Below are 72,089 nucleotides of genomic sequence, written 5' to 3'. Positions count from 1 at the left end.
ATTCCCAGTATAATCGACATATAAAGCGTTAAATAAATCATATCGACTCTAATCATAATCGACTCAACAATAGAGTAAATAACACATATATCGATCAAGAATTGATTCATATATCGTCGTTGCCATCAAGATTCGTAACCGATCTTGACATGGATATTCATCTATCGTAGTCGTCTCAGACTAGAAAATAAGATCGCCTCAGATCTTGGCATAGAATCAATTCAATATAATATCATCTCATCATCATAATCATATCGACTCAAATATCCATTACCTGAGATGGATCGACAACATAAAAATCAAATCGAAAAGATAAACAAGTATGTGATTTTGGTGGGACAACTCAAGAAGCTTCATTCTCGAGTTTCAAATCCCTGACTCGCGATGTCGTCTTATACCTTCGTATTTTCTCTGTTTTGAATGCTTCAAATCTGAAACATAACATCAAAACATTCATATCAAACTTCATTCAATCTTATCATTTCATAATCGATTCAAAATCATCATTCATCTTCAATCAAATTCACTTCAAAACTCAACTTCTTCTTCTTCGGTTCGAATTCAAAGTTCTTGATTCGTTAGCCTTCAAAACTAATCTGAAATTGAAGAATAAAATTGCTACAACATCAATAACATCTCAAAGAATGTCTCAGCTCAATCATCGGCTATCAAAACGGCTTCAAATCATGAATCGACGGCGTAGCGATTGAAAATTGGTAACCGACAACATATCGAAACCATTCTAACTTCATAAGCAACTTTTACTCAATTAATCTCAGTCATAAACCATCGAAACCAGCATCATCATAGTCTATACAAATCGAACACATGTTGAAAATCATAACAAACACAAACGATAGCCGTTCGTCGATTCGATTTTGAATATACGAAGTATAAACATTCAAGAACACAAATATACAATCAAATTCTGATCTCCACCAGATTTAAATCTTCAAAACATTGCCAAAATAAATCAAGACTTACATCAAATCAAAGTCCTCGTCGCAAGGATTCCAGAACAATTTTTGGAATCGAAATCGGACGATCGGATCAAAAGTTACGGGGTTTTGAAAATCAGAAATCAAAAGAAAACAAAGGTCTCGGCTTCCTCTGTTCTTCAAGTTTTCTGAATGAAAAAGGAGATAACACGTATCAAGGTCGACTCCTTATTCAAAAATCGGATATGTATTGTCATATTTGCAATTTAGCCCCGAAAACTTCAAAAATTGCAATCAGTCATCGGCCCTCTTTTTAATTCAATTTCAATCCCAAATAATTTAAGAATATTAGAATTTAAATTGAAACTTTAAATATTCTCAAATTAAAAATTCTCGCATTAAAATTAACGAATTTCGGATCTTATCGCAGTTTAGTCCTTGAACTTCTCAATATTTGTAAATTGATCCCTGCTCGGATTTCACCGTCGAATTAAATCATATTACTTCCCAAAACTTGGAATTTAATCTTAAATTCCATAAATATTCAAATCAAATATTTATTCTTTTAATTTAAGAATTCCCGGAATGTAATTCTCAAAATCCGCAAATTCTCAAATTAAATATTTTCGGCTTGAAAATTAAATCTCTAATTTTCATAACGTCTCAAATCAATATTTGCCCAAAATACGGAATTTAATTCTCAAATTCCATAATTAATAACTTAATATTTTCGGGCCTTACAATTCTTTCCCTCTAAGGAATGATTTCGTCCTCGAAATCGTATTCAATCGAACTATCAATTCTGATAGACTGAATGATTATATGAAGTAATTCTTACTTCAATCATATAATTCTGATCTTTGTATCTCATCTCTTCATCTCTCATCAGATTATCTCTTCTAATCTGCGTCTATTCTCTTGTATTCTGTATCTATTCATTCATACTTTAATTAACTGAAAGACTTATTTCTGAGTTGTTTCTCTCCTTAATCAAGGATCTGTCGAATAATCGACTTAACTCATAATCTTTTCAATATCTACTTCATCTGATTAAAACACATAGGAAGAATCTATTGATACTTTCTTCACTTAGATACATGGAACAAATCTGATCCATCATATCAAGTTGGAAAGAATAATTCTTTCAATAAAATCATCAATCCTGTGTGATATCTCATTCAGTGAAATTCAGTTTCAGTGACGACTTGTTTCTTTCTCTATATCATTCTATGATCTGCATAAAAGATATATCAAGTCTACACTGTCATTCTGTTCATCGCTTCAAGATCATTATCCACCATGTATATTCTGAATCTGTAATTCATATACGGCTCTTTCTCTATTCTGAATCGAAAGATGTTTCACGAATAACTTTTTCGCTGACCAATCAGTTTCAGCTTTTAAAAGTTATATCTATCATTCACTTACTAACTCTGTTTCTTCTTCTCTGTTCTCATTTCGTACAGATTCATATTTATATTCTCTGTGTATTTCCAATCACATCTGATCCGATGTCGGATACTTCTGAAATATCATTTCAACACAAAGAATCTGGTTTCCTTCTTATCGTATCATCAAAGCACTATCTCAATATCGACTTGATAGCTGTTACAGGAATCATAATAATCAAGTGGCAATATATCAAGTCAATTAATACCGAATCAGGTATTAAAGTTTTGAGTATATTCTCAAAATTCTGGAAAATCAACTCAGATAATCCATTGATCCGAGAATGGTATAATGCAATCACATATAACCAAACACTCAGAACATCAATCAATCGATGCCACAATCTATCAAAAAAAATCTAAAGCCTCGATCTTGACTATAGATTTCAATAATTCATGTAATCTCATCATATCATTAACTTCTTAATGGCTATCTATTCATATCTGTATCACATCTCATACAGCATATTCTGAAAAATCTGATTAGTCTGTTCGGACTATCCATTAATCAGATAATAATATGATGTATTCACAGATTTCAAAGTACTCAGAGCTTTTGATAATCTATATCATGTCTGATATAGTTTATTCTTAAAATTCGATTCATCTGCCCTGACAATCCTTCAATTCAAGGATAATATGTTGTACTTTCACATCAAAGAGTACTCAGAGTTTTAGATACTCTGAATCATAATTCAATAGTAAACCTACTGTCTCAATATGAAACAATAATCCTTGGCTTAATGTGTAATCTCACAACAATTCTGATCACAAATCAGTGATCTGATCATGATTATAGATCATCTTATTCAGTATTGTCAATCAATCTGATAATAAGTCATATCATATTATTCAGTAATTCAAATCAATTCAATCATCACTACCATAGTTTACATTATGCATACTGTTTCATTTGGTAGGTTAGTAAAGTAATCTATCAAATCATGACTTCATTCCAATTCTGGAGTCTCTAAACTGTCACTGAACTCATCTGGTCAATGCTTTTCAACTTCAATTGAAACTCTCTCTATACGTTTAGCTTCTAAAACGTACAAATTCTGTTACATCTGTTTGCTTTATCCTCTGATAAAACAATTATTGGATGAATATTTAATTCATTGTTGTGCATTTCTTTCAGAATCTGATATCTCTTTTCGGAAATATCAAGCACAATCATATAGTCAATCACAATATAATTCATCCATTCTAATCTGCGACTTCAATTCATATCTCAATCTGGCATTCTTAACCGAATTCTAATCACTTTGATTTACTTTCTGTGTTTCTTTCATCTGCTGAACAAATCTGGCTCATTTCCAATCGAAAATCATTCTGATTGGTTATGCATTCGTCTGAATATATTCAAACCAGAATACACAGAAATCTGAAATCAATCGATCGAATGCCTATTTCATTTCTCACATTTATTTCCAAAGTACAGAAAAATCATACAATCAATCCAAAATCTGGATAGTAATCTAATTTTTCTATCAGTTACGAGCCAAAAATCTCAAAATATGCTGAAATATCCATCAAAGGATCAATAATTCTCAAAATCAAAAGAATAAATCAAGATTGAGAAAATCTCTCAATCAAGGTCATCCAAAATCAAATTTTTTGGATAACAAACTCTGCTAAGTGAAAACAACTCACTTGCATCTCATAACTCAGAATGAGTAAATCAACTCAGTCTCTATGAACAAAACAAGGAGAGCCACTCAAATCAAACATTTCAAGAATCATATTTCCAATTGATGTAATCGATTTAGCATAATCAAAGAAAATATTCAACTGTAACTGATTTTCATATCGTCATCTATTCTATCAACCTCAAAAGCAGTATTCAATTCATAAACTCATCAATTCGCTATTAAATTTTAGTTCACAACTTAAACTAAAGTTGAAATGTTACTGGAACATATCTACAGTCTCTACTCATTGACATATCTACCAATGCTGGTTTAGATCTTGAATATATCTAGTGCATAGAATATACTTATTTCGAAACATTTTTGTAATCAAACATAAGATATACTGAACCGAAATCAAAGAATCTTAATTCTAGATCCCATATCATATCATCATATTTATATGCACATTATGCTCTTGTTCATCTAATTTAATCGCTTCCTATCATCAATCTTCTGCCAATCTGTACTTGGTTATTGCAGTATCATCTACCATGAAACATAAACAGATATCTCAAATACAAACAAAATCATGTTCAGTTTCATTTCATCGAAGCAGTAGTTCAATTCTTCAGTTCAATTCACAAATTCTCTTTTCTGATACAGAGGTGGAAATATAATAAGCTTTTAGCTATCATATATCTCTTGCACCAATAACATAAACAGGTTAAAATAAAATAAATCTGTTACCTGCAATCTCATTTCCAGGTGCACTTTCATTTTGATCCTCTGTATATTTTTGGAACTGTTCTTTATTCAAATTTTCTCAGAATCTGATTTGCTTCGAACATATTCTAGCACATCTGCTTGAAATGTCTTTGTACTGATTGCTAGGATATCTCTCTCCACAAAAAATGCAATAATCTCTAACATACTCTGCATTCAGACCCAGACCAATCTGTCTCGGTTCATTAGAGTTAAAGAACTACTTTCATAAAATGTTTCAATCGTCAACATTTACTCAGACATAATCTCCGAATTCAAGCCATGGATAAACAACTCAATCTTGAGCTTCTTCATCATCTACAATTCAAAAAATCGTAGTGGGCTTGAAAATCTAATAAACTAATATTCTTCAGTATTCGAATTGCTCTGCTTATGATTGGTATATTCTGTTTTCTGGCTATTCTTCTTTCTTGGCACAATCTTTTTTTTCTCATCATTTCTATCTGTTATAGCAAAGAACCGCTAATAAATCTCTATTCTAAGCACTTGCCAAGAAATCAATATACCTATTCTCTCTCAGAATTTCTTCATCAACATCTACCAGCTGGTTTCTAGGTCTTGAAGTTGGTATACAATCAATTTGATACGACATTCATCTGTATCTTTCACGTATTTGAACAACTGATCAAGTTCTTTAAGCCAACTTCTACCTGCAATAGCATCTATTCATTCGCTGGTATACTGTTCTGTTCAATCGAAAATACTTCTTTCAGTTGAGTCATACAGTTTTGTTCAGTTTGGGGGGCTTAATTCACCCAAAGAATACTGTTCTATTCAATTCTGGGTGCCTACATCACCCGAAAAATCTTATAACAAAATCAGTAAGAAATTCAAAAATTTACTATTCAGTAAATCAGGCAGTTTAGTTTCAAGAGGAGATCATGCTCACATGCAATTCATCAAATCATCAAATCAAGTAATGCATAATCATGCAATACTATAAATGCATGCGACTCAATCTACCCCGCTCAACTTCTATCTCAGTCCAAGAAACTTCCGCTCTGATACCACTTGTTGTGGGGACCTCGGGTTGCTAATCTCATCTTAGGGCAATTAATGATTAATAAAACAATTAATCAAACAATAAATGAATATTACAACCAAGAGCTAAATTTTTTAAAAAAAATTTCAAGAACCTCGCTCGATCGGATGAACTCGTCCGATCGAGCGATCCCAATTCCTTAGCTCTCGGATTTCAGGATTTTCAGGCCGCCCTCGATCCCATGTACTCACACGATCGAGCGAGCTTCAATTGCTCAATTCTCTATTTTTGCAATTTAAGGTACGCGCTCGATCCTACGAGTTCACAGGATTGAGCGTGCACCTCTGCTTCAGAATTCTGCAGATTGCATTTTGCTATCAAAGCTTGACCTTCAATCCAAATCATCAAAAATCAACTCCAAAACATAGTTTATCAATTCTCAAACTTTCATATAAACATATATGAATTCTCAAGCATATAATCATGCATTTAGTACATCAAATGGATCGTTCAAAAATCAATAAAAGTCATAACTACATTGAGTCTCATACATGAACTTCAAACCATAATAGTTCTAACATGTTTGATGTTATCTATCTACCATTCTTCAACTTAAACCCGAGTCCATACTTGCTACATCTCGCTCCCGAGCTGTTAATGTCCAATCACACTAGCTCATGCCCCATCTGTTGCAATGCACACATATAAAACAAAGCAACAGCCGGATAAACTCCGATGAGAAATCATTCCCAGTATAATCGACATATAAAGCGTTAAATAAATCATATCGACTCTAATCATAATCGACTCAACAATAGAGTAAATAACGCATATATCAATAAAGAATTGATTCATATATCGTCGTTGCCATCAAGATTCGTAACCGATCTTGACATGGATATCCATCTATCGTAGTCGTCTCAGACTAGAAAATAAAATCTCCTCAGATCTTGGCATAGAATCAATTCAATATAATATCATCTCATCATCGTAATCATATCGACTCAAAGATCCACTACCTGATATGGATCGAAATCATCAAAATCAAATCGAAAAGATAAACAAGTATGTGATTTTGGCGGGACAACTCAAGAAGCTTCATTCTCGAGTTTTAAATCCCTGACTAGCGATGTCGTCTTATACCATCGTATTTTCTCTGTTTTGAACGTTTCAAATCTGAAACATAACATCAAAACATTCATATCAAACTTCATTCATTCTTATCATTTCATAATCGATTCAAAATCATCATTCATCTTCAATCAAATTGTAGTAGCCCGTACCCTAATTGAGTAATTAAAGGATTAATGCTAATTAAATAAATTGGGTATCGGACGGATCGGAAGCTCCGAAGGCACGATCGGAAGCTCCGAACAGGATCGGAAGCTCCGATGAGCGATCGGAGGCACCAATGATATTACGTCATTCATGACGTGTGGTTGGATCGGAAGCTCCGATCAGGATCGGAAGCTCCGATCACACCTATCCGAAGTCAACAAGTGATATTTTGACATGTGGCAGATCAGGATCTTCGGAAGCTCGGATGGCAGGATCGGACGTTCCGATCGAGGTTCGGACGTTCCGATCGAGGATCGGAAGTTCCGATCGTTGTCTATAAATAGAGGGCCGAGGCTTCATTTCCAATTGCCAATTCCGAGTATTTCCCTCTCCTTTCTAGTCTATTCGAGTTGTTCTAGCCTTCATAGGCTTGACCCGGCGGTCGGCGAGGCGTTCGGAAGTCGTAGCAGAGTTGTGCCCAAGTTTTGGAGGCATCGACATCAAAGGGCTAACGACGGATGAAGGTATAGCTTTTGCTTCCTATAAATATTTAGGAGTATGCAATAGCTTAGTTAAGGCTTTTAGAGCACTTTAATGATAGTAGTATCATTTGGCAGTGTAGAGCAGACTATAGGCGTGGATCTAGAGTTGGTAGAGCTTGCACTGATTTGAGGTATGAAAGTACTGTTCGAGATATCCTGACTGAGTATGCATGTATTATATGACTGCATGGTTTATATGTCATTGATTTATGCTGCATTCATTTGCATACTGAGCTATCTCCTTCGAGATGTCTGTTAGTAGGGTTTTTCCCTATCCTGTTAGTGGTTGGACTTCCATAGATTTGGGTCCGGCATATCCACTGGTATTATGGTATGGGAGCCACCTCCTGAAGCGACGGCACAGCGTGCTACATACCAGGGCCCGGTCTGTCTCTGTTATCTGATCCTTGACCTCGAGTTTATAGGGAGTTCACTTTGCATGCATGTATACTCATACTCTCGTACTGAGCGTTTTATGCTCTCGTACTCTGTGTTTTTGGACACCCTATTCCATGGGGCAGGTTTGCGATTGGACGAGGCGGGTGGACCCAGGAGGGGCTAGTCAGTGGTTGACCAGCTGGAGCTTCGTCTAGGTTTTATTTCTGTTGTTTTGAGGTTGATACAGCTATTCGATTTGGTTGCATATTATTTGGATAAATTACAGATTCCTTTACTTGGGATTGTATAATGTTTATGGTTTCCGCAGTTTTATTCTGATATCTGTTTAATTAAGTTAATTGTATGCCTAAGTTCTGTTAGTAGGTGATCCGGGTAAGGGTCACTATATTTATGGTATCAGAGCATGCAAAAGTATTCTTGGGATTTAGTCTCATCATGAGGTATTTTTGTAGATGGCAAATCGTGATGACCAGAGTTCTCATGGCAGTATTGGTGGGCGTTGGGGTGATGCCGACCGAGAGCATCGTCGAGAACGGCGTCATCGTCATCATGACGACGAGCGTTTCACTGTGCGTCGATTCTTAGCTATGGGTCCTAAGCCCTTAGTTGGAGGTGAGTCTCCGGAGGATGCGGAAAATTGGTTAGACCGCATGGAGATGACTTTTCAGAATTTCCAATGCACCGAGGAGCAGAAGATGGAGACCCTTGGCTATCTTCTGGATGGGCGGCCCGTAGGTGGTGGAGGTTTACTTCTGCACCCTTTATTGCGGCGAGAGGAGTGGCCACCTGGGCCGAGTTCCGCACAGCTTTCCAAAAGCGGTATTTTCCTCCTGCACTCCGTCAGTCGAAGGCAGGCGAGCTACTGAGTCTGCGACAGGGAGCCATGTCTATTGATGAGTATCAATAGAGGTTCTTTGATCTGCTATCCTATTGCCCCGAGATTGCTGATAGCTCAGAGATGAAGTATAATCTGTTCCTTCAGGGCCTTAACCCTGAGATCCATGACCGTGTGGCGGTTGGCGACGACATGTCCTACGAGGGTTTGGTGAGCCATTGTCACCAGGCAGAGGACAGCATTCGGCAGAACAGGTATTTTTCTCAGTCGAGGCCTGCTAGTTCTTTGGGTCCCCGTGCCCAATCTTTCAAGAAGTCTGGATCTACTTCTTCCTCTGGTTCTGGAGGTGTTGTCCATTTCGGTAAGAAGGACAAGTGTGATCACTGTGAGAAGAACCATCCATCCGACAAGTGTCGTAGAGCTTCTGGAGCTTGTTTCCGTTGTGGAGAGACTGGTCATATCCGGAGGGATTGTCCACTGTCTGGGGGAGGCGGTTCTGGTTCTAGTTCAGGATCTGGTTCTCAGGCCACCGTTCAGCAGAGGTCGCAGGGACAGCCTGCTGGGAGTTCTCATTTGAGGCCACGAGCTTCTGGCCAGGTGTTTGCCCTGAGACATGATCAGGAAGTGGAGGAGAATGAGAAATTCATCGCAGGTACATTTCTGCTTTATGGTATACTTGCTCTTGTACTTATTGACACTGGTGCATCTTATTCCTTCATTTCTACACGTTTTGTTAAGAGGCATAAGTTACCATGCATTGCACTAGACGTAGTGATGTCTGTTTCTACTCCGACGGGCCAATCTGCTTTGGCTAAGCGTCTAGTGATGAGTTGCCCTTTAGAGTTCGAGGGTAACATTTTGATTGCGAATCTCATGGTCCTGGCAATGGACGACTTTGATTGCATTCTGGGAATAGATATGTTGACTACCTATCGAGCTTCAGTGGACTGCTATCAGAGATTAGTACGCTTTCATCCGGAGGGGAGTGAGAGCTGGTTTTTCTATGGTGAGAGAGCGCGACCTCCGATGCCTTTAGTATCAGCTTTGAGAGCCTGTTGAGCTCTAGAGTCTGGCGGAGAAGGCTACCTTATCTATGCAGTTGATTTGTCCGCTGAGAGCATTGGGTTAGAGAGCATTCCTGTTGTGGATGAATTCCCAGATGTATTTCCTGACGAGATTCCGGGTTTTTCTCCTGCTAGGGAAGTCGAGTTTGGCATAGAGTTGATGCCGGGTACTTCACCTATTTCTCGAGCACCGTATCGTCTGGCTCCGTCAGAGATGCGTGAATTGAAGAATCAGCTACAGGATCTTTTGGACAAGGGGTACATTCATCCTAGTGTATCTCCTTGGGGAGCTCCTGTTTTTTTTGTAAAGAAGAAGGACGGGTCGATGCGGTTGTGCATTGACTATCGGCAGCTGAATCGAGTCACTGTAAAGAACAAGTATTCGTTGCCTTGTATTGATGACTTGTTTGATCAGCTGCAGGGCACGTCAGTTTACTCCAAGATTGACTTGAGATCTGGGTATCATCAGTTGAGAGTTCGTGATCAGGACGTAGCCAAGACTGCATTCCGTACTCGCTATGGGCATTACGAGTTTCTAGTGATGCCATTTGGTTTGACTAATGCGCCGGCTATATTCATGAATTTGATGAACCGTGTCTTCAGGGAGTATTTGGACAAGTTTTTCGTGGTCTTCATTGACGACATCTTGGTGTATTCACGTAATACGGAAGAGCATGTTTCTCACTTGCGGTTGGTACTACAGACTCTTCGGGATGAGCAGTTGTATGCCAAGCTGAGCAAGTGTGAGTTTTGGATGGATCGAGTGGTCTTTCTTGGCCATATCATATCCAGGGAAGGGATTTCTGTTGATCCAAGCAAGATTGAAGCGGTACTTAATTGGTCGCGTCTGACGACAGTTGCTGAGATCCGTAGTTTTCTGGGTCTAGCAGGGTATTATCGTCGCTTCATTTTGAACTTCTCTCAACTAGCTCGACCTTTGACGCAGCTTACCCGCAAGGGTGTGGATTTCGAGTGGTCCTCCGAGTGTGAGGAGAATTTATGTGAGTTTCGACGGCGGTTGACTTCTACGCCGGTGTTGGCATTACCGTCAGGATATGGAGGGTATGTGGTATACACGGATGCTTCTCTTCAGGGGTTAGGTTGTGTCCTGACTCAGAATGGGCATGTGATCGCATACGCTTCTAGACAGCTGAAGCTTCATAAGGACAACTATCCAGTCCATGATTTGGAGTTTGCAGCCATTGTGTTCTCTTTGAAGATCTGGCGTCATTATCTGTATGGCGAGAAATTTGAGATCTTCACTGACCATAAGAGTCTCAAGTATTTGTTCACTCAGGCGGAGTTGAACATGAGGCAGAGACGTTGGATAGACTTGCTTAAGGACTATGATTGCGAGATAAAGTACCATCCAGGAGCTGCTAATCTCACCGCTGATGCTTTGAGTCGCAAGGTGCGACTATCCGCACTTCAGACTTGTTCGATGTCTAGTGCGATCAGTGACTGTTGTACTTCAGGTTATACCTTCAAGCATAAGAAAGGTATGCAGAGTATCCAGATGTTTGCGATATTATCTGAGCCAGCTTTGTATTCACGGATTCGAGATGCTCAGATGTCTGATTCGAAGACCCAGCGTTTAGCTCGTCTAGCTAACGAGGGTAGCTCGTCTGGATTTCATTATCAGTCAGATGGTTTTCTGTGTTTGTCTAGTAGACTTGTGATTCCGCAGGATGAAGAGTTGCGAGAGGAGATTTTGTCTCAGGCGCATCGCACTAAGTTGAGTATTCATCCTGGGAGCAACAAGATGTACAAGGATCTACGTACTCGTTTCTGGTGGAAGGGAATGAAACGCAGTGTTTATCAGTTTGTTTCGAGATGTTTGGTGTGTCAACAGGTCAAGGCAGAGCACCGACGACCTGGAGGATTGCTTCACAGTCTGCCTATTCCTGAATGGAAATGGGAGATTATCACCATGGACTTTGTGACCCATTTGCCGTTATCCCCGAGGAACTGTGATGCTATCTGGGTTATGGTGGATCGACTCACCAAGTCAACGCATTTCATTGCCTATAGCCGTGAGTACAATGTGGATCGTATGGCACGGTTGTACATTCAGGAGATCGTTCGACTTCATGGAGTGCCTGTGAGCATTGTCAGCAATCGGGACCCCAGGTTTACTTCTAGGTTCTGGGGGAGTGTTCAGCGTGCGATGGGTACTACTCTCAGTTTGAGTACTGCCTATCATCCGGAGACTTATGGTCAGTCGGAGCGCACTATCCGTACTTTGGAGGATATGCTTAGAGCGTGTGTCATGGATTTTGGTTCAGCCTGGCAGGATCATTTGCCATTGATTGATTTCGCGTACAACAATAGCTATCATACTAGTATTGGGATGACACCTTTTGAGGCGTTGTACGGGCGACGTTGTCGTACTCCACTCTTCTGGGAAGAAGTGGGGGAGAGACAGGCTGAGGGACCGGAGTTTATCCAGCAGGCGATAGACATTGTTGATCAGATCAAGAAACGGATTAAGACTGCACAGGATCGTCAGGACAGCTATGCTAATATCAAGCGTAGGCCTTTGCAGTTCGATGTCGGGGAGAAAGTGTTTCTGAGAGTGTCACCTTTCCGCAAGATTCTCAGATTTGGCCTTAAGGGAAAGTTATCTCCCAGGTTTATCGGTCCGTTTGAGATCTTGGAGAGCATTGGCGATTTGGCTTATCGACTAGCTTTACCACCGCATCTATCCAGTATTCACGACGTGTTCCACGTATCTCTGTTGCGACGGTATGTGGCGGATGAATCTCATATTCTGCAGCGGTCTGAGGTTCAGGTGAACAAGGATTTGACCTATGTTGAGAAACCTATTCGTATCCTGGATTATAAGGATAAGGTTTTACGGAACAAAGTCATTCCTTTGGTTTTAGTTCAGTGGCAGCGCCGAGGCACTGAGGAAGCTACTTGGGAGCTTGAGGACAGGATGCGTGAAGACCATCCTGAGTTGTTTTGATTTCATTCTTAAGTTGTATTCAGTTGCAAACTCTGTAAACGTTTGATTTGAATAAAGAATGTTTCTGATTTCTGTATTGCATTCGGTACTTAAGATCTGATTTCGAGGATGAAATATCTTAAGTGGGAGAGAATGTAGTAGCCCGTACCCTAATTGAGTAATTAAAGGATTAATGCTAATTAAATAAATTGGGTATCGGACGGATCGGAAGCTCCGAAGGCACGATCGGAAGCTCCGAATAGGATCGGAAGCTCCGATGAGCGATCGGAGGCACCGATGATATTACGTCATTCATGACGTGTGGTTGGATCGGAAGCTTCGATCAGGATCGGAAGCTCCGATCACCCCTATCCGAAGTCAACAAGTGATATTTTGACACGTGGCAGATCAGGATCTTCGAAAGCTCCGATGGCAGGATCGGACGTTCCGATCGAGGTTCGTACGTTCCGATCGAGGATCGGAAGTTCCGATCGTTGTCTATAAATAGAAGGCCGAGGCTTCATTTCCAATTGCCAATTTCGAGTATTTCCCTCTCCTTTCTAGTCTATTCGAGTTGTTCTAGCCTTCCTAGGCTTGACCCAGCGGTCGGCGAGGCGCTCGGAAGTCGTAGCAGAGTTGTGCCCAAGTTCTGGAGGCATCGACATCAAAGGGCTAACGACGGACGAAGGTATAGCTTTTGCTTCCTATAAATATTTAGGAGTATGCAATAGCTTAGTTAAGGCTTTTAGAGCACTTTAATGATAGTAGTATCATTTGGCAGTGTAGAACAGACTATAGGCGTGGACCTAGAGTTGGTAGAGCTTGCACTGATTTGAGGTACGAAAGTACTGTTCGAGATATCCTGACTGAGTATGCATGTATTATGTGACTGCATGGTTTATATGTCATTGATTTATGCTGCATTCATTTGCATACTGAGCTATCTCCTTCGAGATGTCTGTTAGTAGGGTTTTTCCATATCCTGTTAGTGGACTTCCATCGATTTGGGTCCGGCATATCCACTGGTATTATGGTATGGGAGCCACCTCCTGAAGCGACGGCACAGCGTGCTACATACCAGGGCCCGGTCTGTCTCTGTTATCTGATCCTTGACCTCGAGTTTATAGGGAGTTCACTTTGCATGCATGTATACTCATAATCTCGTACTGAGCGTTTTATGCTCACGTCTCGTACTCTGTGTTTCTGGACACCCTATTCCATGGGGCAGGTTTGCGATTGGAAGAGGCGGGTGGACCCAGGAGGGGCTAGTCAGTGGTTGACCAGCTGGAGCTTCGTCTAGGTTTTATTTCTATTGTTTTGAGGTTGATACAGCTATTCGATTTGGTTGCATATTATTTGGATAAATTACAGATTCCTTTACTTGGGATTGTATAATATTTATGGTTTCCGCAGTTTTATTCTGATATCTGTTTAATTAAGTTAATTGCATGCCTAAGTTCTGTTAGTAGGTGATCCGGGTAAGGGTCACTACACAAATTCACTTCAAACCTCAACTTCTTGTTCTTCGGTTCGAATTCAAAGTTCTTGATTCGTTAGCCTTCAAAACTAATCTGAAATTGAAGAATAAAATTTCTACAACATCAATAAAATATCAAAAAATGTCTCAGCTCAATCATCGACTATCAAAACGGCTTAAAATCATGAATCGACGGCGTAGCGATTGAAAATCGGTAACCGACAACATATCGAAACCATTCTAACTTCATAAGAAACTTCTACTCAATTAATCTCAGTCATAAAGCATCAAAACCAGCGTAATCATAGTCTATAAAAATAGAACACATGTTGGAAATCATAACAAACACAAATGATAGCCGTTCGTCGATTCGATGTTGAATATACGAAGTATAAACATTAAAGAACACAAATATACAATCAAATTCTGATCTCCGCCAGATTTCAATCTTAAAAACATGCCGAAATAAATCAAGACTTACATCAAATTGAAGTCCTCATTGCAAGGATTCCAGAACAATTTTCGAAATCGAAATCGGACGATCGGATCAAAAGTTACGGGGTTTTGAAAACCAGAAATCAAAAGAAAACAAAGGTCTCGGCTTCCTCTGTTCTTCAAGTTTTCTGAATGCAAAAGGAGATAACACGTATCAAGGTCGGCTCCTTATTCAAAAATCGTATATGTATTCTCATATTTGCAATTTAGCCCCTGAAACTTCAAAAATTGCAATTCAATCATCGGCCCTCTTTTTAATTCAATTTCAATTCAAAATAATTTAAGAATATTAGAATTTAAATCAAAACTCTAAATATTCTTAAATTAAATATTCTCGGATTAAAATTAATGAATTACGGACCTTATCGCAGTTTAATCCTTGAACTTCTCAATATTTTCAAATTGATCCCTGCTCGGATTTCACCATCGAATTAAATCATATTACTTCCCAAAACTTGGAATTTAATCTTAAATTTCATAAATATTCAAATCGAATATTTATTCTTTTAATTTAATAATTCCCGGAATGTAATTTTCAAAATCCGTAAATTCTCAAATTAAATATTTTCGGCTCGAAAATTAAATCTCTAATTTCCATAACGTCTCAAATCAATATTTTCCCAAAATACGGAATTTAATTCTCAAATTTTGTAATTAATAACTTAATATTTTCGGTTCTTACTGTCGACCACTGGTCTTGGAGTTTTATTATAACCTAACTGAAGCCATGAAGGACCACGGTATGCTAAATATGGGAAAGTGTATGTACGGGGACAGATTGTTGAATTTAGCCCTACGGTGATCAATGCGTTCTTTCATTCTACAAATGAAGATGCTGTTGAGTTACCTACACTAGATGTGATGACTTCTGTCATCACTGGTGGATTTGTTACCAAATTTCCAGCACATCCTTACAAGCTGTTAGCGACTAAGCTTATATCCCTCTACCCGGTTTTGCACAAGATCGCTGTAAAGACCTGGACTCCCTCCGGGAACTCTACTGTTGTCACCAAGAATCAGACACCGGTTTTGTATGCCATTGGTACAGGTGCAGCCTTTAACTTTGGCCGACTAGTGTTTAACACAGTCATGGTGTAACGCCCCGTTTTTATCTTAAATGAGTTTATTTGAGTTAATCGGAGATTACAGAGTTCACGAGCCGACTTGATTTTGATCAGGGTCCTTTTTGCAAATTTTGGATTTTTCAGGGACTAAAACGCAAATATCGGTTTTATTAGATATTTATAAGGGAAATGACTTATATTATTCATTCATCACCTTCCCTTAGCCGCCTCCCCTCCATTGAAACGCTTTAAACGTTTCTCCAAGCTCCCAGAATCCAGTCCGAGCTCGATCCGGCCGTTGGAATTTATTTCTGAAGGCAGATTATCGATCACTGCAGTGAGAGCTCTGTTATATTGTAAGTTCTTCTACGATCGGATACATTCTAGTTTTTGGATGTTGTTAGAATCGTTCGAGATTCGAGTATGTTTTTATAGGCAGAGTTCTGATCGTTTATTATCTGTCAGTTTTGAATTAGAGCGACGTTCGGATTTGTTATGATTTTTGGAAGCCATTTTTGAAAATGTGGATTTTGAGATTGATGGGTTTGCCTTGTTATTGTTGTTTTGGGCATTGATATGAGGTTATATCAGTATTGAACTGCTGTCTGCATTTCCGGTTTGTTCAGTTTATAGCCGTTATGCCGTCGGTTTGAGTTTTGGGTTTTCGAATCGTTTTTGGTATTGAGTGAAGCCTTGGCTTGTGAATGATCGTGGTTGTTGATCAACTCTTGTATTCGTACAGATTCGTTGGAGTGTGTCGAGCCCTGTGTTAGCAGCATTGTTCGTCGAGAGTTGGACGAAGAACGGTAAAGAGATTTCCTTGAACCGTTGTTTGTTGTTTAGGTTGTCTAGTTGTTGATACAATCTTTTGTTGTAGCTTGTTCGGAGTTGGATCTACGGCATTGAAAGGTAAAAGCAATCTTTGTAGCGGGATAGCATACTCGGGACAGTTGGTTCTCGAGTTTCACTTGAAATCACATATTGCATTGATACTGGTTCTAGTTTATGGAACCTATATTTTGTTGATTATTTGAATGAATTATATGGCTAAGTTCCTTTTGTTTCCATATGCATTCATATTGAGCCAGCACTATTGTTTCGATGGGCAGAACAGCCTTTTGTTAGACGTTTGGGAGCTATATTCGAGTGGCCTAGGACGTAGTCGTTGCGCCTAGTGCTAGCATACTCATTATAGTTGCTCAAAGTCTAGAGGAGTGGGATACGTGGCACCACCTCGATTGGGAGAGTCGGTGAGTCGTCACGTGATCTCATCCTCGGGATCCCAAAAGCATAGCAGCAATCCTTTGTTATCAGATTTGATATCCCGGTTTAAAGACATGCATTTCATTACGTTGTTATTAATTTTGTTGTTGTCTTGGAAGCATGTTTATTGTTGTATTACTTGATATGTTGCTTTTACTGGGATTATCATTCTCACTGGTTATCCGGCTGTTGCTTTGTTTTGTATGTGTACTTGGCAACAGGAAGGGCAGGATCAAGTCAGCATAGACCTGGTTAGCGTCCAGAGCAAGAGATAGAAGTGAGACTCGTTTAGAAGTCGAATCAGCATGTCAACCTATTTATGTTTTGCGATCATGTTTAGTCATTCGAACTTCTCGTATATGTTTTGTAAGCAAGAAACGATGTAGGTGCTATCGAATTGAATGTTGCTCTTCCCTAAACCTTTCTTGTATTGTTATTGGAATGTCAAATACTCTTAATGCAAGTGTTTAGGTTTTGATTGAGTTTATTACAGTGCCTTAACTTTTCTGGGCGAGGGGACGGCACGGGCGCGCGGTTGTTGGCACGGGCGCACGGCCTCTTTGCGAGGTATGAGCGCGGGCGCGCTTCCTTTGGCGCGGGCGCGCTGGGATTTTCGGGGCGTAGGCGCGGGCGCGCTGATGTCAGCGCGGGCGCGCTGATGTCAGCGCGGGCGCGCTGATGTCAGCGCGGGCGCGCGAGCCTCTTTTTAAAAAAATATATATATATATTGGGTCCTTGATTACTTATCGCTTGTTGTCTGATATTAGTTGATTAGAAACGAGGTCTCACATTAAGTGGTATCAGAGAGTTAAGATTCTTGGTCGAACTAGAGTGAGCGGGTAGATCGAGTCTGCGTGTATTGGCTCCTCGCATGTGTTTGAATTATTTTAACTATGTACTTAATTCCATGCGAGCATGCTTTATTATTTAGAATTATTGAATTACATGGTTATGTGATTTAATTTATAAAGCATGATCTACTTGAGATATAACTGTTTCTGTTACCGACTGGTATCCGGTATTCCAAGCGGTTGTAAGGGCACTGATTGTAGCGATTGAGATATCTCGTGTCCTAACCTTTGATTATAAGATGGGTCATCGTCGAGTGATAAACAGAAACACACCGCCAGTTATCCCTGCGACTGAGCAGGCTAGCACTGAAGTTGATCAGTTGGATGCTTCAGCAACGCCTATGGAAACCTTGCTGAAGAGGTTTCAGTCGTTCAATCCGCCGTTATTGATGGGTTCAGAAAATCCAGTTGACTGCGAGAGTTGGTTGGATGATATTGATCAGCTATTCGATTCCATTGATTACACAGATGACCGTAGAATCAGGTTAGTCGTTCATCAGCTACGTGGGGTTGCTAAGAGCTGGTGGATCATGACAAAGAAAGCAATGGAGAGTAGAGGTACGGAAGTTACTTGGACTCTTTTTAAATCTGAGTTTTATAAGCGGTTTTTCCCTATCTCGTATCGCAAAGATAAGGGAGCTGAGTTTGCCAACCTGAGGCAAGGGAATCTGAACATTGAAGAGTACGTGGCTAAGTTCGATAGTCTATTGCGTTTTGCACCGCTAATTGCCGGAGATGAAGAAGCTAAGGCAGATCAGTTCATCAATGGTTTGAACCCCGACGTCTTCACGTTGGTAAACACCAACAGGCCTAACAACTTTGTGGATGCTATGAATTACGCAAAGGGAGCGAAAGCAGGCTTGTGGAGGCAAAAAGGTAACCATGTAGCACCTCAGCAACAGAGGCAGTATCAGAACCCACCATCTCAGTATCAGAATCAGCCACCGCAGCATCAGAACCAGCAGCAAAGGTATGAAGGTGGAAACAGTGGGAGAAACAGAAAAGATCAGTACAAAGCAAGAGGTAAACAGTTCAAGAGGCAGGGGAACAGTTCTTCGAGTTCCAGTGGTTCGAAGCAATTCGGTTCCGGACAGAGTTCTGGATCTTCAGCCTTGTACTGCAGCAAGTGTGGGGGAAGACACTCACCGGATCAGTGTGTGGGAGTCTTCGGTAATTGTAACACATGTCAGCAACCGGGACACTTCTCTAAAGTGTGCCCTCAACGTAATAGAGATAGAGCTCAGAGTGGGAGTTCGTCTAGATCTGCAGCTCAGCCGAAAAGGCAATCGTCTGCAGTGCACTCTTTCCAACCTCAGCAACAGCAGAACAGATAGGGAGGTAGCACTAGTGCGAACCAGCCTCCGAGACAGCAAGCACGAGTCTTTGCTCTGACAGAGGATCAGGCTCAAGCAGCACCTGATGATGTTATAGCAGGTAACTGTTCGATTTTCGGTTATTCTGTTTATGTCTTGATAGATACAGGTGCTTCACATTCCTTTATCTCTGAGAAATTTGTGTTATTGCATGCCTTGCCAACTGAATTGTTGCCTACAGTAGTAGTTGTTACTTCACCTTTGGGTGGAGGAATTGTTTCTGTCAGACTAGTCAGGAACTGTGAACTTTGTTTCGAGGGGAATTTGTTAGAATTCGACTGTATTGTGCTTGGGTTGTCAGATTTTGATTGTATTGTCGGTATAGATGCTTTAACCAAGTACAGGGCAACAGTCGATTATTTTCTGAAATTTGTCAGGTTCAGACCTGAAATGGCAGACGAGTGGAAATTCTTTGGTAAGGGTTCTCGATCTAGAATTCCTTTGATTTTAGTGTTATCTATGACTCGTTTGTTACAGAGAGGTGCAGAAGGATTTTTGGTTTATGCGGTTGATGTACTGAAATCTAGCCCAGCTTTGGTTGACTTACCAGTGGTTAGAGATTTTGCTGATGTATTTCCGGAAGATGTTCCTGGATTGCCACCCATTCGAGAGGTTGAATTCAGCATTGACTTAGTGCCAGGTACTCAACCTATTTCAAAAGCTCCTTATCGTATGGCACTTGTTGAATTGAGAGAGTTGAAGGAGCAACTTGAGGATTTGATTGCCAAGGGATACATCAGACCTAGTGTATCGCCTTGGGGTGCTCCTGTGCTTTTTGTTCGGAAGAAGGATGGTTCTATGCGGCTCTATATCGACTACCGCCAATTGAATCAGGCTACAATTAAGAACAGGTATCCTTTACCCCGAATAGATGACTTGTTTGATCAACTGCAGGGTTCTTCTGTCTACTCTAAGATTGATCTGAGGTCAGGTTATCACCAGTTGAGAGTGCGAGAGGAAGACGTTCATAAGACCGCATTCAGAACGAGGTATGGTCATTTTGAGTTTATAGTCATGCCGTTCGGTTTGACTAACGCTCCAGCGATTTTTATGGGTTTGATGAACCGTATCTTTCAGCGTTATTTAGATGAGTTTGTCATTATCTTTATCGATGATATCCTTATCTACTCGAAGAACCGTACTGACCATGCAGAGCACTTGAGGACCGTACTGCAGATTTTGCGAGTTGAGCAGTTGTTTGCCAAGATGTCTAAGTGTGAATTCTGGTTAGATCGAGTTGTCTTTCTCGGTCATATTATTTCTGAATATGGGATTTCTGTCGATCCCAGCAAGATTGAAGCGGTTATGAATTGGCCTAGACCTACTTCAGTGCCGGAGATCCGAAGCTTCATGGGTTTAGCTGGTTATTACCGTCGTTTCATCGAGGGTTTCTCATCTATTTCCAAGCCTATTACCCAGCTGACTCAGAAGAATGCGCCTTTTGTTTGGACTGCAGATTGTGAGGCTAGCTTTGTTGATCTGAAGAGGAGACTGACCAGTGCTCCAATTCTTTCTATTCCGAAGGGTACTGGAGGTTTCACAGTCTATTGTGATGCTTCTAACCGAGGCTTGGGTTGTGTTCTTATGCAGCATAAGCATGTGGTAGTGTATGCATCGAGACAGCTAAAACCGCACGAGACCGTTATCCGGTTCATGATCTTGAACTAGCTGCGATCGTCTTTGCTCTGAAGATCTGGCGTCACTATCTTTATGGTGAGTCTTTCGAGATCTTTTCTGACCATAAGAGCCTTAAGTACTTGTTTTCACAGGCAGAGCTGAATATGAGACAGAGAAGATGGTTAGATCTGTTGAAGGATTTCGATTGTGAAATCAAATATTATCCGGGAAAGTCGAATGCAGTTGCAGATGCCTTGAGCCGAAAGCTATGTTCTTTATCTCTTACTACTATTGGTGTTTCTCAGTTGATCGATGATTGTTGCACTTCTGGTTTAGAGTTTGAAACAGATAGGGAGACTATCAGAGTGTTTGCTATTCAAGCCGAACCGGAGTTGTTTGTTGCAATCAGAGAAGCACAGAATTCTGAGCCGAGCATTCAGGTTTCAGTAGAGAAAGTCAGATCTGGGCATCAGTCTGAATTCCAGGTTAGAGATGATGTACTGTATGTGAATAACCGTATTGTTGTGCCTGATATTTCGGAATTGAGGCAGCGTATTATTCGAGAGGCTCATTGCAGTCGGTTTAGTATTCATCCTGGAGGTCGTAAGATGTACAATGATCTCAAGATTCAGTTTTGGTGGAAGAGAATGAAGAGCGACGTAGCGAGGTTTGTATCTCGGTGTTTGAATTGTCAGCAGGTGAAAGCAGAACGGAAGCGACCATGAGGTCTGTTGCACAGTCTATCTGTTCCTCAATGGAAGTGGGATCACATTTCCATGGATTTCGTCACGAAGCTACCACGATCCGTTCGAGGATGCGATGCCATTTGGTTAGTGATCGACCGATTGACGAAGTCTGCGTGTTTTATTCCGTACAGGATGACGTATCGTCATGATCAGATGGCTGAGTTGTATGTTAGCAATGTTGTGAGACTGCATGGTGTGCCGAAGTCGATCGTTTCAGACAGAGATCCTAGATTCACTTCTCACTTCTGGCACAGTCTTCAGGGGGCACTTGGTACTCGATTGCATCTGAGTACAGCTTATCATCCTCAGACCGATGGACAGTCAGAGCGGACTATCCAGACGTTAGAGGATATGCTGCGAGCGGTAGTGCTAGACTTTGGCACTAGTTGGCAGGATTCTTTTCCTCTTGTCGAGTTTTCTTACAACAACAGCTTCCAAGCGAGTATCGGTATGGCGCCTTTTGAGGCTTTGTATGGTAAGAAGTGCCGATCTCCGTTGTTTTGGGATGAATTGTCCGAGTCGCCAGATTTGGGACCGGAGATGCTTAGAGATATGGCAGAGCAGGTTAAGATCATTCAGACCAGAATGAAGTCAGCTCAAGATAGACAGGCGAAGTATGCGAATGTCAGGCGTAGACCTCTGAGTTTTGATCAGGGAGACCGAGTCTTTCTGAAGATTTCACCTTTCAGAGGCACTGTTAGATTTGGGAAGAGAGGAAAGTTATCTCCGAGATTCATCGGTCCGTACGAGATTCTCGAGAAGATAGGCGATCTTGCCTACAGACTTGCACTTCCTCCATCTTTATCGGGTATTCACGACGTTTTTCACGTCTCTATGCTGCGAAAGTATCATCCAGATCCTTCTCATGTTCTTCAGCCTGACGAAGCCGAGTTAGACGAGACTTTGAGCTACTTTGAGCGACCGATTCAGATTTTTGATCGGAAGGAGAAGAAACTCAGAACCAAGTTGATTCCGTTGGTGAAAGTGCAGTGGAGCCGTCACGGCGTCGAGGAAGCGACTTGGGAGACAGAATCTGACATGAGACAGCGATTTCCGGAGTTATTCGGATGACGTGAGTTCTTCTTACTGTCTTTAGTTCTTTATTCTATCTTATGAGTTATGGTTCTTGTGGATTTCGAGGACGAAATCTCTTCTTAGTGGGGGAGAATTATAACGCCCCGTTTTTATCTTAAATGAGTTTATTTGAGTTAATCGGAGATTACAGAGTTCACGAGCCGACTTGATTTTGATCAGGGTCCTTTTTGCAAATTTTGGATTTTTCAGGGACTAAAACGCAAATATCGGTTTTATTAGATATTTATAAGGGAAATGACTTGTATTATTCATTCATCACCTTCCCTTAGCCGCCTCCCCTCCATTGAAACGCTTTAAACGTTTCTCCAAGCTCCCAGAATCCAGTCCGAGCTCGATCCGGCCGTTGGAATTTATTTCTGAAGGCAGATTATCGATCACTGCAGTGAGAGCTCTGTTATATTGTAAGTTCTTCTACGATCGGATACATTCTAGTTTTTGAATGTTGTTAGAATCGTTCGAGATTCGAGTATGTTGTTATAGACAGAGTTCTGATCGTTTATTATCTGTCGGTTTTGAATTAGAGCGACGTTCGGATTTGTTATGATTTTTGGAAGCCATTTTTGAAAATGTGGATTTTGAGATTGATGGGTTTGCCTTGTTATTGTTGTTTTGGGCATTGATATGAGGTTATATCAGTATTGAACTGCTGTCTGCATTTCCGGTTTGTTCAGTTTATAGCCGTTATGCCGTCGGTTTGAGTTTTGGGTCTTCGAATCGTTTTTGGTATTGAGTGAAGCCTTGGCTTGTGAATGATCGTGGTTGTTGATCAACTCTTGTATTCGTACAGATTCGTTGGAGTGTGTCGAGCCCTGTGTTAGCAGCATTGTTCGTCGAGAGTTGGACGAAGAACGGTAAAGAGATTTCCTTGAACCGTTGTTTGTTGTTTAGGTTGTCTAGTTGTTGATACAATCTTTTGTTGTAGCTTGTCCGGAGTTGGATCTACGGCATTGAAAGGTAAAAGCAATCTTTGTAGCGGGATAGCATACTCGGGACAGTTGGTTCTCGAGTTTCCCTTGAAATCACATATTGCATTGATACTGGTTCTAGTTTATGGAACCTGTATTTTGTTGATTATTTGAATGAATTATATGGCTAAGTTCCTTTTGTTTCCATATGCATTCATATTGAGCCAGCACTATTGTTTTGATGGGCAGAACAGCCTTTTTTTAGACGTTTGGGAGCTATATTCGAGTGGCCTAGGACGTAGTCATTGCGCCTAGTGCTAGCATACTCATTATAGTTTCTCAAAGTCTAGAGGAGTGGGATATGTGGCACCACCTCGATTGGGAGAGTCGGTGAGTCGTCACGTGATCTCATCCTCGGGATCCCAAAAGCACAGCAGCAATCCTTTGTTATCAGATTTGATATCCCGGTTTAAAGACATGCATTTCATTACGTTGTTATTAATTTTTTTGTTGTCTTGGAAGCATGTTTATTGTTGTATTACTTGATATGTTGCTTTTACTGGAATTATCATTCTCACCGGTTATCCGGCTGTTGCTTTGTTTTGTATGTGTACTTGGCAACAGGAAGGGCAGGATCAAGTCAGCATAGACCTGGTTAGCGTCCAGAGCAAGAGATAGAAGTGAGACTCGTTTAGAAGTCGAATCAGCATGTCAACCTAGTTATGTTTTGCGATCATGTTTAGTCATTCGAACTTCTCGTATATGTTTTGTAAGCAAGAAATGATGTAGGTGCTATCGAATTGAATGTTGCTCTTCCCTAAACCTTTCTTGTATTGTTATTGGAATGTCAAATACTCTTAATGCAAGTGTTTAGGTTTTGATTGAGTTTATTACAGTGCCTTAACTTTTCTGGGCGAGGGGACGGCGCGGGCGCACGGTTGTTGGCGCGGGCGCGCGGTTGTTGGCCCGGGCGCGCGGCCTCTTTGCGAGGTATGAGCGTGGGCGCGCTTCCTTTGGCGCGGGCGCGCTGGGATTTGTGGGGCGTAGGCGCGGGCGCGCTGATGTCAGCGCGGGCGCGCGAGCCTCCTTTTAAAAAAATATATATATATTGGGTCCTTGATTACTTATCGCTTGTTGTCTGATATTAGTTGATTAGAAACGAGGTCTCACACATGGCCTTTGCTAACTGTAACCAGGCCACTTTCAAACTACCTTATCCATCTCTGATGATGGTGAGTCAAGGCATTGAAAAAGATTATGATGAAGGTCTTACTGATCCGGGTGAAGACTTGAAGATTTCCCCTGCTCTGCTTAGAGAAAACAGGAAGATAGATCTTCCCTGGTCAGAAACAACTGTTGCTGAAGGTGTTGTGGCATGTTGCCAACACTGCCCCTGCCACTGCCGTATTTTTTCCACCTTCTTCATCTCAGATAGTGGATACCACCTTCATCCAAGCTCAATTACTGCATGCTGAGCAAAATATTATTCAAGCGAAAGCATATCTTGCCTATTATGAGGCTTTGCGAGCTCACTATCACAGTCTCCTGGGAGTTGGTACCTCTTCTGGACAAAAAGGGGGAGAAGAAGGAGAAGCTGAAGCTGAAGCTGAAGCTGCTGATGATGGCTCATCTGAGAGAAATAAATTTTAGTGTTTTGGTCTAGTTGGTTTTGAGTTTATTTTTTCGTTTAGTTTATTTTTTCTGAGTTAGTTTTGTTATGTTCTGGTTATAATCAATGATTTGATTTGATTCTTTCTAATGTGTTCTTCCTTAATTGTTCTGTTTTCTTTACTCTACTAATATTGGTCTTCAATTTTGTGTACAGATGTTGCCGACATCTCCGCCAACACCTCTGCTTAGACTAAGGGGGAGACTTTCTTGAATTCAGGGGGAGTTTTGAAATTTAGGGGGAGACTTGATATGTACTAAATTGTTTATATGTGTTTTATCCAGAAAGGCAAAAATGAGGAGATTGAAGGGAATATTTATTTACTAAAAATCCCTTAAAGTTTAAAAAGATTTATTTAAGTCTTTTGTCTTTTTTGGACTTGAAGTTTCAAATTGATTGAGATTTTTTTATTAATTTAATTAATTTATTTCCTTAGTTAGGAGATTTGAGATATTATTGTTTTTATCATAATATTTATTTATCTCATATCTTAATGATCTTTTCGTTATCTTTGTAGATTTGATTTGATTCGAATAAGATCAAGACTTTGATAAGAAACACACGCCCACAAGGAAACAAAGAGTTGAAGACTCTTTGTTATATATATATGTATATATATATATATATGTATATATATATATGGCGTGTACATTGAACAAGTGAGATAGATGACCAAGAGAGATTTCTGAGAGCTTCTGAGCGTGCAACTTGAGAGAATTTTGGAGATTTTCTGAAGCACATGATTGGTCGTGTTTTTACTTGATTGTCGTTGAAGTTTGGAAGCATTGATGATTGAAGTGTGATGCTCTCGTGGCTCGTGTTTTGGCATCAAATATTCATGAGAGAATTACTTAATGTTCAGTTTGCCACCCATGGCTTGTAGCATGCTTGCTATTCTTTAAAAAAAAAACAAAAAAAATTGTTCACTATTAATAAAAACATATTGTTGTTTGCCATAAGAAATTTTCGTTTGAGTGGATTTAGGACACAAATTAATTACGGTTGCTTAATATATATTGACTAATGTACGTAGTACATTAGATTGAATGCTAATTAATCCATTAATTAATAGTCACACAATTCCAAATATATAGGACACGTTAAGAAAATATTAATTAGAAGATAAGAGTTTATAAATAAATTTTTATTTTATTTTTTCCCTGATTAATTAATTCAAAAGATGGTTGTAAGTTTAGCAAGACGAGATACATTAGTAAAGAACAAGAAAAAAAAATTACTATTAAACGCATAAACTAGATAATGTATTTGACAGAAGTGAAAAAAAATATGAAATGAAATCTATATAATTGAAATGAACTAGTATATAATAAATTGCATATTTTTGGTAATTAACTATATTGATTGTTGCTTCATCCATGTATAGTTTGGTGAAAACATAAAATTCAGCTTTTAACACGTCTATTTTTTGGGCGAGTCTATGCTACTCCCGGGAGATATACTCCCCATTTTCATTTGTGGACACGTGTCCATCTTATTTCTTTTTTTTATTAATTTCTCTTCCTTATTTATTTTATGTTTTCTCTTCCTTTTCCATGCATTCTATTTATTCATTTTCTTTCTTATTTTCACTTACTTTCTCTTCTTTTATTAATTTATTTTTAAAAAAAATCATATTTCATTATTTCAATTTATTTTACTTCTAAGTTCCAACCAATCTAACCATGGTTATTCCTACCATCATCAACAAAAAGACATCATAATAATAAATTTTAAAAATTACAAGAAATTTATATTTACTATAATTTTAAAGTAAGAATACAAAAACATAATAATAATGTTTTTGTTAAACTTTAGAATTTTAAAGTAAGATACTACTATTAAATTGATAATAAATTTGTATTCTTCATTTTTAAAAAAAACTAAATTCAATAAATGCAAAAATTACACGAGAATGCATATTTGTTTTTAACTTCAAATTCATGTAGTTTTTTGTGTTTGTTTCACTTTGTTTTTAACACTAATTTTAATTTTCAATCACAGTGAAAAAAATTAATTATGTGTGTTCTAAAAAACTCTAACTTCTAAAATATTATTATTTTTAAAAAATTTCTCCCCATAGTTTAAAAGAAGTCTAGGTTAATAATATTTTTAAAATTTTTAAAATAATTTGTTGTTTATAATTTTATTTTATTTATTTATTTATAATATATATATTTCTTAGAAATAATTTTTTTATAATTTAGTTTAGATAATAATAATTAAATATGAATTAAAATATATAAATAAAAATTTTATCTATTTTTTCACATAAATTGTGTGTAAAATAATAGTTTACAAAAGAGTTAGACTTTTTTTAGTAATTAGAAATTCCTTTTAATTTTTAAATTCTATCATATAAATTTCGAAACTTTTAATTTTATTATCCAAAATTAAATCTTATTTATAAATATTAATGGTTAAAAATGATAAGAATGACATGGTTAAAAATAAGAGTAAATAAATAAAATTAGCAAAGGAAGATAAAATAAGTGAAAACGAAAAATAAGAAAATAAAACAAGACAATTGATCGAAAAGGGAGAGAGAAAACAGGAAAGGAAAAAAACAAAAAGGGAATAAGGTGGACAGGTTTCCACAAATAAAGATGGGAAATATACCTCCAGAAATAGCATAGACTCTCCCCTATTTTTTGGGGTGCCTACAGCAGGGGGTGTTGTGCACCATTTACCTCCATAGCACAATATTCTTTTTATTTTATTTTTTTGCTTTTTTAAAATATATTTAATTCTTTAATTTTTTTTTTTAAATAATTTTGTGTTTAATTTTTTTCTAAAATTTTGGGGTTTTTGTTCTATATTTTGAACTTTTAAAATTATACATTTTATTTTTTGTAAACATTCATTTTTTATCTTATCATTTTCTTGTATCATTTTTTTCGTCTTATAATTTATATTTTTTTATTTTTATTAGACTTTACATATAATTTACGATATTCTTTAAATATTTATATATTTAATATTATAATTAATTTTTCTTATTTTTAATTTATCAAGCATAATGTATTTTATTATGATAAAAATTTCATATTCAATTATTAATTTTATATTTTATATTTTTACGGTTTAAAAAATAAATCGGTTAATTTGTTATTTTTTTAAAATTTACATATACTTTATGATATTTTTAAATGTTTATATATTTAATATTATACTTAATTTTTCTTATTTTTTTCAAGCATAATGTGTTAAAAATGATACAAAAAATAACAAGATAAAAAAATTGAAATATTTTTAAAAAAAAATGACATATTTTTTAAAAAAAATTAAAATGTATAATTAAAAAAAGAAAGGTCAAAAGATAGAAAAAAAAAACCCAAAAATTTTAGCAAAAAAAAAAAAGCACAAAAATGTAAATAAAAATAGATAATTAAATATATAATAAAAAGATAAAAAAATAATAATAATAACGGTAAATTGGGTATAAATACCCAATCAAGAACTTAGTTTTGGATTCAGTACCTATGTCATAAATTTAAATTTTAAACTACCTAATACCACTAAAATCTTTCTTTCCACTTCATTTTTCATGTTTTATCTTTTTTTCTCTTAAATTTTTATTTTATATCATTTTTTAATATTATTTTCTCTCACTTTTCAAGGCCTTTTTTCTTCTTCCCTTCCCTCATTTTGCTTGCGGCTCAGTTAAATCCCTAACACCTTTTTTCACCTCTTTCCATCCTCTTCTCTCCTCTCCCAATTTTTTCTCGACCAATATACATCTCTTCTCCCAACATCTAGCATCCACGCAAAACTCACGGACTTGAAACTGACGATTTGGAAGCTGCCACTGACGTGGGACAACGAGCAGATGTAAACAAGAGAGGAAAGTGAGTTTCTTTTGATATCTTTGATCTTCTGATGTGTTTATTCGATTTGTCCAACTTTTTATTCAATTTCAGCTAGGTTGTTGAAATTCTCTCGAAGCTGTGGAAATCAATTTTTAAAATTGTTTGTATGCGAAATTTTGAAAATTTTATTTGTAGTCTTGACAGTTCAAATCTTACCTTTATTTTCATTCATGAAGCCGATTTTGTTTTTTGTTTTTCCCTTCTTCTGAATGTTATTATTGCTGCAATTTTTAATGGGTTCTTGTTATTTTGTTTGGAATCGACTATGATGGCGTGTGTTTTATGGTTACTACTATATTGATAGTCGTGTTGCTCATTGGGGCGGTGATTTGCATTTTAGTTGATTGGTATTTGACGAATGTGACTGTGATTTTTGAAACAAATTTGGGGTTTGCGCAATTGAAGATGAGCTCTTATATAATGCAGGGGATGAAAAAAGTTTGAAAATTTCCATGAAATAGTGTATTATATATACTAGTATGAAATATTCTAAAATTTGTCCTGAAATTAGAATCAAAATTATTTAAATAAAATATTTGTCACATTTTTTTTTGTAAGCACTACAATAACAAACTACACGATATGTGGACTTTCTCTCCACTTGATAAGCACTACAATAACAAAATATTACATGTACTTGGTAAGCACTACAATAACAAACCACTTGAGGATCAATATGTGAACTTCCTCTCCAAGTGTACGAACAGTACCGTGGTGAAGCTACACGATCTAGAAAAGGAAGTAATGGAGATATGCAGATATGTTTTATAATTCTCTATTGGTGTGAGATCTCACTGGTTTTTGCTTGTGTGGAATAATGAAAAAAAGGAATTTGTGATGAGGAACTCAATAGACATCCGATATGGCAGGACAAGTGCGAGTCAATTTGTAAGTAATGCATTATTTTACCTTCCTCATTATGTGATGCAATTAGTTTTACTATTACAATAATTCGATTTGTGTCCAGGTTGAATTTCAATTAGGATACTTGAGGATTTTCAAGGATCTTGAGCTTGGAAATTGCAACGCGGAATTTCCAAATTATAGAGTCCAAGGGCCTAATCCAGATTGTGGTGTGTTTACTTGCTTATGGGTGGAGTGCTATGCTCGTGATGACCCTTTTACATGGACTAATTAGACTGATTTCAACATAGACGGTAAAAGGGCACACGTTGTTGCAACCATCCTAAACGACGAATATGGTGTGATGGAGAAGTACTAAGGGAAATGAAAATGGAGTGAACAATTTTGTTGGTGAATTTTGCACTGTACTTTGATCGGATGTATAACTATGTTGATGAAGTTGGTACTGTATTTGGTATAATTGATGTTTAATTTCTATTTATAATTATGTTGATGAATGTGGTACTGTATTTTGGTGAAATGGATATTTAATTTTCATTTATAGATATGTTGATGAAGTTGGATGTTTAATTTTGGTAGAATTTATGTTTAATTCTCATACCACAGTTAGACGTTATTATACTTCATTTTCAAGCAAATGTACTACGTATCGTTATAAATTGTACTGCGTTTCTGACCAAGCAACAACACTACAATGTAAAACATTTATGGAAGATGTACCAAATTTAACAAATTTGCATATCACAATTAGACATTATTATATTTTATTTTCAATCAAAAGTATTATGTATCGTTACAAATGATACTGCATTTCTAATCACGCACCAACACCATAATGTAAAATATGTATGTAAAATGTACCAAATTTAACAAATTCTCATACTATAATTAGACGTTATTATACTTTATTTTCAAGTAAAAGTACTACGTATAGTTACAAATGGTACTGCATTTCTGATCACGCACCAACACCACAATGTAAAACATGAATGAAAGATGTACCAAATTTAACAAATTTTCATACCACAATTAAATATTATTATACTTTATTTTCAAGCAAAAGTACTACGTATAGTTACAAATGGTACTGCGTTTCTGATCACGCCTCAACACCACAATGTAAAACATGTATGGAAGATGTACCAAATTTAACCAGTTCTCATACCACAATTAGACGTTATTATGCTTCATTTTCAAGCAAAAGTACTACGTATAGTTACAAATAATACTGCATTTCTGATCACGCATCAACATCACAATGTAAAACATGTATGGAAGATGTACCAAATTTAACAAATTCTCATACCAAAATTAGACGTTATTATACTTTATTTTCAAGCAAAAGTACTACGTATAGTTCAAATTGTACTGCATTTTTTATCACACACCAACACCACAATGTAAAACATGTATGAAATATGTACTAAATTTAACAGATTCTCATACCACAATTAGATGTTATTATACTTCATTTTCAAGTAAACGTACTACGTATCAATATAATGGTACTACGTTTCTGAACCATAAACCAACACCATAATTCGAGGTTATTATACTTTATTTGCTAACTAAAGTACTACGTATAGATATAAATGGTACTGTGTTTCTGACCACGCACCAACACCATAATGTAAAACATGTATGAAAGATGTACCAAATTTAACAAATTCGCATACTACAATTAGACGTTATTATACTTTAGTTTTAAGCAACGGTACTACGTATCAATACAAATAGTACTATGTTTCTGACCACACACCAACACCACAATGTAAAATATGTATAGAAGATGTATCAAATTTAACACATTTGTATACCACAATTAAACGCTATTATACTTTATTTGCTAGCTAAAGTACTACATATAGATATAAATGGTACTGCGTTGTTGACTACTTCATTTTCAAGCTAAAATATTTTGGTTTATACTACAAAATTAGACATTTTATGTGTAAACATGTGTTAATCACCATTGATGATATAAAATCAGGACATTGTATGCATAGATAAAGTTGTTTTAATCATAGATGTTACAAACATATACAATGAATACATATTTATATTTGTTAAGAACCATATATGCTACTAAATTAGACATTAGAGTGCATATACACATGTTTATGCATAAAATGTCTAATTTTATAGCATCAATGATGATTGACACATGTTTATGCATGAAATGACTAATTTGGTTGCATATATGGTGATTAACAAACACATGTATATGTATCCATTGTATATGTTTGTAACATCTATGGTTAAAACAACATTATGTATGCATCCAATGTCCTAATTTTGTAGCATCAATAATGATTATCACATGTTTATGCATTTTAATGTCTAATTTGATAGCATATATGATGATTAACAAATGTATATGTTTGTAACATCTATGTAACACCCGGTATTTTTTTAATACGTAAATCCGCATGCATAATTAGGATATTTAATTATTTAAATTTTAGATTTATGGGTTAAATAATTATGTGAATTATTTGTGCATTATTTAATTTATTTTTAAGCATTTAACCCATAATTAGTGATTTTTATGATTTTTAGTATTTTAATTATTTGATCGCGTAGACGGGACCGTGGACGGACGAGATGACAACTTTCTAGCCAAATTATTTTACGAGTCTTTTTAGAGCCCTAAAATATTATTTTTGAGTTTAATTATCTCAAAATTTTAAGTATTTAATTTTATATAATTTTAGGAGTCCATTTTTATCCAAATTAAACCATTTTAATGACTTTTTATTTTCTTTAAAATTCCCTTAATTCTTTATTTCGGGATTTAATTATTTTATTAAGTTAGCTAGTATTTGATTTAGTTAGGAGATCTTTTTAAGTTGTTATTATCTCCTAATTAGTTATTAAAATATTATCTACCTAAATTATTATCCTACACTACCCAAATCATCGCCCAAATTCCCTCAACCGATTACTCACCTTCACTCAGCCGCCTCACCCCACCATCTTCATCAGCTCCTTCGATCCAGAAAGCTCAAGAACACCATAGCCACACTTGTGTAGGTTCGAAGCTCGTCGTCGTCGCCCCGTCGTCCCGAAGCCCGTCGTGCACGTTTTAGCTCTATCAAATCGGTGTTAAGGCATGATTTTCTTCTCTTTTCAATCCTATATCAGTGTATGTATGTGTGTGGGTGTGTAGCATCGAGACCTATCATTTTTTACAGCAAGTTTTTGAATTCTTTCTCTTATGCACTCGGTTTTGGCTTTGTGATGTTCATGCTCACGTTTTTACTATCCATGGCTTGAAGGGGGCTGCTGTCTAGGTCCTACGGGGTCCCTAGAGTGTCTAGATGGGTCGGCTTTGGCTGGGTTGGGGCTAGGAGTCACAGCCGATCGAGTTTCAGAAGGGAAGCCATGGGCGCGCAGGTTAGGGTTGTCTTGGAAGAGGGTTCGGTGTTGGGGAAGGAGGCAGCATGGGGTTTGGGCCAGGGCATGGTTCAAACCGGCAGGACCCTGGGGAGGTCCTGCCGGCGGGGCTCCGGCCACGGTGGTCGGAGCTGGGCTGCAGCAGGCCGTGAAGGCCTGCTGCTCGTGCGGCCGCGGCAAGGGGGGAAGAGGGAGTATTAGGGTTTCGGGTTTTGGGTTGTTGGTGGATCCGGGTCGGGTCATGTGGTCCGGGTCGGGTCTAAAATAATATGGGTTAAGTTAGTTGGGTCCGGGTCCGGGTTATTTTAATTGGGCTCGGGTATTTTTATTTTTAAGTTTTTAAGTTAATTAGGAGTTAAATGGACTAATTAAATTCCCAAAAAAAGTTTAATTAGTACCATTTAATCTATTTGGGCTCCATTAAATTATTTTGGGTTAATTTAATTATTTTTGGGCTTTTATTAATTTTTATTTAAATTTTTAAGTTGGCCAGAAATTTTTATGGGCTTGGGAGCCCATGAAAGTTATTGGGCCTGTTATTGGGCTTTTGGGCCCATTGGGCCAGGGACAGTGTTATTGGGCCTAAGTTAGTCTTAATGGGCTTTGGTTGATTTATTGGGCCTAGAAAAGTTGTTAATGGGCTTAAGTACACTAATGGGCCAAGTCTTAAGTTAATGGGCTTGCATGTCTAGGGCCAGCAGTTGAATCAAACCATGAGAAATTTCACGTGTCCTGAGTTTATATTTAATTATTTTATGCATGAAAAGTTATTTGAATATTTATATGATATTAGAAAATAAATTAAATATAAATGAAGGACACACAATTTATTTAAAGTACATGCATTCATGAAATCAATTTTTATGCTATGATTGAAGTTCTATGGTTGAGCAAATAAAATATTTTAGGTGGAAATTGAAGTAGTGTGGCCATTTATGTATGGGCAGTTTCTGCCATTTATGTATGGGTGGTTCGCCACCAGCCTCGTACGATGGTTTCTTAGACTGATCAGTCGCACTTTAAGTATGGGTCACACTTACGGATAGGACCATTCGATGTTAAGAAAATAAGTGCTCAACAACTCAAGTATGTATGATATTATGTATGTTACGTATAATTCAGTGATTTCTTTAAGCAACATTTATGTTATTATTTTTGAGGCATGCTCATGCATTTATAGGTTAAGTATTATGTATGAAAGTGTATTAAATTATTTTAAACCCTTGTTAGTATGCATGTTGGGCCTCTAGGCTCACTACACTGATATGGTGCAGGTGAGTACGTAGAGGAGCAGGTTACCCCTACGGTGGTGAGGACGTATGAGCGGAGCTGCAGTGGCCCCGTGACCGTAGTCTGCATCGTGCTAGTGTTCTATGCATGAATATTTTTAAACACTATTTTGTTTGAAGATTTTATTCCAGTGTTGAGATTTAAGTATTATTGTCACGCAACTTTTTAGTGTATGCACTATTGATTAAATTGTTTTGAATTATTTTAAGTATTGCATGATTCAGACGTTTTAGTAATTATTTTTATGTTGCATAATTATTTATTAAATTTTAAATCTCTTTTATGGTTGTACATATATGTATGGGCATATATGTATATATATATATAAATATTTTACTTAGTATTTATTTTAAAATTTAAAAGAAAAAGAAAAATTTTTAAATTTTCCGCATTTTTGAAATTTATAAGTCTAGGATGTTTCAGTTGGTATCAAAGCACGGTCCTTGGAGGGGTCATTACTGCTATGCTAGCTCAGAAATCCACGCTACCGGTCTGTAAGTTTTAAGTGTTTATAGCATGATTTAATTCTTTGAATTTAAGTTAGCATTACTTTTAAACCACTTAGTTATGCATGGCGATTTACGTAAAGTAATATGTGGTGGTGCAGAATGCCTCCCAGACCAGTGAACCGACGTGGGGGACCTCCGCCTCCACCGCCACCTCCGCAGAATCCTTTATCAGCATTGGAGCAGGCCAATGCTAATATGATGGCGGGTATTACTGCTCTGTTGGAGCAGCAGGCTGCACGTCCCAGACTGTCCCATGAGGAGGACGTTGCTGAGAGGTTCCAGAAGAAGGAGCCCAAGGAGTTTGTTGGTACCACCGATCCTTTGGTGGCTGAGGGATGGATTCGCTCTCTTGAGTCCATCTTTGATTATATGGGGATCACAGACACCGACAGGGTGAGCTGTGCGACGTACATGATGAGAGGAGATGCAGCCCTTTGGTGGGAGGGTGCAGTTAGAGGAGTCCATCTACCTACACTGACGTGGACCGAGTTCAGGCGTATCTTCTACGCCAAGTACTTCACTGAGGATGTGCGCAGTCGCATGATCCGGGAGTTTATGAGTCTCCGTCAGGGGGACAAGACAGTGGTCGAGTATGTGAGACAGTTCGAGAAGGGCTGTCGCTTTGTGCCTATGATTTCTGATAGTCCACCAGAGAAGTTGAGGCAGTTTGTGGAAGGTTTGAAGGCGGATATCAAGCATGATGTTCGCATGGCAGACGTACTTACTTATGAGTCTGCAGTCAGTAGGGCCTTGCGTTCCGAGGAGGGTCGGAGAGAGATCCAGAGAGAGCAGCAGGGTAAGAGGCAGTTTCAGCAGACGGGGTATCAGCGACCATCTTCGCAGCCTCCTGCGAAGAAGCAGTTTACAGGGCCATCTAAGGGCCCGAATCAGCAGAGGCCTCAGGGGAAACCACAGCAGCAGACTAGGGGCGGGGCCCCTACTCCAGGGAGATATCCAGTATGTCCGAAGTGTCAGAAGATGCATTCCGGGCAGTGTCTTATGGGAGCAGGAGTCTGCTATCGTTGCAAAGAGCCGGGGCATCAGATTGCCAACTGCCCGTAGAGGCAGAACGTCAGTGGGCGAGTATATGTGATGCAGGCAGAGGAGGCAGACCCAGATACCTCCTTGATCACCGGTATACCTAACCCCTAAAACTTTTTCAATTCTTTGCTTTTGTTTATTGCGATTATATCTGAATGCCTGTTACTTGAGTTTAATTATCAGCATGCTAGAATATGAATTTTGTTTCTTTGTGATTAGAATTAAGGATTGTAGTGTTTTAACCTTGGGAGCGTAGTGGTATGAATTGTTGGGAATCTTCTGCGTGCAGGGAGAATTCTAGTTGGAGGCAACTCCACGTTTGCGTTGCTAGATTCAGGAGCCACGCATTCGTTTATCTCCCGAGATTTTATCAGACGGATAGGCATTACACCGGAGGTTGTCGACTGTGGTTACGATGTTACCATGCCATCCGGACAGACTATCACTACCACTAGTGTTATCAGGGATCTGGAATTGGAGTTGCAGGGACACTCCATTCGAGCAGATCTAGTGGTTCTTCCATTGACCGGGTTTGACTTGATTTTGGGTATGGACTGGCTATCAGTTAATGGAGCTTCGATTGATTTCCGACGTAGGACAGTGTCAGTGAAGCCAGCAGGAGGTGAGATGTTTACTTTCTTTGCATCTCAGTCTAGCAGTATTCCTCATATGATATCACTTGTTCGTGCGAGGAAATTATTGCGCCATGGATGTCAGGGCTTTCTTGCTAGTGTGGTCACTACCTCAGACGTTTCTAGCAGATCTTTATCAGATATAGAGGTGGTACGTGACTATCCAGATGTTTTTCCTGACGATGTTGCAGGAGTTCCACCAGTGAGAGAGGTGGAGTTCAGTATTGAGTTGTTGCCGGATACTGTGCCTATCTCTAAGGCACCGTATCGACTTGCTCCTACAGAGATGAGAGAGTTGAAGGAGCAGATTCAGGAGCTGTTGGAGAAGGGATTTGTTCGTCCTAGCTTTTCTCCATGGGGAGCTCCAGTGTTGTTTGTGAAGAAGAAGAAGGACGGCAGCATGAGATTGTGCATCGACTACCGAGAGCTCAACAGAGTCACAGTGAAGAATAAGTATCCACTACCGAGGATAGAGGATTTATTCGATCAGTTGCAGGGAGCTTCGGTATTCTCCAAGATCGATCTGCGATCTGGTTACCATCAGCTGAGAGTCAGAGATTCAGACGTGTCTAAGACTGCCTTTAGGACACGATATAGGCACTATGAGTTCTTGGTGATGCCCTTTGGGTTGACCAATGCTCCAGCAGTTTTTATGGATCTCATGCATCGTGTCTTCCAGCCGTATCTAGATCAGTTTGTCATTGTATTCATTGATGACATATTGATCTACTCGAGGAGCATTGAGGAGCATATACAACATTTGCATACAGCCTTGCAGACTTTGAGGGAGCATCGACTGTTTGCAAAGTTCAGTAAGTGTGAGTTTTGGTTGGAGCAGGTGGCGTTTCTAGGCCACATTATTTCTAGGGATGGGATTGCAGTGGATCATTCCAAGGTGCAGGCAGTGAGGGATTGGGGGATTCCAAAGAATGCTTCGGAGATTCGCAGCTTCTTGGGTTTAGCAGGATACTATAGGAAGTTCATCAAGGGTTTTTCCTCTATTGCAGTACCCTTGACTTCCTTAACCAAGAAGAACGCGAAGTATATTTGGAGTCCAGATTGTCAGAGGAGCTTTAATCAACTGAAGGATGCACTTACTTCAGCACCTGTGTTAGCTATGACAGTGCCACATGAGGAGTTAGTGGTGTACACCGACGCGTCTAAACTGGGTTTAGGCGCAGTGCTTATGCAGTGTGGTAAGGTTATTGCGTATGCGTTGAGACAGCTGAAGATTCATGAGCTGTATGGCGAAAAGTGCAAGATTTTCACAGACCACAAGAGTCTCAAGTACTTCTTCACACAGAAGGAGTTGAACATGAGACAGCGCAGATGGTTGGAGTTGGTGAAGGACTATGATTGTGACATTAGCTACCATCCGGGTAAAGCTAATGTAGTGGCCGATGCTTTGAGTCGGAAGTCGTCAGTGGTATCATGTCTGACCGTACAGTTACCACTACAGAGCGAGATTCAGAGTTTTGGCTTGGAGTGTTATCCGAGTGGCCATGCACCGAGCTTGTCAGTGTTGACGGTGCAGCCAGTTCTGCGAGATCGGATTAGAGAGGGACAGTCTACTGATGAGGAGTTACAGCGATGGAGACAGAGAGATGAGGCTATAGGTAATCTTTTGTATACAGTGGAGGATGGTATTGTTCAGTACCGTGGTAGGATGTGGGTACCGAACGTCGATCAGTTGAGAGCTGAGATTTTGGCAGAGGCTCACACATCTCCGTACTCCATTCACCCCGGAAGTACGAAGATGTACAAAGACTTGCAGCTATTGTATTGGTGGCCCGGGATGAAGAGTGACATCGGGAGAGTGGTGTCAGAGTGCTTGACTTGTCAGCAAGTCAAGGCAGAGCATCAGCGTCCAGCAGGACTTCTTAGACCTCTTCCCATTCCGGAATGGAAATGGGAGAATATTACGATGGACTTTGTGGTTGGCTTACCGAGGAGTGCCAGAGGTTGTACAGCGATTTGGGTGATTGTGGATAGACTCACCAAGTCAGCTCATTTCTTGCCGGTGAGGACTACTTATACTTTGACACAGTATGCAGAGCTTTACATTAGGGAGATTGTTAGACTGCATGGCATACCAGTGTCTATTGTGTCAGACAGAGATCCGAGATTCACATCTGCATTTTGGAAGAGTCTGCACACGGCTATGGGGACTAGGCTTCTGTTCAGTACAGCATTTCATCCCCAGACAGATGGTCAGTCTGAGAGAGTGATCCAGGTTCTCGAGGATCTTCTGAGAGCTTGTGTCATTGATTTTCGGGGCTCTTGGGAGACTAGACTGCCATTAGTGGAGTTTACCTATAACAACAGTTTCCAGTCGTCTATAGGTATGGCTCCTTATGCAGCATTGTATGGGAGGAGATGTAGATCTCCTGTGCATTGGGATGAGGTTGGTGAGCGGATTTTACTGGGTCCAGAGATTGTGCAGCAGACAGCTGACATTGTGACTCAGATTCGAGATAGGATGAGGACAGCTCAGAGTCGGCAGAAGAGTTATGCAGATGTCAGACGACGAGATTTGGAGTTCGCTGTAGGTGATCACGTATTCCTGAAGGTGTCACCTATGAAGGGAGTAGTGCGTTTTGGCCGGAGAGGCAAGCTTAATCCGAGGTATATAGGGCCATTCGAGATCTTGGAGAGAGTTGGCACGTTGGCCTACCGTTTAGCTCTACCACCAGGGCTAGCGGCAGTGCACAACGTTTTTCATGTATCCATGCTTCGGAGATATGTCTCCAACCCGTCGCATGTGTTGGATTTCGAGCCCTTACAGTTGCCACCAGATCTAGTGTATGAGGAGAGGCCAGTGCGGATCTTGGCAAGGGAGGAGCGGAGGCTTAGGACGCGGGTCATACCGATGGTCAGAGTCCAGTGGCTGAATCACTCGGAGGAGGAAGCTACTTGGGAGACCGAGGCAGACATGAGGACTCGCTACCCGGAGTTGTTCGGGTAAGTACTTTAATTTCGAGGACGAAATTCAATCTAAGGGGGGGAGAATTGTAACACCCGGTATTTTTTTAATACGTAAATCCGCATGCATAATTAGGATATTTAATTATTTAAATTTTAGATTTATGGGTTAAATAATTATGTGAATTATTTGTGCATGATTTAATTTATTTTTAAGCATTTAACCCATAATTAGTGATTTTTATGATTTTTAGTATTTTAATTATTTGATCGCGTAGACGGGACCGTGGACAGACGAGATGACAACTTTCTAGCCAAATTATTTTACGAGTCTTTTTAGAGCCCTAAAATATTATTTTTGAGTTTAATTATCTCAAAATTTTAAGTATTTAATTTTATATAATTTTAGGAGTCCATTTTTATCTAAATTATACCATTTTAATGACTTTTTATTTTCTTTAAAATTCCCTTAATTCTTTATTTCGGGATTTAATTATTTTATTAAGTTAGCTAGTATTTGATTTAGTTAGGAGATCTTTTTAAGTTGTTATTATCTCCTAATTAGTTATTAAAATATTATCTACCTAAATTATTATCCTACACTACCCAAATCATCGCCCAAATTCCCTCAACCGATTACTCACCTTCACTCAGCCGCCTCACCCCACCATCTTCATCAGCTCCTTCGATCCAGAAAGCTCAAGAACACCATAGCCACACTTGTGTAGGTTCGAAGCTCGTCGTCGTCGCCCCGTCGTCCCGAAGCCCGTCGTGCACGTTTTAGCTCTATCAAATCGGTGTTAAGGCATGATTTTCTTCTCTTTTCAATCCTATATCAGTGTATGTATGTGTGTGGGTGTGTAGCATCGAGACCTATCATTTTTTACAGCAAGTTTTCGAATTCTTTCTCTTATGCACTCGGTTTTGGCTTTGTGATGTTCATGCTCACGTTTTTACTATCCATGGCTTGAAGGGGGCTGCTGGCTAGGTCCTACGGGGTCCCTAGAGTGTCTAGATTGGTCGGCTTTGGCTGGGTTTGGGCTAGGAGTCACGGCCGATCGAGTTTCAGAAGGGAAGCCATGGGCGCGCAGGTTAGGGTTGTCTTGGAAGAGGGTTCGGTGTTGGGGAAGGAGGCAGCATGGGGTTCGGGCCAGGGCATGGTTCGAACCGGCAGGACCCTGGGGAGGTCCTGCCAGCGGGGCTCCGGCCACGGTGGTCGGAGCTGGGCTGCAGCAGGCCGTGAAGGCCTGCTGCTCGTGCGGCCGCGGCAAGGGGGGAAGAGGGAGTATTAGGGTTTTGGGTTTTGGGTTGTTGGTGGATCCGGGTCGGGTCATGTGGTCCGGGTCGGGTCTAAAATAATATGGGTTAAGTTAGTTGGGTCCGGGTCCGGGTTATTTTAATTGGGCTCGGGTATTTTTATTTTTAAGTTTTTAAGTTAATTAGGAGTTAAATGGACTAATTAAATTTCCAAAAAAAGTTTAATTAGTACCATTTAATCTATTTGGGCTCCATTAAATTATTTTGGGTTAATTTAATTATTTTTGGGCTTTTATTAATTTTTATTTAAATTTTTAAGTTGGCCAGAAATTTTTATGGGCTTGGGAGCCCATGAAAGTTATTGGGCCTGTTATTGGGCTTTTGGGCCCATTGGGCCAGGGACAGTGTTATTGGGCCTAAGTTAGTCTTAATGGGCTTTGGTTGATTTATTGGGCCTAGAAAAGTTGTTAATGGGCTTAAGTACACTAATGGGCCAAGTCTTAAGTTAATGGGCTTGCATGTCTAGGGCCAGCAGTTGAATCAAACCATGAGAAATTTCACGTGTCCTGAGTTTATATTTAATTATTTTATGCATGAAAAGTTATTTGAATATTTATATGATATTAGAAAATAAATTAAATATAAATGAAGGACACACAATTTATTTAAAGTACATGCATTCATGAAATCAAATTTTTATGCTATGATTGAAGTTCTATGGTTGAGCAAATAAAATATTTTAGGTGGAAATTGAAGTAGTGTGGCCATTTATGTATGGGCAGTTTCTGCCATTTATGTATGGGTGGTTCGCCACCAGCCTCGTACGATGGTTTCTTAGACTGATCAGTCGCACTTTAAGTATGGGTCACACTTACGGATAGGACCATTCGATGTTAAGAAAATAAGTGCTCAACAACTCAAGTATGTATGATATTATGTATGTTACGTATAATTCAGTGATTTCTTTAAGCAACATTTATGTTATTATTTTTGAGGCATGCTCATGCATTTATAGGTTAAGTATTATGTATGAAAGTGTATTAAATATTTTAAACCCTTGTTAGTATGCATGTTGGGCCTCTAGGCTCACTACACTGATATGGTGCAGGTGAGTACGTAGAGGAGCAGGTTACCCCTACGGTGGTGAGGACGTATGAGCGGAGCTGCAGTGGCCCCGTGACCGTAGTCTGCATCGTGCTAGTGTTCTATGCATGAATATTTTTAAACACTATTTTGTTTGAAGATTTTATTCCAGTGTTGAGATTTAAGTATTATTTTCACGCAACTTTTTAGTGTATGCACTATTGATTAAATTGTTTTGAATTATTTTAAGTATTGCATGATTCAGACGTTTTAGTAATTATTTTTATGTTGCATAATTATTTATTAAATTTTAAATCTCTTTTATGGTTGTACATATATGTATGGGCATATATGTATATATATATATATATATAAATATTTTACTTAGTATTTATTTTAAAATTTAAAAGAAAAAGAAAAATTTTTAAATTTTCCGCATTTTTGAAATTTATAAGTCTAGGATGTTTCAATCTATGGTTAAAACAACCTTATGTATGCATCCAATGTCCTAATTTTGTAACATCAATGGTGATGTTGGTGTGTGGTCAGACGTAGTACTGGTTATATTGAACAGTAGTACAATAGATCAAAAATAAAGTATAATGGAGACTATTTGCGATATGATGGTTTGGTAAATTTGGTACATCTTCCATACATATTTACTATGGTGGTGTTGGTGCGCAATCAGAAACACAATATCGATTTTAGAGCCCAGTAGTATAAAATATGGAAAATGTGGTATAATGGAGGCTATTTGCGGTATTATGTGTTGTTAACTTTGGTACATCTTCCATACATATTTTACCATGGTGGTGTTGGTGCATGGTCAGAAACGCAGTAATGGTTATATATCCGGTAGTACAATATATGGAAAATGAGGTATAATATAGGCTATTTGAGGTATTATGTGTTTTTAAATTTTTTACATCTTCCATACATATTTACCATGGTAGTGTTGGTTCGTTGTAAGAAATGCAGTACTAGTTATATTGATCAGTAGTACAATATGGAAAATGAAGTATAATATAGGCTATTTGCGGTATGAGTTTATGTTAAATTTGATACATCTTCTATACATGTTAACCATGGTGGTGTTGATGCGCGGTCAGAAACGCAGTAGTGGTTATATTATCCCGTAGTACAATATATGAAAACTAAGGTATAATGGAGACTATTTGTGGTATTATATGTTGTTAAATTTGGTACATCTTCCAACATGTTTACCATGGTGGTGTTGGTTCGTGGTCAGAAACGCAATACTAGTTATATTAATCAGTAGTACAATAGATGGAAAAGGAAGTATAATAGAGACTATTTGCGGTATGAGATTATGTTAAATTTGGTATATCTTCCATACATGTTTACCATGGTGGTGTTGGTTCGTGGTCAGAAACGCAGTACAGATTATATTGACTAGCAGTACAGTAGATGGAAAAGAAAGTATGATAGAGACTTATTGTGGTATAATGTTATGTTAAATTTGGTACATCTTTCATACTTTTTATCATGGTGGTGTTGGTTTGTATTAAAAAAACAGAGTACTAGTTGTATTAACTTGTAGTACATTATTAGACAAGTGTAGTATAAAATTGGTTTAACGTGGTATAATATTTTGTTGATAGGTCAGAAACTTAATACCAGTTGTATTGAGTCGTTGTACATTAACAGGTAAATGTAGTATAACATTGGTTATGTGAAGTTTAATTTTTTTGTCAAATTTTGTATAAAAGTGTGACGCAATCAATTTATAAGTGTTAACAACCACAACCGACATATATTAGCGATTCAATAAATGGAAATTACACATCCATTCTGCCAAAATACAGTACAAACTTCATCAAGACAGTTATTCATCCGATCAAAATACAGTACAAAATACACCTAAACTAATTGTCCACTCCATTCTCATTTTTCTGAATCCATTTCCATCAACCCATATTCGTCATTTAGTATGGTTGCAGCAATGTGTGCCCTTGTACCGTCTATGTTGAAATCAGTCTGATAATTCCATGTAAAAAGGTCATCACGGGCATAGCACTCCGTCCATAAGCAAGTAAACACACACCACAATCCGAACTAGTCCCTTGGTTTCCTCACTTTGGGAATCTCACATTGTAATTGGCAAAGTCAACATCCTTGAAAATCCTCAAGTGTCCTAACAAAAATTCAACCTAGACATAAATCAAATTATTGTAATAGTAAAGTAATTGCATCACATAATGACGAAGGTACAATAATGCAATACTTAAAAATTTCCTCACACTTGCCCTATCATATGGACTGTTTATTGAGTTTCCCAGCACAAATTCCCTTTTTCATTACTCCACACAAATAAAAACCAATGGGACCTCACACCAATATGAAATAATACATATATATCTGCATATCTACATTACTTCCTTATCATACTCGTTTTAGAACAATTTCTAAATCAAAAAATAAAACAGCATGTCATAAATATGATAAACAACTTTCATGGTAACAAAGCAGAAAAAATACAATTAAACCAAAGAAAAAAAAAATTAGTTTGAACAGTCTATACCTTATTTTCCCAAAAAAAAAATCATTGATAAATCAAGTTTGAATTGTTAAGAAAACTTCACATCACTTAACAACCAACCTAGCAATTTTATTGAAACATTGTAATGAGCCAAAAAATATTTACAATTAAAAAAAAACCCACAGCCTAAGCATGCTGCTTAAGCATAGAATGCATATAGATATCACATTAGCTACCATTAAATAACATCAAATTCGCAAGACGCTAGATAAGCTCTACAATCAACCGAATAATCATTTCCCACTCGTTACCACATTGCACACCTTTCCAAAAAAAATAAAATAAAAATTAGAACAGTATGATATTATGTCCTTCGCCCTAAAATGATTAGTCTCAATAATCGATATATCAAATATCAATCATAACCCTATATCCCAATTTTCTACACCAACTTGCAATCTAAAATCCTACTTTACAAATTAATAAGAACACAAGCACATAACAACATAAAAATTCAAAAATAGAGCAAACTGGGTTGAAAGAGATTAATGGCGAGTGACTAAGGCGGCAGTGGCAAGCTACGGTGGCAATTAGGGATCGGAGAGAAGTGGAGGCAAGAAGAGAGACGGGGCCGAAGCTATCCTGAGTTTGAAGAGACGCAAAGGCAATCACATGGAGCCAACTTAGCCGGTCGTTGGTCAAATCGGCCGGTGGATCATTTGGGGTAGGGATTTCTGTCTTCAGCCGTGAAAGAGGAGGGGAATTGAATCGTGAAAGAGGAAGGGAGAGGAAAGAGAAACAAAGAGGAAATAAAATAATATTTAAGGAAAATAGTATTATATTATCATTAATAGATATAAAATAAATTAAAATAATGAAATAGGGAGGGAGGAAAAAGAGTTTAGATGTACGAGGGAGTGCAGAACAAATAATTCTTACTTAAGGACTGAACTTCAAGTTGTGTGTGTAGGGATTTTTTCCCAAGTCTTCCTAATAAATAATGTGATGTGGCCGTTTACCCCCACAACATCCCTTGATGTGGGCACCCCACAGCAGGGGATCCAATCCCCCTATTTTTTTTCCTTAATGACGAAGAACGACGGATGGTTACAACCTTTTTAGTGTTCGTATATTCAATAATCTGCATACCACGCACGTTGGATAAACCTACAGACCATGCTCAAGCACATAGATATATAGTTTTTTCAAACCCATCGGCATGCTATATTTTTGGACGTGGCCCATTCCTAATTCAAATACATTCACTTTAAAACCAAACAATATTGTCAGTGAGGAATTTAGTTAATTTAATTATGTCCTCTTCAAGTATTATTTTGCTTACTAATTACCCCTTCGATACAAAAATGGTTAATTAGTTCTTGAAAATGCCACCAAAATTTGTTCTACAAAAGATCCTAGGAGACTGCAGAAAGTGATCCTCAAAATAACAAGAACATATATGACATAGAAATTGTCACCCTATGCTTCATATTCTTTAAGATAACAACATAAACGACCATTGTAATCTCCAAAAACCAAAAAATGCCCGTTGTAATTTACGCCCGAGATCACTTATTTATGCCTTCTGCAAAGAATCAAAATCTCTTTACCTTCTCCTCCCGTGTAGAATATGGTCTATAGCAAGATCAAAACCACAATCTAGCTAGCTAGCTAGCTAGCGTTTCTTTTTTCATTCGAACATGGGATCGCTTTCGCGATTCTTTCCAGACACCTCCGACGCTTCCGAGGGCGCTCATGATCATAACCATCTGATCTACGCAATTTTTTGCTTCAAGGATGCATCTTGCAATATCTCGAACGTGATAGATTGTTACGACCCGTCTCACAACTCGTGGCATCGGGTCACGTCCATACCAGGCACTTCAAGCCCCGGGGACAACCTTGTTCTAAAGAATTTCGCAATGGTTTCGATAGGACACCACATTTACATTATCGGTGGCCGTCTGTGTCGAAAGGTGGTCGGATCAAACGACACTGACATATGCATTGTTGAAGAGAAAAACTTAATGGTCCTCGACTGCGTTCGCAGGTACGACACGAGGACGGACTCTTGGGAGACATGCCAGCCGATGAATTCCCCGAGATTCGACTTCGCCTGCACGGTCTGTGGCGACCAAATCTTCGTCGCCGGGGGGCAAGAAACTTTAGACCAAGCTAGGGGGATCTCGTCTGCAGAAATGTACGACACAAGTTCGGATGAATGGAGGTTTCTTGCCAACATGAGCACCAAAAGATACAAATGTGTAGGAGCCACATGGCAAGGGAAAATACATGTTCTCGGAGGATTTGCAGAGAAGGGAGATGGAGGTGACAACATCATCTCTGGTCCATTTAACACCACTCGGAGTTCGGGGGAAGTCTACGACCCCGAACACGATAGGTAAGTACGCAACCGGGGTATTTTGTTATCTAACCTCGATCATTCTTTCTTTTATCAAAATTGCCCTTATATAATATAGATATTATATTTTTGTTTTTTTTTATTTCGATATTTCAAATTATAATTTAATCTCTCGATAATTTTTATAACTATGATATTAGTCTTATTTGAATATAAATCAAATTAATTACAAAACTATTGTTGCGTGCATTAACACACTTGTATAATATTACTTGGCAAATATTTTATAAGTTGGAGTGTTCAGAACAAGTGTCTTTTGATCTTAGGTAGTGTTGGCGAGAGTTTTCTAAAATGCACTTCTAAGCTTTTTCGTAACAAAATTTTGTGAGATTTTATAAGGAAAAGTTGAGAACTAGCTTCTTTGATGCTTTCCCAAATAGAGTCTTTAACCAAGTTTTTTGTACCACTATTACATGCATGCAGCTGGGAATTTCTGGCGAGAATGTGGGATCTAGACATCCCTCCATACCAGATAGTAGCAATAAATGGGAAGCTTTTCAGCTCAGGGGACTGCTTGATACCTTGGAAGGGACATGTGGAGACTTACAGCGAGACGGAAAAGATGTGGAATGTAGTCCACGGATCACACTACGACAATCTTTCGCGAAATTTCACGCGAGACGATCACGTCGCCCCCATGCGGAGGATGTACCTGACGATGGCTCCCATCGGGAACCGGCTGTATTTCTTGACGGGATACAAGGTCCCCGGTGGGGAGTCACGGCTGAGAAACGAGGTGCACGTCTTCGACACCGCCGCCTCGGACAGGAGCGGGTGGCGGAGCTTCGAGCCCGTCATGGAGGAAAGGGAAAAGGAGCTTTGTGGCCATTGTTGTGTGCTCGTGAAACATGTCTCTTGAGGGCATGCATGCATGCACAAGTGGAGATAGTACGTATAGTAATATATCATGTGACGTCAAAAGAATTATTATAGCTGAAAGGTGTGGTCGGATGGATCTTTGACAGCAAATATTGTTTATTGCATCTCCATAATTTATATCAGACAGCAATATTATTTCTCTTATTTTTAGCAGTTCCAGTTACGCATATACATTATATACGTTACGTTGTCATTTTACTAAAAGTTAAAGCCGACGGTGAAAATTTAACTTGATGGATGTTGATTAAGGCAACACATGCTAGCTACATTTGATTCCACGGTGCAATTCTATGATCGTTTTAAAGCAATTTGAGAATTTGAATCGTGTAATTTTCAATTTCAATTCCAATTGTTTTAAAAATATTGTGTAAAATGGAACTAGCCAACATTGCCCCGGAAAATTAGCTGTTGGAGTGAAATGTATGGTACTGACAACCCAATGTGGTTAATGACAAGTTTGTCGTAATGGCCCAAATTGAGGCCCTTGTTGTTCCGAACGTCTTAGTCATTCCACCGAGGATAACATGATGGAGGCCCAGTGGGCCCATAGTGCTGGATTGCCACCCAGACTCCAGTTCGACAAAATTAGCCTGCAACATATCCATGAATTCATCATATAATGATATTAATTCCGACCATTCATCTGGGTTCTGTAGGTTAATGTTACTCCCATGGTATTATCATTCTTTGGCTCAAATGATATATATATTAAATAACAACATATTTGTGTTATTTTATTTTATTTTATTCAAGTTTTTCAAATTGTTATATTCATATCGAACGACGACGTGTGTTTACCACGGTACAAAAAATTGATTACGTAATTTGAATATGGTTGTGGAAATCATCTCTTTCAGATTGCATGATTGATATAATGTGTATTTGACGTCAGCGTTTCTTCGGGAAAAAAATTAATTATTAAACAATAATTGTGTTTACAACAAATAATACAAATAAAATATATATAATTGGAGGTTTTAATTTACACATTATTTTTTCATTCAATATTTGGCATAAATTTTACAAATGATCATATCTATATATAATATTGTGTTATCCATACCAAACAATTATTAGTGTTTACCATTTTATCAAAATAACTTTTGAATATAATTGTGCAAATCAAATCTTTCAACGGTTATTGGCAAAAAAAAAAAAAAAAAAAGATAGTGAGAATTGAATTATTAGAAACATAAATACATAATTGTTATTTAGAACAAATAATAAAAGAAAATTGAAACCCCCATGTGCCAAAGAAGCTAAGTAAGCCTTAAACTGTAATTGGTTTGACAGTTAACAGCCCAACATCAAATGCCACTTGAAGACAGACATAAATGAGGACACCTATATCTGTTTCTTCGATTCTCGTGTATTTTGATCAATTTCGATTGTTTTTTTAAAATATATATATATATATAATTTTACATTATAAATATATCGTTGTCTATTATACTGTTGGTTGATTTTTTGTTTCACAGTACTAGCTCGTATTCAATCACTCAATTTCAAAGTTTGATCGTGCTTTTGTATCAACTAATTGAGTTGAATTTAAAAAATATTTTAGAAATTAATTACAGTTTTGACTTAAACTCAACTTGAAAAAAAGTTGATCAAAATTTAGCGGGCCCAGTGCGTCCGCTTCCCTGCTGTTCGATCGGGTCGCAAGTTCGAGCGATTATTCGAATAATCGAATGATGCTGATACCTGGGATGAGTTGTATTTTCTCATGTGAAATTTAATTGGATTTGTGATTTAATCGAGTAGCACTGAATTTTCAGATTTATGGAGATGGTGATTGACAACCCATACAATTATAATTATATCTTTATGAATAAAACATTTGTATTTTTATTTATTACGTCGAGTATGTGTAGCGGAAAGTGAATTATAAATAATATTAGGATATATTGGACTTTTACCTACATACACATACAATGGACAAAGATTGTCCTAAGACAACTCACACACACACATATATATATATATATATATATAGCCAAATCTTACTCTAATTTAGTTTTTACCTATTTCAAGTTTGGGAACTTTGAGTAGTCAAAACCAACTCGGTCGTTTTTTAAAATATATATATATAAATTCAGTATTATATGTTTTACTAATCCTGATATGAAATCAGAAAATGCTGACATTACACCAAAAAAATACTAACATATTCGGCATTACACAACACGTCGATAAAGTATCATCAAAAGCAAAAGACGAACAAATTTAAAAGAACAAGATTCTCAATTTTAACTACTTTAGAAGACCAAAACCCGAAACATGTCAATTAAAATTTCGAAAACATTTTCCCAGAAAAATAATATGTATAGGAACATAATAATATTAAATTATTAATTTTTGTGAACAGCACCCCATGTAATGGGGGATTAAAAAAATAAAAACAAAAAAGTCAAGTGAAAAAATATTAAAGAACATATCTACCTTCCAACTTCCTTCATGCCTATAAAATACCTTCCTCCCTCTGCCTCTTTATGAAACATAACCTAACAAAAAAAGAAGCACTTCTCCCGCAGAACTTCTTCCTCTAATTATTTTAATTTTTTTTTCCTCCAGAAATTCAAATATATACATTAAAATTAAAAAAATGGTGTGCTTCTGTTTTCTTGTTGATCAAACGAAGAAGGTCCGGCGGAGCAAGCCCGCCGCCGGGATATGTTCACGGTGCGGCGGCGGCGCCAGCGTGGCGGACATGAAGACGGCCACCAGGTTCTGTTATGTGCCATTCTACTGGCAAAATTGGAGGGCTATTATTTGCACATTTTGTGGTGCCATGTTAAGGTCGTACCAGTGAATAATAATATTGTTTTTTTTTTTTTTGACCAAAAATTTTATTGGCTATTTTTTCTATTATATTTTATTTTTACCTTTGGAGACTTTGGTTTGTATTAGCATGGAATATTGTTAAATTTTTATTTGTTGGGTTATTTTAATTAACATTGTTTTTGCTAGTGTTGTAGCTAGTTCTCCTCTTTGGAATTAGAGAAATAAATTCTAGTCTTATATTATACGTTTATTTTAACTTGAGATCTGGAATGTATCACTGATTTCTAATTTTATTTTAGTTGAATCATAAGCGCTTTGTGGTAATTTATTTATAAATTCATTTTCATGTTGATTAATCTTTTTTGGAAATGAAAAGATGTTCTTCATGTTCATGTGTTCGTGTATATGAAATATCTAAATATATGATAAATTCATTTATTAAAAAAAAAGAACATTAAATTCTTGAGGATGGCAATTTATTTTTAGCCCCAAAAATAAGGCAAATAATAAATTATATGAGTTAAATTATTTACCTATATTACAGCTAAAAATAGTTGGCCCCCTGGGGGTACATGAAGTCGATACAAATTTGAAATTGTCCAGAGATTATAATAATTAATAATTGTAAATTAAAGATTGAGTGGTTGGAAGAATTAAATGACTCACGGAATGAAATATGAATTAATGTAAGTTTAAGTAGAGCAAGTGGTCCAATGCTATAGAAAAATGTATGGTGGTTGCGCAATATTTGTGACAATATTAAATATTTGATTGAATAATGTATACTTTAATATAATCATAGTACGTAGTATATAATATATGTCAATATCATTTTTGATTGAATAATATTTGACTACATCACGTATCTAGTGCAACGTCAACGTCTCAAAGTTAGCATGCAAAAGCTTAGGAAAAATGTTATTTAATTTTCACGATTGTTTAATTAATTAACTAATTTGGTAAAAAAAATGAATATCCATTTACAGAAACCTTTTAGTTTTAAAAAAAATTAATTGCTCGATTTATTGGGATGCTTCAAATAGTATGATTTTTTGCCCTTCAATTAATGCATATATTATACAACCAATTCTGAACCTTGCATGAAGGTGTGCAGGGAATTTTTGGACGCCTTCAGAAACTCGGTGGTGTGTTTTTGAACAAAAATATACTTGGCCATCGTGTTTCTCCTGCAATTTTTGGACGCCTTCAGAAATCTGATGGTGTGTTTTAGAACAAAAATTTACTTGGCCATTGAGTTTCTAAAACACACTACCGAATTTCTGCAAGCGTTCAACGATATCCCGCACACCTTCGTGCAGCGTATCAAAATTATATATATAACATCAATACAAGGTGTTCAAAGAAAATATATATATATATATATAACACCTAATCGCTCTTTCATCGAAAGAACATGACCTAAAAATGCTTTAGGAGAGTTTCAACAATCACATAATACAATATTTTTGGATAAAATAGTACAAATTAATAATAATAAATAGAGGTAAATGTCATTGTTATGCAGCTATATTTACGTGACTTCAGAGTAAGTTGTGTTGGTTTTGGGGTCAGATAACTCACATGCATATATAATATATACAACTGGATGCAGCAAAAAAATAAATTTGATAAAATATTAATAGCTGTAATATTTGTGCTAGCTGTATCTTCTATTTAATATGATGGGCATGGTAGTCCGTCCGTTTTTCTAGCTAGCCTTTTCGAATTCAACACAAAGGGGCGGAGTCAGAAATAAATGAAGGAGTAGTTAAGATTTTTGAAAAATCAATAATCAATAAAATTCCTAGAAATGGGTGGTTAAGATTTTTAAAAAATCAATGTATCAATAAAATTCATAGAATATATCAAAAATAATACATAAATATAGGTTGGGCTTAATAAATTTGGACTGGAGATATAAAGGATTTTTTTTAAAAAAATAAAGTATATATCCAATATATTGCGCCCCTACACTAGTGCTTCTGCCTGGGGTGCATGTGACACTTTTTCAAGAAAAAGTGCATGCCTTTTTCGAGTTTTTTGATTTTTTTTTACTTATTTTGGTGATTTTTTTCGGTTATTTGAACCAAAAGACACAAACATGTAATGGACTGGGCCCGCACCCTCTGCTCTAGCCCATCTGTCCTAGTAGCTCAAGTGGTACCAGGATTGATAAGAATTTGCACTTATGCCTGGGGTGCAAGTTCGAATCTTGGGGAGGGCATGAAACTCCCCTTTCCAGGTGGAGAGAAGGTCATGAGTAGAATATGGCTGGGTTGGCCCAGAGCAGAGGGTGCGGGCCCAGTCCATTTAAAAAAGGGCGCCCTTTTTTGTAATGGACAGTAGCTCAAGTGGTACCATGGATCAGAATACTTTGTACTTAAGGCTGAAGGTACAAGGTTCAATCTCTGGGGAGGACATGAACTCCCCTTTCCAGGTGGGGAGAAGGCCAATGAGTAGAATATGGTTGGGCCGGCCCAGAGCAGAGGCCAGATGGGCTAGAGCAGAGGGTGCGGGCCCAGTCCATTACACAATATGATTGAAAATTTTTGTCTTTACACAGAAACAACATAAATATGAGAATCAAACATCATTTTATATATAAATTCTCATATTTTGAAAGACATTAATTGCATTCATCTTGCTCCTTTTTTTTTATTTCTACAAAAGAGAGTTTATAAACATATATTTCTGGTCAAGAAACTTGTGATTTTACAATGCTGTAATCACAAGCAGAAGTTATTGCATCTTGGGAGAAGATTGCCAAACATCGTAAGCACCAAGAGCGGGACAAAATCTTCTTAAGAAAATCGTGTTCAATACGAGCCTCAATTGTTGAATTCTTTCTCTGTTTTCTTTTGCCATATTCAAGTTTTTCCTAACAAATATACCCATAATCTTAAGAAGATTTTCTGAACAAACTTGAATATGGCATCATCATCAACAACGACGAATACTTTTGCGACACATGGAGAAAATCCTGAAAAATTTAATGGTGCAGACTTCAAAATATGGCAACAGTTAATGTTGTTCTATCTCACAAATTTGAGTCTGGCCAGATTTCTGAAAGAAGATCCTCCTTCCATTCCTGAAGATGAAGTCGATCATTGCAAAAGGGCCGTAGTAAACTCATGGAACCAAAGCGAATTTCTTTTCAAGAACTACATTTTGAATGGACTAGATAATGTATTATACAACGTGTATTGTCAAGTCAAAATTGCAAAGGAATTGTGGGAGTGCTTGAAAAGAAATACAAAGCAGAGGATGTTGGCCTCAAAAAGTTTATTGTTGGACGTTTCCTAGACTTCAAGATAGCAGACTCCAAATCTGTAGTGAGTCAAGTGCAGGAAATACAAATACTACTGCACGAGATTCATGCGGAGGGGATGAGTCTAAGCGAGTCATTCCATGTTGTTGCATTGATTAAGAAACTCCCTCTTTTGTGGAAGGATTTCAAAAATTACTTAAAGCACAAGAGAAAGGAAATGAAAATCGAAGATTTGATCACAAGACTGAGGATTGAAGAAGATAACCGTGCTACTGAGAACAAGAAAAGTAGGATGGCTGCAAAAGTTAATATAGTGGAATCGAGCAACAAAGGGAAGAAGAAAAAGTTTGTGAGTGAACAAAAACCATCGAAATATCAAAAGAAGTTTAAAGAAAACTGTTACAACTGCGGAAAACCGAATCATATGGTTAAGGATTGCAGATGCCCAAAGAAAGGGAAGGAACAAGCAAACATGGTTCAAGAAAGGTAGGTATCTTTTAATTTTTCTGAACTTGATTTAACTGCAGTTGTGTTCTGAGACGAATCTGCTGGACAACCCAAACGATTGGTGGGTTGATACGGGTGCTACCCGCCACATATGCTCCGATAAGGATATGTTTTCCACATACACTCCAACTTCTGGGAGAAAGTTGTTTATGAGAAACTCTGTCATATCGGACATTGTGGGGGTTGGAAAAGTTAACTTGAGAATGATGTTTGGAATGGAAGTGACCCTCGCTGAAGTGATACATGTTCCTGAAATAAAGAAGAATCTATTATCGGGTCAGCACTTGTAAAACATGGGTTTAGGCTGGTATTTGGATCAAACAAGTTTGTATTGACCAATAATGGTCATTTTGTTGGGAAGGGGTATCTCAATGAGAGCCTCTTCAAGTCGAATGTAATTGCGGTTAACCGCAACATCGATGGCAATAAAGATAACGATTTGATTTATTTGCTTGAGTGTTCTGATTTATGGCATGTTCGTTTGGGACACGTAAATTTTAATACTCTGAGACGTTTAATGAATTTGGAATTATTGCCAAAATACAAAATTGATCCAACACATAAATGCGAAATATGTGTTGAAGCAAAAATGACCAAAGCGTCTTTTCATTCTATTGAAAGATGTACAACAACTCTTGAATTGATTCACATCGATATTGGTGACTTAAGTTTGTGCAAACTAGAGAAGACAAGAAATACTACATAACGTTCATTGACGATTGCACAAGATACGACTATGTATATCTTTTGAGGGGTAAATATGAAACACTTGATGCTTTCAAAACCTACAGAACCGAAGTTGAAAATCAACTTGGTAAGCAAATAAAAAGTATTCGCAGTGATAGAGGAGGAGAATATGGAGCTCCATTTGATTAGTTTTGCTCATTCTTGGGTATTATACATCAAACTACTGCTCCATATTCGCCTCAATCTAATGGGATTGCTGAAAGAAAAAATCGAACTCTGAAATAAATGATGAACGTCATGTTGATAACATCGGGCTTACCTCAAAACTTGTGTGAGGAAGCAATATTGTCGGCTAATCACATACTGAACAAGATTCCCCACAAGAAAAATGACAAATCGCCATATGAATTATAGAAAGGTCACGAACCTTCCTACAAGTACAGGGTGTTTGGCCAAGGTTGAAATACCAAATCCAAAACAAGTGAGAATAGGACCAAATACGGTCGACTGCATATTCATTGGATATACACATAATAGTAGTGCCTATAGATTTATAGTGCACAAATCTGAAATTTCTGGAATGACCAACGGGATAACTATTGAGTCCAGAAATGCAGTATTTTTTGAAAGAATATTTCCCTGCAAAAAGAGGGAACATGACACGGATAGTCAAAGAACAAAATAAATGTCAAATGAAGGTTCTTCTCAAGGATATGAACCGAATACTAATAGAGGCATAATTAAATTGGCAAGTAAAAGCATTTGTCAAGAAGAATTTCCTCGTAATTTGAAACACGATTCTGAAAAGAAAGATCCTAATTCTAGTAAAAAAACCAGAGAAATGGTGAATGAAGGTTCTGCACATAAGGAAGAACCTCGGCAAAGTAAAAGGGCTCGAATCGTGAAGTCTTTTGGTCCAAATTTTCTCACTTACATGCTAGAAAATGAACCAAAGACCTTGTGAGATGCATTGTCTAGCCCTGAAGCTCCATACTGGAAAGAAGCCATTAACACAAAAATGAATTCCATTAAGAAAAATCATACTTGGGAATTGGTGGATATTCCACCAGGTACCAAGACATTAGGCTGCAAATGGGTCTTGAAACGAAAATATAAAGCCGATGAAACAGTCAAAAAATACAAGGTTAGATTAGTGGCTAAAGGATACAGACAAAAGGAAGGTCTTGATTTTTTCGATACTTATTCACCAGTCTCAAGAATAACATCCATTCGTGTGCTCATCGCAAGTTCAGCATTGCATAACCTTGAGATACATCAAATGGATGTCAAAACTGCATTTTTGAATGGTGAGTTAGAAGAAAAGATCTACATGGATCAACCCAAAGGATTTGTTGTTCGGGGTAAAGAAAAAAAAGTGTGTCGACTCATTAAGTCTTTATATGGACTTAAGCAAGCGCCTAAATAATGACATGAAAAGTTTGACAAAGCTATGTTGACAAATGGATTTAAGATTAACGAGTATGACAAATATGTCTACATAAGGGGCACAAAAGATTCTTATGTGATAGTATGTCTATATGTTGATGACATGCTTATAATTGAGAGTAATCAAGATATGATAAATGAAACAAAGAAAATTTTGACAAAATATTTTGACATGAAGGATTTGGGCATCGCCAATGTTATACTAGGGATTAAAATCTCTAGGACTTCAGAGGCTATTGTCCTTTCTTAGTCTCATTATGTTGAGACTGTCTTGAAAATGTTCAATGCATATGATTGTTCCCCTGCAAAGACGTCTCTTGATATGAGCGCCCACTTGAGTAAAAATCATGGGAAACCGGTTTCTCAATTAGAATACTCCAAAATTATTGGAAGTCTTATGTACATCACGAACTTTACACGGCCCGATATCGCTTGTGCGGTAAATAAACTGAGCCGATTTACCAGTAGCCCAAATGATGTTCATTGAAAAGATTTAACACAGATGCTTAGATATCTAAGGTACACCTTGGAGTATGGACTGTACTATACTAAATAGCTTGCGGTTCTAGAGGTATATAGTGATGTAAACTGGATTTCTGACACCAAAGACTCCAAATCCACTAGTGGTTATGTATTTAGCATTGGTGGTGGCGCAGTTTCTTAGAGGTCGTCGAAACAAACTTGCATCGCTAGATCCACAATGGAATCTGAATTCATAGCACTTGATAAAGCTGCAGAAAAGGCAGAATGACTTAGAAATTTTCTGGAGGATATTCCTTGTTAGTCAAAGCCAATGCCTATAATTATGATACACTGTGACAGTCAATCGGCAATTGCAATGGCATATAATATTATATATAATGGTAAGTCTCGACATATTCATCGAAGACACAATACTGTACGACAAGTAATCTCTAATGGAGTTGTCACTATTGATTATATTAAATCAAAGAATAACTTGGCGGATCTGCTTACAAAAGCATTGAATAAAGATCAAGTGTACAACTTGTCAAGAGGAATGGGCTTAAAGTCTACAAAATAAAGCTTTCATAGTGGTAACTCAACCTTGTTGATTGGAGATCCCAAAATCTTAGTTTAATGGGACAACTAAATTATGAGAACTTGAGTAAACACTCAGGAATTTTTTCTAACTCATTCCTAGAACGAAGAGTGTTGTTGTCTACACATGTAGTAAGGTTAAGTTTGAACTTTTTATGGTTCCTTGCCTAAAAATGGCGGAGTATGGTAGAATACTCTTATGAGGAGACCACCTATGTAAGTGTGAGGACGGGCCACCTCGATGAAACATTTATAAAGCCAAGATATGTTCCATGGCCAAAACGAACACAACCGGAAAACCAATAGAAATAAAGAAAAGTCATTGTGTAGGTACTATTGTCTGGTTTTACACAAACCTCCAAGAAGTTCAAGACATCATGTTCACTTCGTGGCCTATTAAATCCGATAGTATTCTACTACGGAAGGTTCAAAGCCAAGAGTTACCTCTTCTGATGCAATAAATTTTTGTGTGAACTCTCTTTGACATCATATGCATTCATGCATTAATTTCATTCATGTGGGGGGTTGTTGGAAATTTTATTTGTGCTTAATGAATTGAAATTAAGCAATGAGAATTTCGAAAAAAGGCAATGAAAAAAAAAATTTGTTGCGCTTGGGCGCTAAATATTGCGCCCCTGCACTGGTCTTGTTGCCTGGGCATTTTTCCATGCGAGCAGGGGGGCCTAGGTGCCTGGGATGGCGCAAGGGCGCAATATATAGCGCCTCTGCACTGGTGCTTCTGATTGGGACGCATGTGACACTTTTTCACAAAAAAATGCATGCCTTTTTCGAGTTTTCTAATGTTTTTTGACTTTTTTTGGTGATTTTTATCAATTATTTGAACCAAAAGACACACCACGTGATTGAAAAGTTTTGTTTTTACACAGAAACAACATAAATATGAGAATCAAACATCATTTTATACATAAATTCTCAAATTTTGAAAGACATGCATTGCATTCATCTTGCTCATTCCTTTCTTTCTATAAAAGAGACTTTATAATTAACATTTCTGGTCAAGAAAGTTGTGATTTTCCAGTGCTGTAATCACAAACAGGAGTTGTTGTATCTTGGGAGAAGATTGTCAAACACCGTAAGTACAAAGAGCGAGTCAAAATCATTTTAAGAAAATTGTGTTCAACATGAGCCTCAACTGTTGAATTTTTTTACTATTTTCTTCTGCCATATTCTAGTTTTTCCTAACAAATATACCCACATACTGATATTCGGTGGACGTCCATTTCCTAAGAAACAACCAGACAACCGTGAAAATAACGACTATCAATCACATGCAAATTCTCAACAATGGAATGCATGTTTTCAATGTTAGCACTGTTGGGAAGTAGGTAATTTTTTGAAAATTTAAAATGAGATTGTTTGGAAAACCCACTAGGTCAATGAAAAATAAATTCTTGTCCAACTCAAATATATATATATATATATATTTTCAGCTGCGCAACAATTTCTCTTCACTTCATGCCCGACAATTATAATCCGATTTTAGTGGTTTTTGTTTTTGATTTTTTTCACCACTAAAACCCACCACCGGGTTTTAGTGATCGAGATGAAGTGGGAAGGAATTTGTTGCGCAGCTGAAAACTTCATCTATATATATATATAGAAATTTTCAGCTGCTCAACCAATGATACTCAACTCGTCCCCGACCACTAAAACCCGGTATCGTGTTTTAGTTATGCGAAAAAAAATAACTAAAACCCGGTATCAGGTTTTAGTGGTCGGTAACGAGGTGAAAAAATATTGTTGGGCAACTTAAAAGTCCTATATATATATATCATATATATATATATATATGTAGAGTTCTTTTATGGTGCCCAACAATATATGCTCACTTCATGTCCACCATGTACAATAGATGAGTTGACCGGTACAATAGATGAGTTGACTTGTACATGGTGGGCATGAAGTGGGCATATGGTGATAAAAGAACTCATATATATATATATATATATATATATATATATATGTGTGTGTGTGTGCGTATATGCCCACTTCATGTTTACCATGTACAAGTCAACTCATCTATTGTACAGGTCAACTCATCTATTGTATATATATATATATATATATATAATTGTTGATCAACAATGTTGGCAAAGTGGCATTCCACCTTTGACTCGACTACTCGAGTCCCTATAACATAAAACATAATGTAGAGTCGTCAAAACGATTGTATTGTCACAAAAAATAGGTGAATAGAGTTACAGTTGCAGTGGTTCGTTTGAGAGCCGGCCTATCATTTTTTTTAAAAAAAAATTATATTCTAATTTTTCATAAATTTTTTGTGAATTGTTACAATGAAAAACACTTACATTTTGAGTATCTGTTTTTGATAACAAATGATCACGAGTGCATGAGTTAATGAAATAGGTCCACGTTTAACAAATGATCGTGAGTTCAATTATCCTACCAAAGTCTCATGAGCTAGACTGTCATATTTGATTTACCTGATTAATATGGTTAATATTAACAACAATAATTAATAAAGAATAAAAAATAAAGATTTGATGACAAAAATTGAATGATCAAGAAGGAAAAAAATATCTCTGGCTCTAGTTCAGGGAAAAGCACTGAAAATTGGAAACTGTAATCTCAAGTTATAGCTACCGCAAGGGGTAAAATTCCAGCAAATTCTGCTGCTTTTCACTATGGGTTAGGATAATAATCAGGAAAATGAACCAACGAGAAAAAACGATAAATAGAGAAAAGAAAAGACAAGACACGAAAAGAAAAGACAAGACAATAAATTAGAGATGTATCATTTTATTGTAATCAAGATTTAGCATTTGCGGTGAAATCCATGCAAGTCTGGCAGCAGCAGCCCGAGAAGCGGCAAGTCTGGCACCCGAAACACACGCAGGTGGTGCATCCTTTGCAAGTTGGAGAGCGAGTGCAACCCCTATAAACCCTCCGGCTTGCTCGCTCCTCATCATCATCACATGTAATTCTGATACACGTCAAGCATAAGGTCAGTTCTATGGTAGGGAAAACAGTGAATCAGACGAAAAATGGATGTGCATCTATCGAATGCTGCAAAACTAATGATTTGTGCTCATTGATAACTCAATTTCTGTCGCGCTCTAGGCTCGCATGATGAGCCTGGGTGCAACCAAGATTCTACACAATGAGTCCAATAACTAATCTGCATATTATCATTTGCGCAAGCAATTAATCCAAGTTACTAAAAGAGTTAATTCTATGATTTGTCAATTGTCATTCATTCTTCTCCTTCAATAATGTCAAAGTGGTGTACGAAGACCACAATGGTGACTGCACACCATATCACACAATAATTTCACTATGAACCTGGACCACATTGTAACAGAGAACCAACCTACTTCTGACTGCAAATGAAAAGCACTTCTTTTACCGAGAGGATATCATTTTAGAACTCAGGAATCCTTAATCCTATCTTTCCTCATAAACTAGATGCTCACCTGTAAATCTTATCTTGCATGTAAATTATACTGGAGAGCAGTCAGCATTTTACACAGAAAACGCGACGCCTGTATAAAACAGATGGCCAAGACGGAAAATACACTAGAAAACTCAAGAAACAATTGTACAAGGAAGATAGATGTGAAATGGAATCTCAAAAGTTCAAATTCAAGCGTAAATGGCAAGGCGATGAAGACACTAAGAAAGACCTGTCCTGACATAATTTATTACGTGAGGAAGAATACTTTGCACCACATAATATTTAGCTCAAAAGCTCATCAAGAGAGAATCATTCAAACCCATACCAGCTTATATTTTCAGGAAAAATAAGGCTGTTCGTTCATTCAGTATTCTCTGATGCCAGATCGAGTTAGAAATCTTTGGAAGATCATTATCAAGTGCAGTAACAATCAATGCAACATGTATGTTGAGACTTTAGACACAATAAAAATTCTTGGAACAGTACAACTGTGATATTGATTTCAAACTGTGACCACTCCAAAACATAATCAAGCAGCATACATACTAAGCATATCATCTGCATTATAATGTTGATAAAAAACATATAACTTTGTTACTTAGATTAAACCTCAAAGCTTGAAAATGCAAATTGAACCATTAGGGACAAGAAGACGAGGAATTTCACGAAGACTGCTGTAAATAATTTCCGCTTTTATTTAATGAGCCATGAGGTGAATCAGTTTACCAAGTCTGAAAGGAAGTGCTTCCGTAGGACAATGTTATGTTTTTCTCGCAGTAAAGCAGAAAGACAAAAGGTGACAGGAGTAGCTACTTTTAATTTTTAACTTGCTAGTCCAGTGGCGCACTCAGCAAAGTTCAGTCTTTCAAGCAATGATAAAAAAAACATAGACTATAACCACTCTCAAATGGTTGGTTGCAAAAAAAACCAAATGGTTGATTCTAAGACAAGGTTCAGTCATGGAGAATCTTAAAGTTTTTAACCACAGTTAAGTGCGTGAAATTCTTCAAGCTGAGCTTCGATATACGAACTCCTAAGAAGTAAGATGCAATCAGCAGATTCGGTGCATAATCTGCTGCTTGAGGATTTTTTATACGAAACCACGAGCAGGAAGATTTACTAGAATATCTACTCTGAAGCTTCATGACATTTCTATTTTCGAAAAAACATGTTAATACTTTAGCGACTCTGAAAAGTAAGCTCATACTAATACAATACCAAGAGTATTTTATTTTTTTCTCTCGATAGAATACTGACAGAAAAATTCCATTTCTAGAATGAACAAACAGGAAGCATAGTGATAATATCCTGACAATGATTGACCTAAATCTTGATGATTTGCTATATTGAGATATCCTGGAGAAAACAATATTCCATCACCAATGTTTGAGTCTTTGAAGGAAAAAAATCATGCTTGAAGGAAAGAAAGAATGATTCAAATGGCCACTTAACAGCTTATATTGCACAAACTCTTAAGAGTCATAAGAGGTAGCTAACATAACAAATATAAACTTGTGGATGAAATTTATTGTCATGAAGGCTCCCTCCCGCGTACCAAAATGACCATTTCATACATCCAAAAAGATTTTTTGAGATAACAAGGTGATAAGCAGGAATATGAAGGATAAATTATTTAGAGCCAGAGGTGGCTTGAAATTTAGATATGCCATCATGTAAAAATTTCAAGATTTTGGCGAACAAGAGCATACTTGTCATGAGGCATATCACTGCATGTCCAGTTCACGCTTAAGAAAGCATCATGGTAAATCTGGCATTCGTCCTTGTTGCGAAGTCGGAACCTGCGCAATTTGTTACACTGACTGCATCGAATGAACTCATCACGATGACCGGTTTTTCCAGTAGATCTCTGGGATCCATTTGCATGTTTTGATGCTTCATTGTAATACTTGAGCAGGGCCGTCTTAAATATAGGAACCTTCTCTCCATCAACAATAACCCATATATTATTCTTCCATTTCCTAGCCGTTTCACGTCCAGAATGCTTCTCAAATGCTGCTGGAGTTAACTTGTCTAATCACATGAATCAAATTTTCTCAGCAAAGCAAGTAAAACCCATCAAAGCAAAGTAAATATAATTATGATTAACTGAGACTAAAAACTGAAATCCACAAGGAAACTTTTGAGTAAACTGCATAATCAGGCCACAAAATTTTGATTAGGTACATGACTAAAGCATACACAAAGTGGCATCGCACGTAATATAATGAGGCATGAGGTTAAATAAACTTAGAGGATGTTCAAACTAACAGACTCCGAAGTGAAACTGCACAATTTTCATAAAGAAGCTTAAAGAAATTCAACTCTTGTCCAAGCTGTTATCCAAGAGAATACCAAAAAATGTCTGCATTAACATAACATGATTCCAATACCTGTGTAAGGTTGATCATGTTAAACTAACATGATTTTGAGTGGTTATTTCATAGAGAAAAAATGAAAAAATATATCTGACGCTTGGATCCTTGAGCAGAAAAGCTTATTTATAAATTCATATAAGCGTAGAGTTCCAGGATGAGAACTCAATATGCTGCCACATACATAAGGAGAAATTCCGATCATCAAGCAGTCCTATCCCAGCTCCGTTTAAGCAATCACAAGAATTGAACCAGATTTTACAGCAAAATGCAAACTGGCAAATCAAATCCATATACAAGAAAACCCAGAAGTAACAGTCCACCAGAAAATAAAAGATTGCAGATTTCATTTTCTTCAAACAGAACAACAGAGCTCTGCCTAAACGCAAATACATAAAATCATACTCGGAGAATGTGGTAGGTCGTCTCATGAACTCTCATCCACTGTCTATGCTTTTGGTACCTCTCAAACTCCATAAAAACACAATCTTTGAATGAAAAACCAGAATACATTAATCACGAACCACGTGCAACATCCATAGCAAGAAACTGAAGTTTTCGCCAAATAACAAGAACACATCAATCCTATATGACAAATCAGAACACATTTTACATATAAACCAATCAAACCCCTAACTCTATTGATTAAAACCCATAAAACAAAGCCATCGAGACATTCATGCACCACATCAGAATCCCATTACCAGTGAAAAATAGAGCTATTTTTCACGTGTTACAGGCACATCACAATCTTCTGCGTCGAAAACAACAAAGAACAATCATATGATAGTGCGCAAGTTCATTAACATAGCCGTAGTTTCAAACCTTCTTGACAACCCGGAGTGCATTCGCAGCGAATTTCGAGTTCGCCAGAAGCGAAAACCCTAAGAGTCCCAACAGCATCACCATAAGTGTGGCTTGTGCAGCCACACGTCACCATTACGTAATCATCACATCGCTGGAATCCACTGATGTCTCTCACTTCCTCATCGCTGAACAAAACGACTGCGCCTCCTCCTGCTCCACCATTATTCTCCATGTTTTTCCTCTTCCTATCTTCACTCATTGTGTCTCCTCAAATCTCGTTTTTCTCTCGCACACTCTGCGTCGCAACAAGAGAATAAAAAGGTTATGTAAAATAAAATAAAATAAGAACCCACATCAGAAAACGCATAAAACCACGAAAACAATTGAATACAGCAGATGGGTTCTCCGCCACTTGCGTGTTTTTGTGTGCGCATTTATAGATTGTATGTATGCACACTCATTACATATACATTTATATATACCCTTCACACATACACACACATATATATATATATATGCGTATGCACAGGTAAGGTAGATTGTAGAGAGAGAAAGAGGAAGAACCTAGAAAAGGGACTTAAAAGATGGAGATTGTATCAGAAAGTACGCATCTCAAAAGAGGAGAGATCTGGTGGAGAGAAGCGTTGAAAAGGAGGAGCGATGGGGTATTTTATAGAGCCCGGGTGTGTGTTTGTGTGTGTTTTTGGGTGGGTGGGTGGGGGGGGGGGGTGGTGTGAGTGTTATAGGAAAAGAAAAAGAAAAATGATTATTAAAAAGAAAAGAGTAATTATTATTTGGGGTTTGGTTGATGAATGAGGTTTGTTTGTGTTTGGCAGAGAGAACAGAGCTGGCCAAACAAATGTCGTGCCCAATTTTCAATTTTTATTCATTATTATATTATAATAATGGAATAAATAAATTTAACGATGAATTTGGAGGCACTAGCAGTAGTTGCATGACATGACTCCAATGAATATATATACACACACATATATAAGACGCTTATCTAGGTATATATTTAAAAATACATCATATGCAGTGTACATAAAACAAAATATTCACACACACACATGTATATATATTTATATATTTTTATATAAAGTAATTTTTAGTTGTCCAACCATTCCTGCTCACATCGTCCCCAATCACTAAAGTTGTTTGTTTTTAATTTTTCGTATCACTAAAATACGATATCGGGTTTCAGTTATCGGGAACGAGTTGAACAGCATTGGTTGGGCAGGTGAAAATTCATATATATACCATGTATGTTTACACATATCTACGTGAACGTCGTTGACATGGCGTTTATTTATTGGATGTGATGAAATATCAAAATTGTGCGTCCAATAAATAGACGTCACGTCAACAGTTACGAGACTTATATATATATATATATATATATATATATATATATATATATATATTCTATTTTATTAAATTTGAGTCGTTGATACATTGTATATATATATATATATATATATATATATATTCTATTTTATTAAATTTGAGTCGTTGATACATTGGTATGCCTAACATCTTATTATTTTGTCATTTAGTATATATTTAATTATCAAAATACCATTTTATTTTCTACATTGATAACTTCTTATTTATGAAAATATTACGTTTGTAAAATTAATTTATTTACAAAAAAACTTTTCAAAATTGTTCTCTGAATTTTTTTGTTTTCATTTTAAAAAAATATTGCATAAGCACGTAACGCGTGTTTTCTAATACTAACATATATAAACAACAAGAGACTTGGTGCGAGTTGCTAGAAATATTAAAAAGCAAACACATGCACGAACCCATACCCACTTCCACGTCCTCTAACAAACACTGTTTGATACAATAGCTAGATAAAAATGAGATGATTTACAATTTTTTAGTCACCTCACGTTTGTCTCATATTTTGATTAACTTAATTTCTTCACACGACTCGTGATTTCATTGCATATGGATTGGATACAACATCACTCCTAACTCATGTGATGAGGACATAATTGACTTGATATGGATGAAGTTTTACGAATATATCTATTAATTTTTCTCTCATTTGTTTACAATCAACAATGAAATGTACATTATATATTATATAATAATAAACATAATAATCATACAAAATATTTAAAAAACATAGTATTATCTCTATATATTACTCGTTCATATTTTATCATATTTTTATCAAATTTGTACACAACTTTCATTCATTTCATTCACAATATCAAACAATATCACGACGTGCTTGATTATAATCATGTTTTCATATGAGAAGTATATGGTGAAGTTCAAATAAAATAAAAAGAAATGATTTTAATGTATATTACTAACTACAAATCTTTTTTTAAAATAACCAACTACAAATTTTCGGGTTATGGGGATGTGGAGAAAATACGACATGGGGAGAGGACGAGGTTTTCGAAAATGCGTACTTTGCTATTATTTTTTTATAGTTTGGCTCGTTTTTCGTGGAGACCCTTTTTAACCTTTTATCAAATAAGTGCTATGAAAACCTTAGGTCACATTTAGTAACCTTTGGGCTTACACTTTTTAACTCTACTATCATCATCACAAAACCGCATGAAAAAATAAATCGTAATCATGCTCACAATTTTGATATATATATATATATATATATATATATATATATATATATATATATATAAGACTACAACATTTTATATTTTATGGTTTACACCTCGGGTGAAGTAAGCTTAGATTTTTTTTCAAATATGCGTGAATTTTTATATTTTATAATTGTGAAAAAATATATGTCTTTTTATTTTATTAAATCAAAACTTTCAAAACATTAATATATATATATATATATTATATTATATTACTGACAAAATGTTTATCTGGTCTCTAATACATATGACGTGTTATCCTCGATAATACAAATTTTTAGTTTCAAACGTGAAACGTCACTTGTATACTTCACGAGCTTCTCCTTCGCTATTATATACGACAACATTACTTTTAGCTTTTAGTCTAAAAAAATATTAACCGATATAAAAAAAAATTCAATATTATGTGTGTTATTTCATGTATGAATGTGTAAAAACGTGTAGGTGATAAAGATATTAACTAAACAAGTATGTAATGAAATTCATTTAATCGTTACTTTTCAAAATCTCCAATGCAAAAAAATATATCTGGGAATTAATAATATCGTTTCAATGTTCAAAGTTCAAACAGCAAGAACGCTTAATTTTATCATTATAATATAATAATCCAAGAGTGTGTTAGGTTTTTAAGATTTGATTGAGCTGCATTTAATATATAACATATTTGAATTAAGATTAGAGTTAAAGTCTTTATCGTAAGATATCATTGTCATTCTCGTGCAATATAATTACTTGCTTTTATGATCGATGATGACGGATATATAATATGAGTTTCAATCGTGAAAATTTGATAGATACAAGTAATTTTTTACTTTATTCGTAGAACCGTATCATATGTATTGATTTGTTTATTTTTCACATAAATTAAGAAAATTATTCAAAAAATAGTTACACGTTGTCTGATATGCTAATAAACATATTACAAAATCTTGAAAGAAAAAAACTACTGTGACAATCGATTAAAAAAATAAAAAGTATATAATTGAAACGAAAATAGTATAGAATGATTACTCAAATTTGGTGTATGATTGATCATGTAAGTTGACCAACTAATGACACTCTCGTCGACCATACTAAAGGCGTCCTAATTCATAGTTTAGACTTTAGAGTAGTGAAAGACAAATTAACTATAACTTTATGCTTTTATCATGTATGACAAGATATAAAATAACGAATTAAATTAGGATATATGACCCATCTTTTCATTAAATTCTATTTTGAGTAGGTTTTTTGTGAGATTGTCGATTTATATTTATTAAACATGTCGATTCGAATCACATCTATAATGAAAAAAAAAATTGACATAAAAAAATTATATTTTTTACGTGTCAAGTAAAATTAGAGATACTTATCACAAAATTAATCGTAAAATCGTCTCATAAAAATTTTTGTGTTATAATTTATATAATCGTGCATATAATAATTGTAACTTTGATGCATGTCCCTTCGAATTAAGATAACAACAACAACAAAATGTTACTATAAAAAAAAGACAAGCAATCATGGAGGAACAGTACTAATGTTTGTGATTACCATAATAACATCAAATGGGAAATCAATTAATTAATCAAAATTATGTTCTTTTTTAAAAAAAGTATTTCATTTAAAATAAATTAATTAATTCAAAGACAGAACCCAAATGAATATTATAGTTGAGGGATTATATACAATGTCCCCATTGAAATTAAAGGCAAACAAACCATAAATACTCGTTCCACTAGAATCCGATGTCGGATTGCTGCTAAATTAAATGCCACTACTTATATAAAATATTTTCCATCACTTTATATATTGATTACTAATCAATTATTACCTTTTCTTTATTATAAAATGAGTTTCTCACCAGTCTTTCAGTTTGTATTTGAATTCGCGGATTTTGATTTGAAAAAATATTTGAAAAATGAATTTATAATAATTTTATATTGAGATGGATTTAAAATTCATAGTAATGATTCAAAAGACCAACGAATTGAGAAGTTAAATTTGTTATAAAATTAAAGCGGATATACTCAAATAAAAAAAAACAATAGATTTTTTTTTATCATGAATTTGAAACTAAATCAAGAGTTTCAAATCTATCGATTCAAATAGGGTAAATTATAAATTCATATCCAAACCTATTTTCATCTTACATTTTAATATCTAATCCATTAAAACTTATTTTCTACTCCCTGAAGAGAGAAAATTTTGTTTAAAAATACCAATTCTACCCTTATCTATTAAAAATTCTAATAAATCACTAAAAAAAAAAGGTGAGAGAATGGATACTAAAAACAAAACAAATCCAAATAGTATTTATATAAAAATTCAAATTAAAATCAAATAACATAAATCATATCATATATATGCATGCTTATGTTGATACGGGAGCAAGTATGTGTCTAGCAAGTAAACACATATTCCCAACTCATTATTGAAAGAAATACGACAAAGGATTAAAAGTTCGAATAGGAGATGGATCAATAATCATGCTTAATACAGTAGCAGAAAAATTAAAAATAGAAATAGAAAAAACAAAATTTGTAATACCCATTATATATCAAATAGAATCAGGAATGGACATTATAATAGAAAATAACTTTTTACGAGAATATCTTCCCTTTACACAATTTGAAAATCACATAATTTTAAACAAAGGATCATTAATGATTTATATTCCTAAAATACGAACAGCATTTCGTGTAGGAAATGAAGGATTTACAGAGAATTTTCATAAACGAAATACAAATCCAATAGAACTAAAAATAAAAAATATTTTAACAATTAATCATGAAAAAGAAATCATGAAGAAATTTCATAATATTTGTTCTGAAAATCCTCAGGACAAAATTAATAAAAAAAAAAAACAATTCATTGCTTCAATAAAACTTAAAGACCCTAATATCACAATTCGTAAAGCACCAAGAAGATGCAACATGGATGATGTAAAAATATTCGAAAAAGAGGTTCAAGAATTACTAAAACTTAAGATAATCATCTCAAGCAAGAGTCCACACTCTTCACCGGCCTTTTATGTCAGTAAGAAAGACACTGATAAGAAAAGAATGGTAATTGATTATCGAAAAATGAATAATGCAACAATTATGGATGGATATTACATCCCAAACAAGAATGATTTACTATCTTATATAGGAGGAATGAAATATTTCTTCCGTTTAGATTGTAAATAAGGATTCTGGCAAATTCAGCTAGAACCACAAACACAATTACTTACATCATTCAGTTGTCCAAAAGGACAGTATCAATGGACTGTATTACCTTTCGGACTTAAACAAGCACCAGGTATCTTTCAAATATATATGGATGAATCTTTTAAATCATATGTAGATTTTTGTTGTGTTTATATAGATGACATATTAATTTATTCGAAAACACTAGATCAATATTATAAAGACCTCATGACAATATTAGATATTTGTCATAAAGATGGAATTATACTTTCTGAAAAGAAAGCACGATTGTTTAAAACAAAAATAAATTATTTAGGATTACAAATAGAAGATGGAAAACATTGTTTACAACAGCATATACTTAAGAAAATTCACGATTTTCCTAGTGAAATCAAGGATAAAGATCAATTAAGAAGATTTTTAGGATTATTAACTTATTCTGGAAATTACATTAAGAAACTTGTAGAAATCAGAAAACCTCTTCAGGTAAAACTTAAACAATACTACAAGTGAAAATGGTCTAAAGAAGATACTAATTATATAGACACTATTAAAAAGAAAATAATTAGTAATCTTCCTGAGTTATATTTTCCTTCCAATAAAGATATAATAATAATTGAAATAGACGCTTCAGATGAATACTGGGGAGCATGTTTAAAAGCTTATACTGGAGAAATAAATTTAGAAGAACTTACTAAAACAGCTACTAGAAATAATGAAGAATTATGCAATTATACATCAGGAATTTTTCAAGGTGCACAATTAAATTATCATTCCAATGAAAAAGAATTATTAGCTTTAATATTCTCAATTAGGACTTATGAAATTTATCTTATTCCTAAACCATTTTTAGTAAGAACAGATAATATGAACTTAACATATTTCAAGACAAGGAAAATATCAAGAAATGCAGGGAGAAATGCAGCAAGGCTAATTAGATGACAATTGAAATTGAACCATTATCAGTTCGAGATCCAACATGTCAAAGGAACGGATAATTCATTACCCGACGCATTAACCAGAGAACTTCATCCAAACTATACTATCCGTAGTAACGGAATAACAAAAGAGATCCTAAGTGATCCATAAAATGACCACGAGTCATCCGAACATGCCTTAGAAAGCATGGGGAATATAAATTCATAAAATGAGATTTATATTCAGAGACATGAATTATTTTATGACTTTCAGTCATCCGAACATGCCTCAAAAAGCATGGGAAATATAAATTGATGAAAATGAGATTTATATTCAGAAACATGAATTGCTCTATGAGTAAAGACAATCAATCTCATTTATGAAGATTGATTCAATTCTTGCAAAAGAATTTCATAAATGCAATGATACGCATAATAAAACTATCCGAGTTACTCACGAAAAAGAGTTAAATTTTTAACCATTTATATATATATATATATATATATATATATATATGTTTTATTGTGCAGGATGGAGCAATTAAATCAATTAGAAGAACAATTGATTGACATAGATGAAGAAATTCAGATTCTTCAACAAAGAAAAAAAAATATAAAAGGAAAAATTCAGAGGATTAAAGAAAAGATGACAACATCATCATCATCATCCTCACCAAAAACTCCAATCAAGTTAGCAACTCCATTTAACAAAATAATGGAGATGAATGAAAAACAGTCAGTAGTCACAGCCAACACTGATAACCAAGAAAAAGAAAAGAAGAAAGAACCGGTGGTCACAGCCAACACCGAGAAAAAAAAAAAAGAAAGGACGTTTAAAAGTGCCCTTGAAGCAAGAGAAAGAAAGATGGTCAATCTACGACCACAAAAACCAATTTTGAAAAAACAAATTTTCCAGAAAAACTCAAGACTGAATTCTTTGAAACAC

At 36.5% G+C, this 72,089-nt stretch overlaps 3 protein-coding genes across 3 annotated transcripts; 2 read left to right on the top strand and 1 right to left on the bottom strand.

The window, feature by feature from the left end:
- Positions 1–46,462: 46,462 nt before the first annotated feature.
- Positions 46,463–48,043, top strand: LOC140877909 (F-box/kelch-repeat protein At1g16250-like). The gene is made up of 2 exons (XM_073281511.1): positions 46,463–47,163; positions 47,608–48,043. Exons 1-2 carry the CDS (start codon positions 46,463–46,465, stop codon positions 48,041–48,043), a joined length of 1,137 nt encoding a protein of 378 aa, XP_073137612.1.
- A 2,536-nt stretch (positions 48,044–50,579) lies between these two features.
- LOC140885521 (uncharacterized) lies at positions 50,580–51,020 on the top strand. Its single transcript, XM_073292512.1, has one exon. It carries the CDS (start codon positions 50,669–50,671, stop codon positions 50,873–50,875), a length of 207 nt encoding a protein of 68 aa, XP_073148613.1. The 5' UTR covers positions 50,580–50,668; the 3' UTR covers positions 50,876–51,020.
- A 9,383-nt stretch (positions 51,021–60,403) lies between these two features.
- LOC140883809 (protein ULTRAPETALA 1-like) lies at positions 60,404–65,122 on the bottom strand. The gene is made up of 4 exons (XM_073290399.1): positions 64,994–65,122; positions 64,448–64,724; positions 62,960–63,281; positions 60,404–60,779 (listed from the first exon to the last, which is right to left on the bottom strand). Exons 2-4 carry the CDS (start codon positions 64,686–64,688, stop codon positions 60,605–60,607), a joined length of 738 nt encoding a protein of 245 aa, XP_073146500.1. The 5' UTR covers positions 64,689–64,724; positions 64,994–65,122; the 3' UTR covers positions 60,404–60,604.
- Positions 65,123–72,089: the final 6,967 nt, after the last annotated feature.

This window comes from Henckelia pumila, chromosome 2 (assembly GCF_033568475.1).
Source record: "Henckelia pumila isolate YLH828 chromosome 2, ASM3356847v2, whole genome shotgun sequence".
Taxonomy (NCBI): domain Eukaryota; kingdom Viridiplantae; phylum Streptophyta; class Magnoliopsida; order Lamiales; family Gesneriaceae; genus Henckelia; species Henckelia pumila.
Note: the sequence above shows the minus strand (reverse complement) of the source record. Positions and strands in the feature narration are given on the sequence as shown.

What these genes read in the sequence shown, in the direction of transcription:
- LOC140885521 (XM_073292512.1), top strand. Translation starts at nt 50,669, where the DNA reads ATGGTGTGCTTCTGTTTTCTTGTTGATCAAACGAAGAAGGTCCGGCGG.
- LOC140883809 (XM_073290399.1), bottom strand. Translation starts at nt 64,688, where the DNA reads ATGAGTGAAGATAGGAAGAGGAAAAACATGGAGAATAATGGTGGAGCA. An exon ending in CACTCCGGGTTGTCAAGAAG is followed by an intron (nt 63,282 to 64,447) that starts GTTTGAAACTAC and finishes TCATGTGATTAG; the next exon opens with ACAAGTTAACTCCAGCAGCA. An exon ending in AGTGATATGCCTCATGACAA is followed by an intron (nt 60,780 to 62,959) that starts GTATGCTCTTGT and finishes GACGTGTATCAG; the next exon opens with AATTACATGTGATGATGATG.
- LOC140877909 (XM_073281511.1), top strand. Translation starts at nt 46,463, where the DNA reads ATGGGATCGCTTTCGCGATTCTTTCCAGACACCTCCGACGCTTCCGAG. An exon ending in TACGACCCCGAACACGATAG is followed by an intron (nt 47,164 to 47,607) that starts GTAAGTACGCAA and finishes ACATGCATGCAG; the next exon opens with CTGGGAATTTCTGGCGAGAA.